Below are 72,089 nucleotides of genomic sequence, written 5' to 3'. Positions count from 1 at the left end.
CCTCAAATACTGGATTCTGGAGTATATAGGAATGCAATGAAAAAATAATTATTCACTTACAAAAGAAGTACAAATTAGTTACACCAATGGTTAATAAACAAAGTTACAAATCATGCATGGTTGCAAGGGGATACATCGGTGGGGGGTATTCGGTGGGGCGATGTCACAAGGACTCGGTAAGCTGCGAGCTTCACAGCTTACCATGTCAGTTAGAATCACCCCCCAAATGTGCTTTGCAAGTGAACCTAAATCACCCTCTAAGTCCTTTCCTGGTTCCAATGGGCCAGAATTGCTACAACCTCATGCTTTCTGTCTTCCAGACTGTGGGCGAGATTCTCTATCACAGAAATGCGGTAAAAACCCCGTTATCAGGGTTTTTACCGCATTTCTGTATTCTCTAACCCCCCTTCGCAGTGTCACCGCTGCGGAGGGAATCGCCAGCAAAAGCTGGCGGTTCCCTGCAGAAGCCTATGGGCTTCTTACCGCAGCGGTGTGCGAGGGATCCGTCACGGATTCCTCCCAGCATGCCCTGCGGCCGGCGCGTCAGTCTGCGCATGCGCAGACGGACTCCCGGGTCATAGACCCGGAAGTCCATCAACGGCGCCGCATCGCAAGGGACAGCTCTTATCCCTTGCGTTAATGACCGCATATTTTAGAGAATATGCGGTCATTAGAAATGCGATGCCAGGCGAAGAGGGCTGCGGATTTTAGAGAATCCCGCCCTGTGTATTTAAGATGCACCCAAAGCAATAACAAATCCCTGCTCACAATGCTTGTACTGATATATTCTCTATGTTACTCTCATGCTTCATTTAAAATATATGAAAATGATTGTAAACGTGTGCATAGCTGGAATACATTACGAAAATATTTACACCAACCTATATGAATGTCTGCTCTCTGTGGAGCGGGTGAGCACAGAGCTGGCACCCCTTCTACATACACTTAGAAAACTGAAAAATCCCACACAAATACAGCTATAACCTACTATATACAGTATCTTATTACAGCTGTTTACCTTATATCATTGCTTAGCAGAATTATATCTTTATTACAGTACTTAGCCCAGGGCAAAAAACCTGTGCAGTTGTTGAAATGTTTCTTGTCTGCTTAAAATCAGCCCCCTCAGGTGATACACGGTAAATGTATAAATTAAGATGTTCACTTGGTTGTAAAACAAAAAGATAAGAAAGCATACATCGGAGAAGTTGAGAAAATGACACAGTTAATTAAATAAAAAGTTCTCCATTTAGCACAGCAGGGATCCGCAGTGCTATTACCTGCATTTAATAATACAAATCTCACTACTTGTGTTGGCTTTTTAGGCCAGCCCATAAAATAATTCTGCTTAATGAGTCTCAATGTCTTTTAACCAGGGTTGCCTACCTGACCCTCTCCTTCAGGGAGAAATGCTCTGTTTCTGGACTTCCCTGGAAATGTATGATTGCCATCACCTGTGGGGAGCTAGGTAAAGGATAATAAAGATGTTTCACCACAAGTGATGGCAATCATACATTACCAGGGAAGCCCAGGAACAGATCATTTTCTCCCTGAAGGAGAGGGTAAGGTAGGCAACCCTGCTTTTAACCATTGTCCTGCATATGTATTTAGAGTGCAACACTGACACACACTCATCTGTTCTCTGCTTAAAGCTGGCCCTAGGCATAGGCAACCTATGCAATTGCCATGGGCATTTGGATTGCCTAAGGGTGCTCCACACCTAGCCTAAGGGCTGGCCGCCAGCTTGGTTTGGGGCACTTGCTGGCTACCGTGATGAGAGCAGCTCATTAAGCTGCCGGCAGCAGAAAAAAGCAGGAGGGGCAGAGGCGAGCTGAGCTGGTAGTCCGTCCCCTGGGCAGATGCGCATTAAGGAGGTGACCGCAGCACAGGAGTTACCTCCATACATGTAAACATGGACCACCTTTTTTTTCTTAATACTGCATGGATTCTTCTTGGCATTAACTCTATGAGATGTTGGTAGGCGGTCTGAGGAATTTGAGACCATATCCGATGAACTGCACTTTCCAATTCCTTAAGATTTGATGGTAGTGGATCCAGCTGCCTGATGGCCCATTCGATCTCATCCCACAGATTCTCAATTAGATTGAGATCTGGTGATTGTACAGGCCAAATAAGCAAGGTAAAGTCTCTGTCATGCTCTTCGAACAATCTGCAGACAATGCCAACTTTAGGAGAGGGAGCATTGTGCTGCTGGAAGTATCCTTCCCGGGCAGGGTACACCATTAACATAACAGGATGTACTTGATCTTTGATAACACTCAAATACCCTTGGCCATTCAGACGTTGTTCCACAGGAATCAAAGGACCCATACAATGCCAAGAAAACATCCCCCAAATAATGTTCCCTCTAATTTAACAAAGGCTGTGTGCGGCAAAAGATTTTGGCTGTGCAACTTTGGAAGGAAATTTACATTTTTGTGCGTCACTTATATATAACTGGAAAATGACGTTCTGCATTTGTGTTAACTTTACTTCAAAATGATATTAAACATTTAAACATTCAAAACACAGCACACACTGTAGTTAATGGGTGAAACACACATTAATTGAGTCCACAACTGCAAAAAGGGACCACTGCTGCTTTGTGCGCTCAGAGGGAACACTGCCCCCAAACCATAATATTGCATTCACGAGCTTGAAATGTAGTTGGGGTCCAGACTTTCGTGCTGTTTTCTCCATATTCACACCCTGCTATCTGCATGGTGTAATTGATAATGTGATTCATTGGACCACATGAACCTTTTCCAGTCATCTACTGTCCAATCCTTGTGCTCCTTTGTGAACTGGAGACGTCTACTCTTGTTCAATGTCACATGTCCCTGGTGCAGCTAATCTTTCTGTATTCTGAAGTAAAAGGTGTTTAGTGCAGTGCAGGGTACTGCATGTGTAGTGTAGTGCAGTGTGAATTATACCCCTTTCACACCAGCCTAATTTCCTGGGTTGGGCCCAAAATCCCAGGAAAATTTGCCAGGATTTCAACCCTGCTATGGACACGGTCCATGGTGTGGGTGGTCATGCTGGGGATCCACACAGACAGCGGGTGCAGAGGACAGGACAGGCAGCGGATGAAGATGACGCAGCTCTCCGGCACCCTCACTTCCGCCAGAGAGCTGTGTCATCTGCACCCACCGCCTGAGTGGATCACCGGCCTGCACCGAGGACCAGCATCCCTGGATGAGTACTGTTCACCGGCCTCCGCCACCATCCCACCTCCTGCCTCCTCCCTGTCTCCTTCCCACACCAGAAAATGCAGGGACCCACCAACCCACACCACCCACACGGGGCAACCATGCAACTGCAACTCCCTCACCCAATCAACCTCCCCCACCCATGGCACCCTCGCACCTGACCCTCACCCACCCACGCCAGTGGCACACCCACCACAACACCACACCCGCCACTATACCACCAACAGCACCCCCACATCCACCTGGGGAAACACCACACCCACCCCTCCCGCACCTGCAGTATTCCCCACCCCTCCTGCACAAACCATATTTCCCACAATAAAGGTGTTCACCCTCTGACGAAGTCTCTGAAGAAACGCGTTAGGGCGTGGCTTGTGACACCCGCGTCTCCCCTGGTCCCGGCGTCTCTCCACGCAGACATCTCCGGTGGTCTCTAGCATTCCTTCGGCGCAACCCAGCGTCCTTGGCAGCCTTGGTCCCGGATCACCTGACACTCACCGTGGAGCTGGTATTTATATCATTTCATGTGGTAACCAGTCCACAGCGTCTGTGTACTTGGTACGAGCAATTGCTTTTTATCATTGTTTGGAGAGTCATTGTCTGTCTCCTTAATAAACCTTGCTTATCTGCACCATGGAGCGCACCTTTCTCCTCTCTTTTTCATATATATATATATATATATATATATATATATATATATATATATATATATATATAGTTCAGGGGGGATAGCCGGCACTCCCAGGTAATAAACGAGTCAATCTGCGCGGTGCCTTCCTCGTGCAAGTAATATAATCAGAGTTATGTTGGCGGCACTCGCTTCAAGAAAATCACACTGACAACCAGATGTTCAGTGGTATATATACCACTGAACATCTGGTTGTCAGTGTGATTTTCTTGAAGCGAGTGCCGCCAACATAACTCTGATTATATATATATATATATATATATATATATATATATATATATATATATATATATATATATATATATATATATATATATATATATATATATATATATATACACACAGTACTATTTTTCTGGAAAAATAGGTGTAGGAACTCCAGGTCTAGGGGTGGATCAATTGAATAAAAAATAATATATATAATAAAGAGAGGGAGGGAGAGATAGATGTATATATTGTATTTAGAAACAAAGGCACTCACATGTGACTTTAAAATAATACTTATCTTATGGAAAGTACATTTTTAGTTCCTGATGATGTCATATTTAATTAGAGGTTCAGGAACTGAGTTCCTGCTGGTTCCTGCTGAAAAATATATATATATATATATATATAGAAAAAGAAAGAATAGAGGTGCGCTGGTGTAGGTTTCACCTTAATTTCAAACACAATGGTAGAATAAAAATAATTTATTTTATACAATAATATAAAAACAGTAGATTCTCACATAAATGTTCATATCAAATAGATACCACTTCTAACAAATATGCTTTCCTGATAGACCCTACGCGTTTCGTCCTGGAGGGACTTCTTCAGGGGTAACAGGGTCTCTAGAATGGTGAAACATTGCCGTTTAATAATACTGAAATGTAAATTACATTAAAAACAATATTTAAAAAAAACAACAATATTTTAAAACCGGAAATCTGTGCAGATGGACATATATTCAATGAGGAGGAAACCAAATGGTGGAAGATGAGGATGAGAGGGAAACAAATAGATTAAAAGAGAGGGTTCATCTAGGGGTAGGTAGAGATCTCTTCCCTTAATTTTATGGGTTTTTGGTATACATACCGATCTGAATTGTGTTCACTCTTAGTGAATTGTGTTCACTCTTGGTGGATGGATGGACCAATAGAAGTCCGCCCCTTTGAAGGGGTATTGGCTACCTGAATGTCTAAAATAATTAATTAATTAAGATTACTGTGAGAATACTTATAACATGTTTATTAGGGAATTAAATCTCCTATATTGACAAGGTATGTGAAGCAGTTAAACTGTGTACATACCCTCAGCTTGGGGAGGTGAGTAAAACGGGTCCGACTGATATCTTCAATAGATAGATATATGGAAGGACTTATGAGAGTCCACCCCTATTGGAGGGGTATTGGCGCTCTGAATATCTAAAATAGTTAATTTTTTGAGATTACTATGAGAATATTTATAACATGTTTTTAAGGAGTTAAGTCTCCTATACTGAATACATATATATGTAAAATGATTAGTCTGTGTACATACCCTCAGCTTGGGGGGGTGGCTAGAACGGGTCCGGCTGATATCCTCACCAGATATAAACTCTATAGTCCATACATAGTAACATAAATGTTATATTAAAGAGGTGTTTATGGATATGTATAATTATACCATATATACTAAACCATTGGTATAGCCTTATAGTGAATGTTAAATCTTGCAGTGGATTTTAAAGAGGTTAATACAGCATTATTGTTCCAAGGTCTAACCCAAATATATGGTAGCCAGCCTCACAGGGTTAGCAGCCAATCTAGGGATATTGTAGAGAGTTTCAACAAAACAGTACATGGTTCTAGTGCAAGGTGGTAACAATGTATAGTCCTAGTACAAGATGGGAATATGTGCATTACAACAGATGTGATATTGTGTATCCAATATGATACATAAAGACAGGTATTGAAACACAATATTCATTATACAGAGTGCATACCATACAATGCTAGATGGTGCACACATTGCCAAGAGCTCTAGCCTGGTGCACATTATTCCCAACAGCAGTATGGGGCAGGTGTGAGATATACTTTGCAGAGTGTAAGGTACAATAAGGTATACTTTGCAGGGACATTCTGCAGAGTATAGGGTACATTATACACAGTATGTGAAGTACAATAATGGATTAAAGTCAGTTGCATGGTGTGCAATATTCCATACAGCCCAAAATTCCAAACAGCCCAAAATAAATAAATAAATAAATTATATAGTATGCACTACCAAACTGCATCTTTTTCTATTTACATAATGGAGATGGTGCATATACTAAACATCTTAGAGATCTTGACATATATAAAACCAACAGAGTGCAACCAATTAATGGGGAATGTAACTTACCCGCAGATGGGTTAGGTGTGTCCAATCAGTCAGAATGCAAGTGTGTGTTTGCTGGACAGGAGGGGTTTTTATACCTCTCAGAGGTGTTACCTCATTTCCTGTGTGGAGTGCAAAAGGTGATTGGATAGTTGGAATTACCTAAGAAAAATCTTTTATGCTCGCTGTATAGCTGTCAGCTGTAGTTGTCACTAATCGTCCTGTGGAGTAGATTGGTGTCATGTTGTAGATGTCAGTTATCAGTGTTTCAGATTGGGAGATCTGAATTCCGGGTACATGCTGCGTTCCAATGGTATGCATTCCACCTTAGTTTCCGGCCGGGGACGCTGCAATATACGTTCCACCTGTTTCATGTCAGGAGCATGTTTCCTGAAGCGTTCTCATTGGTCAATCCCCTTGTATCTGACGGGTGGGAGTGCCCGATCGTGCTAAGCATTCCACTGATGTAAATGTGCATTCCTCCGTTGTACTGTTAATTAAACTTGGTTTAATGTCCATTATATCAATTCTAATGGGGCGATACCGAGTGTGTGGTGCTGCTATGTGTGTCTGTGATGTCTGCGTTTGGGTAAGTGAGTGTGTTAAATGTGTGTAGTAGAGTCTGATGTATTATATTAATAATAGGATGTACTCCTACAGTGATCTTCAGGGTGTGGAGGATATTTAAACTGTAATATCTTCCATCTATACGTGCCACTGTAAATGAATGGTTAGTGAGATCCTGTTAAATGTCCAGGTGGTGTGAAAAGATGTTAGTATGTGATACACAAATTTATAGGGACAGATAGTGTCCAGTGTTTATTTATATAGCTGGTATTCTGTTCTGCAATATGCCCTACCTTTTATTATGTGGGATCTGGTATAGGGTGACCTTCTATAAATGGGTGTCTGTGGGACAAATAGTGTCCGGTGATTGCTATATAGCTTACAATTTTTCGTTATAAGGAGTGACCTACTATTTAATATGTGTCTATAGGGGCAAATAGTGTCTGGTGATGGCTGGATGACTAGCTATTTAACGTTGTGTGCTGCCATTTATTGTACAGAATCTAATGGCATCTAGTGATGTTTATTTTACTATGGGGACAGTTATTGTCCAGTGTTACTTGTGCTGCTTATTTACTTACCACTATTATGTGGAATCAAGTGTGGAGTGACCTACTATTACTATGTGTGTGTGGGGACAAATCGTGTCCAGTGATTTCTATATATCTAACTAATTGACGTTGTGCGCTACCATTATTTTAAAGACTCGAATGGTATCCAGTGGTATCAAAATTGTATGACTATTGCTGTATGACTGCCTGACTGCTAAAACATTATGCCCAGTCAAATTATTATAAGAAATCTAATGGCATCCAATGATATCAATGTTGTTAAATAACAACCAGACTACTAAAACGTTGTGAACTGTATTGTAGTGTAGAATCTAATGGCGTCAGTCGGTGCGAAATCACTATTTACTATTCTGTATTGTGTCTTCACTCTATTCTGCATTGTGTATTCCCTCTATTTTGCGGAATCTTAATATGGAGTGACCTAAAATTCTGATGGGTCTATTGGGACAAATGGTGTCTGGTGATTTCTATATATCAAACCTTCTGAAAGCCATTCTGTACTGCCATTATTGTGCAGAATCTGATATGGAGTGAGCTTCATTAAGTCTGTGCGTTGCCTGGGGCATATTCGCTGTAGTGGATATAAATACTGAAAATGGTTAAGAAAAAGGTCTTTACACTCTTGGGAGAGGGTTCCATTTTGTAACGACCTTGTGTTATGCATATAGGGATTGTGGATTGAGTGATGGGTGCAAGTAAATGTGTCTATAACTGGATAGTGGGTGTGGGTGGCAGGATCGAAAGGTTCCTGTATCCAAAGATAGGATGTGTAATGAATATATATATAGTGTGGGTTGTCACCGGCACTCAGTCCCAGTTGCCCAGGTGCCTTCCAAGTAGTTCCAGGAATGGAGTTGGTAGATACAGAGTTGATTCGGCTGCACTGAAGGGACTTAGTAATATAATAATCAGGCGTAAAACACCATGAGTTATCAACATTATAACTCATTTACGCCTGATTATTATAATACTAAGTCCTTTATGTGCCGCCGCATCAACTCTGTATATATGCAGTATATATATACAGTATATATATATATATATATATATATATATATATATATATATATATATATATATATATACTGTTTAAGTGAACAGAAAAAAACACTGTTCTTCTTCCACTTTATGCAAGTGCTGTTGGAAAAACAAAAAAAAAGTTTTGTTCTTTTTGCTTATTCTTCACTAACATCAATATTTTTTTAAACACTTTGAAAATCTCATTCCTTCACATCATTACAAACTTGAAGATGGCATAAAGGATTCATCTCTATCTGACTCCAACAGGCATTTAGATCACAAGCTGGTTGTCATGCAGTTATAATGAACAGATACCGCTGAAGGAGCTTAGCATCACCACAGTTGAGTTTGCAGACTGGTGATAATGGTCTCTGGCATTCTATTTTATCTTACGTCGACAAGTTTTCTTTTAGAAGTGATTTGTTAAAATAATTAGTGCCAATTGTCTGCATCTAAAGACAATTTCAGCTAGCGGTGGCAGCCACATAGATAGGTATACAGCAAGAGAGTGACAAGTAAAATCAAACATACAAAACTAAATTTAAAGTCTGTGCCTGTAATAGTAAAAAGCCTTTGTGAATTCAATTTAAAATGAACATGTAAGTACTATGAATAATCAGGTAAGGTGAGAGATATCACAGAAACCAGACATGTGAAACCCTAAAGTTCTGTCTTCGTGGAGACAAATCCAGCACTAATTGAAGGACCCTTTAGATATGCACAATTACTGAAAATGGTATAACTTATATTAACTTACAGTATGTGTTGAGGCAATATAAGGAGGTAACAGCATTTTTAATTAGGTACTTATTTCCTAGCACGACGCCCATCGGCAGGGCAGCCGAGAGGAATGCCGGGCCCCGGTAATATTTTGGGGGAGTGACCTAAGTGTGGGAGGTGTGGCCACCTCCTGTGCTTAGGCCATGCCCCCAAAATGTTTTGAGGGGGTGAAAGAAAACTCTGAACTCAGCAGCAGCAGCACACACCTACAGCATGTGTTCTAACGCTGTCAGTGAGACGCACATGTTGAGCCTGCTGTCAGCACAGCACATGCTGTATGTGTGCTGCTGCTGATGCTGGGAGGGACGGAGGGGGAGTCGGACCAGGGCCTCTGCCGGGCCCCTCCAGCAAGCCAGGGCCCGGGCAACCAATGCGATGGACCCGATTTTACATAGGAACCAATGTTAAATGGCCCCCCATACCATTGTAAGCATTGTATGTAATGTTAAATTCCTATGTAAATTCGGGTCCATTGTATGCCATTATAATGGCATACAATGCAACCAATGCGATGGACCCGATTTTACATAGGAACCAATGTTAAATGGCCCCCATACCCAATTTTTGATTGTATACCCACCCTGATGGGTAATTTCTATGTCAAATGCCCCCCCCCCCCATTGTCGGTGTGGAGTTGATTTTATATAGTGTGGCTAGCCACCGAGCCCGAAGCTTGGTGAGCGTAGAGTGCCCCTGGTCCCCGGCGACGACCCCGGCATCTTCAGCTCCAGACGCGCTGCTCCCGGCTGGTACCCGCTCACGGACTGGAGAGACGCAGAGATTTTCATCTTCCGCGCCTCTCAGACTGATTCTATTGGCCGCCTAGCGCAATCGGGAGCCGACTTTCTCGGCTCCTGATTGGCCGCTAGGCGGCCAATAGAATCAGTCTGAGGAGAGGCGCGGAAGATGAAAATCTCTGCGTCTCTCCAGTCCATGAGCGGGCACCAGCCGGGAGCAGCGCGTCTGGAGCTGAAGATGCCGGGGTCGTCACCGGGGACCAGGTGAGTAGGATTTCCTTCCTCAGGTACCCCTTTGGATTACTACGGATCCTGGACCCCGGAATCTTCAGCCCAGGAGCCCCAGACCCAGGACCAAGGCCCCGGAACCGGACTCTTCAGCCCTGGAGCCAGGAGTCCGGACCCTGGATCCAGGGACCGACCCACGGGCTCAAGGTAGGTAAGTATCAGTATGTGTGGGCTGTGGATGTATTAAACGTTTATTTTTCTGGGTGTCAGTGTGTGTTTTATTTAACTATTTCTTGTACTGTGGAACTACAAGTGCCAGCGGGCCCTTTAATGCCAAGCATGCTGGGACTTGTGGTTCTCCAAGTCCTAGCATGCGGGGTAGGCTTGCTGGGACTCACAGTTCTACAGTATAAGACAATAGTTTTTATTATTTTTTTACACTTTTCATCAGCCCGATGCCCACCGCCCAGGGGCATCGGGGACAGCCCCGGACTTTCAGCATGGGCTGGTAAGTCCTGGAGGGGGGACCCCTTCTTTGGGGGGCCCCCACTTCCCCAGGACCCCTGCCCATGCTGACCAGCCAGGGGGTTAATGCTTTGGCCACGGGACCTTATATAATAAGTGTCCCCCGGCTGTGGCATTACCCTGCTGGCTGGTTGGGTCTGGTGCTGGTTCTTGAAATGCGGGGGACCCCTAGTCATTTTGTCCCCCGTATTTTGGGAACCAGCGCCGGACCTTGAGCCTGGTGCTGGTTTCGTTAAATCAAGGGGACCCCTATTTGTCGGGGACCATAATTTTATGTCACCAGCACCGGCTCAATGAGCCCGGGGCTGGTAATGCTCTGGCGGGGGACCCCGCGCATTTTTTTTTTTAAACTGTTTAACCCTTTTTTTCCACCAGAACCCTGCACAGATCTCAATGATCTGTGCAGGGTTCTGGCTAATTCGCCCATCAGAACCTGGTCTGGTTTTTGGGCAAATTTTAGACACATTTATACAAATCGCATACCATTAAAAATGCGATTTGTATACTTTTCAATGTGAAAACATCTGGATGTAATGTGCTGCGAGAATCAGCCATCACATTTCCAGAATGTCCAATTTGTTGGCCAAAATCGCACTTTTTTCACATTTTCGCAGCTCATTAAATATGCGAAAATGGAAAACACCGAGTTATTACCTGGTAATGGGTTTTCCTCTACTCCACCATGGCAGCCCTCACTCATGGGTTTCTCCCTTCTGGGTAGTGCATTTGGAAAGGAAAGAAAGACACCAGTCCCAGCCCCCATAAAAGGGCTCCTCCTCCTTCCTCCTGTGTCTTTAAATTCTCCAGCTAAAAAACATAACAGGTTAGTACACACCACATAAATCACAACTAGTGAGGGTCGGGAATATATGCTGCCATGGTGGAGTAGAGGAAAACCCATTACCAGGTAATAACTCGGTGTTTCCTCTACCTCCCCCATGGCAGCCCTCACTCATGGGTCATACCCAAGCAGTATGCCAAACAGGGGGGGTTAATACTCACGTAACTGAAACATGAGCCTACTTCGGCTATAATAATCAAATAATAATTTTTCTTCAACTTCTTCACAAGACTGCCGCGCTCAGGATTCTTCTCCCACACTTGGCATCTGCTGATGACATCACATCGACTCTGTAATGCCTTGTGAAGGTATGCACCGACGACCACCCTGCCGCTTTGCATAGTTCTAAAACTGAAGCGGATTCTTTCTCCGCCCAGGATGAGGCGACCGACCTTGTGGAGTGAGCTTTAAGTCCTTCAGGCGGTACCGCGCCTCTTATTTGATACGCCTTTAAGATGCACTCCCTGATCCATCTTGATAGCGTTTGCTTGGACGCCGCCTGACCTTTTCTGTGCCCTTCCATCAGTATAAACAGATTCCTTGCTTGTCGCACTTCTGCTGACCTCTGTTTGTACACTGTCAGGGCCCTGACAACGTCCAACATATGAAGACGCTCCTCCTTGCTGTTCGACGGGTTGGAACAAAAGGATGGGAGCACAATTTCCTGATTTACATGGAATTCTGATGCGACTTTCGGCACAAACTGTGGATTTGTTCTTAGGGTTACTTTATCTTCATAGAAATTCAGATAAGGTTCATCTATCCATAGTGCCTGCAACTCCGAGACCCTGCGGGCTGAAGTTATGGCCACCAGAAACAGTACTTTCCAAGATAGTAATTTGAGTGGTATTTCGTGTATTGGTTCAAAAGGGTCCTCCATGAGAACACCCAGTACCAGGTTTAAATCCCACGGTGGTAACGGATTTCTGACCCTTAGTTTCAGTCTTTTCACCGCTTGCATGAACCGGCGCACATCCCTGTTGTTTGCCACGTCCCAGTCTAGCATAGAGGCTAGTGCTGATATTTGCACCTTCAGGGTACTAGCTGAGAGGCCCATCTGTAGGCCTTTCTGTAGGAAGCTCAATATTGTCGCCACTAACTCTGGGTCTTTCTGCTCGCTTCTTGCCCAGTACATGTACCTTTTCCACATTCGATAGTATGTCTTCATTGTGGAACTTTTTCTGGCTTGAAGTAGCGTCCCGATAACTTCCCTGTCAAATCCTTTTGCCTCTAATGCCTTGGTCTCAGTAACCAGGCCGTCAGGTTCCAAGACGGGGGTTGCGCCCTCGTTACTTGTCCCTGTGACAGTAAGTCTGGAATTGCTGGCAATTTCCATGGGCTGTCTACTGCCAGTCTGCACACCGGGCCAGTAGGGAAGAATCGTTATGACTTGCACATTCTCCCTTTGAATTTTCTTTAGTAGTCTTGGGATTACCGGTATTGGAGGAAAGACATATGCCGTGTCCATGTCCCAGACTGCCGTCAGGGCGTCGATTTGAGCGGCTTGGGACTCCCGGAATCTTGAAAAGTAGACTGGCACTTTCCTGTTCACTTTTGTTGCCATCAAGTCTACCTGTGGCCTGCCCCACTTTCTCACTAAACTGTCGAAGATTGTGCTGTTGAGGGCCCACTCGCCTGGCAAGCATTTCTCTCTGCTCAGCCGGTCTGCTATCACGTTGTCCTTGCCTGCAAGAAATACTGCCGAGATGCCTACCACTCTGGTTTCTGCCCACTCGAGGATTTTGGAGAGCTGTTCTAATAGTGCCCTGCTTTTCGTGCCAACTTGATGATTTATATAGGACACCACCGCCTGATTGTCCGATCTTACAACCAGTTCTCTGTCCTGCGCTTGATCCTGAAAGTGAGCGCATGCCCGATACACCGCCTCCATTTCTCTCAGGTTGGAGTGGGATGCTTGCCATTCTCTCGACCAGTGGCCTTGAGCTATCTGTCCGGCACAGGTTGCCCCCCAGCCGTACTGGCTGGCGTCTGTCGTGATCACCACCTGCTCTCTGGTGACCAGGCTTCTTCCTTGTACTAGACGTTCCGTATCGGACCACCAATCCAAATCTTTCTTGGCGGCCTTTGACAGTGTTATCCGCTGGCTCAACTCCTTGCTGTCTTTGTCCCATTGTAACAGGAAGCACGCCTGTAGCTTTCGCATGTGAAACCGGGACCATGGTATTGTTTCTAGGGCTGCTGACATGAGCCCCAAGGTTTCCATGCAGTCCCGAGATGAGACCACTGTCCTCTTTCTCATCCATTCTACTTTTTTCAACAGCTTGTTTCTCCTGACTTCTGTCAGAGATACCTTCATGTCTCGAGTATTTAAGATTACTCCCAAATACTGAATTTTCTGAGTCGGGGCGAGATGACTTTTTTTCTCGTTTATGAGCCACCCATGGTATTTTAGGCAGTTCACCACTTCCGCCGTGTGCTGCATTAAAAGGTCCTCTGATTCTGCCACAATCAGGATGTCGTCCAGATAAGGGTACAACCTTATCCCCTTTCTTCTTAGCCACGCTATTATGACCACCAACACCTTGGTAAACGTTCTGGGTGACGTTGCCAGTCCGAAGGGAAGCGCATTGAACTGATAGGTGACCCCTTGTACCCTGAACCTCAGAAACTTCCGATGCCCTTCGAAGATCGGGACGTGAATATAGGCGTCTCTGAGGTCTATTGAGGACATGAAGTCGTTTTGACTGAGATCCAGCATAACTGATTTTATTGACTCCATCCTGAACGACTTTATTCTTATGAATTTGTTCAGTCTGCGTAAATCTAGAATTGTCCGAAATCCTCCTGTGGCCTTCCTCACCACAAAGAATCGGGAGAACCATCCCTGAAACTGTTGCGGTTTTGCCACTACGCTGACTACCTCTTGGTCCAGCATTTCCTTCAAGCTGGACAACAGCGCTCTCCTCTCTTCCAAATCCTCTGGAATGGGAGACTGAACCAGGAAGTCGCCTGGTTTCCTTAAAAAGTCTATCTTGTAGCCTGAGCGGACTACCTCTAGAACCCACTCGTCCGATGTGGATTCCTGCCAGGCGCTTTGGAACTTCAGCAACCTGGCTCCCACTTTTTGTGGGTTGGCGTCATTGGGGGTCTTTTTTAGAGGCAAACCTGCTCTCTTTGTTCCCTTGGCCTCGAAAATTGGCCCTGGAAACCCAAGATCCCCTTCTGTACGGCCTTCCTGGCCTATAAGCCCGTGACTCTCTGAACTCCTGCTGATATCTATTGAACCTCGGTGGCGGTGTCTTCTTAGCCGCCTTGTCTTGGGGTAACCATACTGATTTTCCCCCTGAAATTTTGGACACTAAATCATCTAATTGTTTTCCAAAAAGATAGTCCCCTTGAAAAGGCATTGATAATAATCTATTCTTAGACTGTACGTCCGCCGCCCAGGGCTTTAGCCAGAGGGCTCTTCTAGTGGCAGCCGCTGTAGCTCCGGCCCTTGCCGCCAGGCGCACAGAATCTAATGATGCTTCGCATAGGAATTCAACCGCAAGTTGTACATCCTGCACCATTCTAAGCAACTCAGATCTCTTGAGTCCATCCAGCATGTCACTTTCAAGTTGCTGGCACCATCCTCTCAGCACCCTGGATGTCACGGCCATAGCCGCTGCTGGCTTTAAAGCGGTGCCTGCCACCAACTGTTGTTTCCTAAGACCCAACTCGATCTTTCTTTCCATTGGGTCTTTGAAAATATTGGCCTCTTCAAGAGGCAATGTGGTTTTTCTGGACAGCCTCGCCACAGCTGCGTCCACCTTCGGTGGTACCTCCCAAGAAGCCACCTGCTGCTTATCAAATGGGTACATCTTGCTAACTCTGCTTGATGTCACCACCCGTCTATCAGGGTGTTTCCACTCCTCTGAAATCACTTCTTTCAGTGTGTTGGACAGGGGAAACACTTTCCCTTTGCGCTTTTTGTCCTTAAACAACATTTCCTGCAGACTGAGATCCTCTTGTGGATCATCAATATTTAATGATTTATATATCAAATTTAGCAGATTATCTATCATGTCGGGGTTAACCTCAGCCTCCATTTTATCCTGGCTAGGCCCCTCATCCCCTTGATCCAGATCAAACTCTGGTATAACTGCACTGGTAGATTGCCGGACTGAATCATCAGAGTCCTCACTAGCAATAACATGCTTTCTTTTGGATGATTTTTTCTCCACATCTGCTTTAGCCACAAACTTCTCAGCTAATGCAGCAGTTAACATCTCCACCAAGCCTGCCATTTGAGCTGGCTGCAGTTGTTGGGGGGCCTTACAACTGTCACACAGTATGCCGACATGCTTTTGAGGTAACCCCTTTTCACATGCTGCACATTTATCCAAATGTGGCTTTTTATGCTTAGATCTGCTCTCTTTATCCTTGCTGGTCTCTGACCTAAAAAAACAAAACATTTCACTAAATAAGCTAGCCAAACTAACTCTCACCAGGTGGACACATACAGCACTAATAGCTTACCCTGACTTCCTTATATTACGCTCTTCCTCCATGGCAGCAGCGCACAGTCACTGAAATAAACCCACTGACAATCTGACAGGAAAAACGCAGCAGTAAGCTTAAGCCATTAAAACACCTAACCGCTATATTGAGGAAAAACTGTGTAGCAGAGTGCGCCACCGGCGCCTTACCCGGTAGTTGTGAGACCTCAGATCCTGTGGCGATACCCGCGCTGACTCCCAGGGTCCCGCTGCAGGCGCCGGCTAATGTACGCTTACGCTCGCAGCGGAAATGCGTCACTCGCCGGCGCCGCGCCACGCTGCCACGCGCTGCCGCCGACGTCCGCCCGCTCTGTGCAACGCACGCGGGCCAGGCAGTGACGCGGCAACGATATCCCGCGCCGCCCCACGCGTCACTCCTGCGGACGCCACCGCCTGTAGCTGCCCCCGGGGGGGACCGCATGCGGCCACGAATTCTGTCTCCCAAACGGACATGGAGACCTAGTCATCTGCAGGGGGTAAGAACCGCCGCAGAGACCTCCAGGAAGCCTTTCTTAGGTAGCCAGTGTCCACCTCCTACACCTGCACTTACCCGGAAAGGAAAAAAAGACACAGGAGGAAGGAGGAGGAGCCCTTTTATGGGGGCTGGGACTGGTGTCTTTCTTTCCTTTCCAAATGCACTACCCAGAAGGGAGAAACCCATGAGTGAGGGCTGCCATGGGGGAGGTAGAGGAAAACATGCGATTTCGGCCGTTTTTGCGAAAAAAATCGTAAAAATAAATAAATCTCACTCCATAGAATGTCACCCTTGAGATGGATCTGTACCACTGCCCAGTGGTGGAACTTCCTAGTTGTGAGCCCAGGTACAAAAATCTAAATTGGGCCCCCTCTACTCTACCCCAACCCAAGTTCACAATATTCAACACAACAGTTTACAAACAGTAACTTCAGATGAATTTGGGTGTATGAATGAGTACACCATCGATAGAACTGTATATGGCCATGACATACAAAAAGCAGCGCTTTTGGAAGTGACTAATTTCATTGAAAAATGTTCACATGTATTTACTCATCACAATAAAAAAAAACATATAAACATATAAACCAGCTGGTCAATAGACTAATAAAACCTTTATGCCTGCATAAAACATTTCTCATATAAAAATTCTCTTATGATTTAGGGCTCTCTTGCTGCCAAAATAAATTTCTTAAAAAAGCTGTTTTTTGTATGTTAGCAGCTGCACATTGGACATGACTGTGACTATATTTATACCTCCCAACTGTTCCGCTGTCCTTCCCAAAGCCCATTGTAGGGAGATAACTGGGCCTGCCCAGCTGTTCGGCAAGTACTGGACACCCTCAAAATGACAAAAAATGTGGGGTGCTCCTTCAACCACCTCCTTCTGCAGCCCCACCTCTTTTTTGCTATGACCATGCCTCTGGTGAGGCAAGTCACACTTAAGGGACTTTGATAGTTGGGAGGTATTGTCTTATTCAAACTTAAGGGTGTGAATAAAAAGTCAGTGAAGTAGGTGCAGAAGATCAGGCAGGCCTGATGAGTTTTCTACAGTTCCTGAATGATAATGAGGAGTTGGGAAGCATGGTCATTCCCATCCAAAATAAACCATGCAAAATACAATGTGTGCCCCCATGAAGTGGCATCACACTCTGCAAAGTGTGGCTGCCCTGGGCATCCACAGGGACCATCAAGCAAGGTTGGGATCAAGGTAGGGAAATAAATGACCTCCTACAGGTAAGGTGTGTTAATCAAGACCCACAAGAGCAGCACCTCTGGTGAAAGCAAAGATACTGCAGCTTCATTCAAATATAGACCTAACAGGCCATCTAAAAGAAAAACAACTATCTACGTCTAATAGCCTGTCACCCTACTTCAAAGAGCAAAGTGGCTGTCAACCTACTTCAAAAGACAAAGGGGCAAATTTATTAACATTGTTTATCACAAGCTGATCACTGAGGAAAATAATAATAAAAATAAGTAGGGATGTGCACCGGCCACTTTTCGCGTTTTGGGTTTTGAGTTCTGATTACCTTCAGGTTTTGGGTTCTAATAGGTTTTGCCAAAACATCCCCTCAAGGTTTTGAGTTCTGATTTAAAAAAAAGAGCATAAAAACCGCTATAATCGCATCATTTGGGTTCTTTTTTTGGCTCCTACGCTATTATTATCATCAATATCATTCAGTTCCACTCATTTCCAGTCTATTCTGAACACCTCACACCTCACAATATTGTTTTTAGGCCAAAAGGTTGCACCAAGGTATCTGGATGACTATGATAAGCGACACAAGTGGGCAGCACAAACACTGGACTGATACAGCACACTTAGCATCACCCCTGGACTGATACAGCACACTAAGGATCACCCCTGGACTGATACGGAACACTTAGCATCACCCCTGAACTAATACAGCACACTTGGCAGCACCCCATGAATTATACGGCAGACTTGGCTCACCTCTGGAATTATACAGCACACAAATGCGGGCACCCTTGGACTTATACAGGACACATGGGGGCACCCATGGAATTACACAGCACACATGCAGGCACACCTGGACTGGTAGGACACACTTAGCATCATTCCTGGACTGATACAGCAGACTTAGCAGCACCCCATAAATTATACAGCACACTTGGCTCACCCCTGGACTGATACGGCACATTTAGCATCACCCTTGGACGGACTGATACGGCACACATGGCGGCAGGCATGGAATTATACGGCAGATATATTCCTACAGTAAAATTAAAAAAGTGTATTCTTTTAATAAGAAAAAAGAGCAGCACACCTGGAATTATACGGCAGACTTAACAACACCCCATGAATTATGCAGCACTCTTGACTCACCCCTGGACTACAGCGCATTTAACAGCCCTTGCAGTAAAAAAAAAAAAAAAAACACCTTATTTTTATTTTCATTAAAAAAAGGGCAGCTCCCCTGGTCTGATACGGGACACATGGGGCACCCCTGGAATTATATGGCACACATGCGGTCACCCCAGGACTGATACAGGACACATGGGGACACCCATGGAATTATATGGCACACATGCGGGCACCCCTGGACTGAAACGGGACACATGGGGGCACCCATAGAATTATACAGCACACATCGGGGCACCCATGGAATTATACAGCACACATGGGGGCACCCATGGAATTATATGGCACACATGTGGGCACCCCTGGACTGATACGGGACACATGCGGTCACCACCGGACTGATACGGGACACATGCGGTCACCCCCGGACTGATATGGGACACATGCGGGCATTCACCCCTGGACTGATACGGGACACATGTGGGCACCCCTAGACTGATATGGGAAACATGCAGGCACCCCTGGTCTAATATGGGACACATGGGGCACCCCTGGAATTATACGGCACACATGCGGGCACCCCTGGACTGATACGGGATGCATGGGGGCACCCATAGAATTATACGGCATGCATGGGGGCACCCATGGACTATACGGGACACATGCGGGCACCCCTGGACTGAAACGGGAGACTGGGCAGCACAGCTGGACTGATAGGGGACACTGGGCAGCCCTGCAGTAAAAATAAAAATCTTTTTTTTTCATAGAGCCCCTTGTAGTCCCATATAGCAGTCCCCCTAGTAGTGCCGCAGAATAGTACCCTTAGAGTTCCCCCTTAGTTTATTTCACAGTAGTTCTCCCTAGTAGTTGTTCCCTGGCTGCTCAGTAATTCCCCCTTAATAATTGGACCCTGGCCGCTCAGTATTTCTCCCTTTAGATTGTACCCCCTCCAGCAGCCCCCTTAGCATGTTTAGTTCCCCCTTTAATGTGTCACACACACCTTGCGGCCCCCAGGTGTGTCACCCCCCTCTGCAGACAGCACAGAGACATCCGTGCTGTCTGACATTCACTTGCCAAATGAAGATGGCACCAGAGCCGGGAACATAAATAGCCATCAAGTCTCGCGAGAAGCCGACACGGGATGATGACGTTTTGGCCTCGGAAAGATGGCGGGACCCGGCGAACCCCTCGGATCCGGCCTCGGATTAGATAAGTTCGTGGGGGGTTCGGATCTCTAGGATCCGAACCCCCTCATCTCTAAAAATAACTGTTATACTTACCTACACACAGGGACCAGTAATCAGTGGTCTGGTGAAGGCCGCCGGTCATCGTGTCCTCAGGCACTGCTCCATAAAGAATATCAATTCAATATCAATAGATAGTATTTAAGAAATACACAAAATTGATGTACAGTATATACATTGCCAGGCAACCACTTACAATACATGGTAGCATCCGTCATACTGGAGATGTTATGTCAGAGTAAGCAAAAGAGCTGTTTGTCTATTGCACAATCAGGAAATTGTTATTACACAACAATAGCAAAACATTTAGAAGAGCAACAAAAATCAATGGGTTTAGCCTATGCCAGAAGTGTGGTCATTACATATTTACTGCTGATTGAAACAAGACTCACATGTGGTCAGTCACATAATGTGTCAGATCCTTGGCAAGACTTAGGACCAGATGTACTAAGCTTGGAAAGTGATTAACTGGAGAGTGATAAAGCACCAGCCAATTAGCTTCTAACTGTCAGGTTACATGCTGAGTTTAAAAATGACAGTTAAGAGCTTATTAGTTAGTGGTTTATCTATTTGATCGCTTTTCAAGGCTTAGTACATCTTTGCCCTAAGCCACGCTGTCATGGCTAGCAATGTGGGCACTACGTTAGTACTTTTGTTGCACTGAAATTGGTATGAAGTAATAATGTGAGCGTGATCATAACAACATGGCTGAAAGCATTGCACTGTACTCAGTTTTTTGCACCCAGATTTGCATCTTAGGGCCTTATTTTGGTTTGTTTGCTCCCCCGTGCGTTCACACAGGGGAGCAATGTTTCCATTTCTGTGCATGTGCATACACTGGGTGCGAACGGGCACAGCAATCTGCAAGTTTGCCGTCCCCTTCACACCAACCAGTGTGTGGAGCGGCAGGTGGATGCACCCATGGAAACGCCCAGTGTTTCGTGGGTGTTCCCATGAAAATGTTGGGCGTTCCCATGGAAATTAGGCAGTAACACCGGATGTCAGCTGCCGCCCGGTGTTACTGCCTAATTTCCATGGGAACGCCCAACATTTTCATGGGAACACCCACGAAACACTGGGCGTTTCCATGGGTGCATCCACCTGCCGCTCCACACACTGGTTGGTGTGAAGGGGACGGCAAACTTGCAGATTGCTGTGCCCGTTCGCACCCAGTGTATGCACATGCACAGAAATGGAAACATTGCTCCCCTGTGTGAACGCACGGGGGAGCAAACAAACCAAAATAAGGCCCTAAGATGCAAATCTGGGTGCAAAAAACTGAGTACAGTGCAATGCTTTCAGCCATGTTGTTATGATCACGCTCACATTATTACTTCATACCAATTTCAGTGCAACAAATTGCAGGGAAAACGCAAAGCTAATTTTGCGTGCACCTTACAAATCATTTGATGGTTGGCGACTATCAAAAGATTTGGGCCCCGTTCTCAATGCTGCAAGTGGATGATTATGCAAAACATCCATTCCCAGCACTGTGGGGAACTCAGCGTGCGAGGGGGGGCGGCTGTGCGAGCGTTGGGTGGCATTGTGTATGGACCAGAATAAGGTCCTTAGTTGCACACACAGTGACATTACAGATTCCTGGAAATCACAGTAGGACTACTTTGCATTTGCCAGATTTAAAGCTATTCCCTTATGACTCTAAGCCTCTTTATTTGCCTCAGAGCCCTCTCATGCTGCTTTATATCTGACATAAATGTGGGTGAAAACCTGGGATCCAGTGACCATTAAGCAGTATGGTTCAAAATAAAGACAGAGACTGACTCATCGCACACAAAAACAAAGGTGTTAGATTTTAGGAGGGCTGATTTTGTAGAGATGGGAAACTCTGTAAGGGATTCTTTGGCAGAGTGGAAGAACTTGGAAGGAGTGCAGGATAAGTGGGAAAAATTAAAAAGTGCAATTCTAAAAGCAACAGAACTTTGTGTCAAAAGAGTTAGGAAAAACACAAGAAAAAGGAAGCCATTGTGGTTTGCAAAAGAAGTAGCAAGTATTGTGAAAGCAAAAAAGTTGTCCTTTAAGATATTTAAGCAGACGCAGAAGAATGAGGACAAAGAGGTGTATCTTGTTAGACAGAGGGAGGCTAAGAAGGTAATCAAATGTGCAAAAGCACAGGCTGAAGAGAAAATGGCCCAATCAGTGGGTAAAGGGGGGAAAACTTTTTTTAGGTATATAAGTGAAAGGAGAAAAACAAAAAGTGGAATAATAAGACTAAAGACAGAGAGTGGAAGTTTTCTTGAGGGGGACAATGTAATAGCAGATAATATTAATAATTATTTCTGCTCAGTATTCACTTCTGAAAGAGAGGGGAAGGGGCCACAATTAAGTTGCAAGTATAGTCAGAAAACTGAGGGAGAAACAAGTACATTTACAGAGGAGAAAGTCCTCACAGAACTCTCAAAACTGAAAGTGGATAAATCAATGGGGCCAGATGGGATACATCCAAGGATACTAAAAGAGCTCAAAGGGGAGCTGGTAAAACCAATAACAGAATTATTCAACCAGTCACTAGCTACTGGAGTAATCCCAGAGGACTGGAAAACAGCGAATGTAGTCCCACTGCACAAAAGTGGAAGCAAAGAAGAGGTAAGCAACTATCGACCAGTGAGCCTTACATCAGTAGTAGGGAAATTGATGGAAACACTCTTAAAAGAAAGAGTTGTAGAATATCTCAAAACCAGCAATTTACAGGATCCAAAACAGCATGGGTTTACTGGGGGAAGATCATGTCAAACAAATCTTATTGACTTTTTTGACTGGGTGACTAAAGTAATAGATCAAGGTGGGGCTGTAGATGTAGCTTATCTAGACTTTAGTAAGGCTTTTGACACTGTCCCACATCGCAGACTGTTAAATAAACTTGAAAGCTTGGGATTGGATTCTAAGATAGTTGAATGGATAAGAGCATGGTTGCAGGACAGAAAACAGAGAGTTGTAGTAAACGGAGTACAGTCAAAGGAGGGAAAGGTTACAAGTGGAGTACCCCAGGGATCTGTACTTGCACCAGTGCTTTTTAATATCTTTATTGGTGATATTGCAAATGGAATTGAGGGTAAAATGTGCCTTTTTGCAGATGACACAAAGGTATGCAACAGGGTAGACACACCAGGAGGGGTAAAACAAATGATTGATGATCTAGGTAGATTAGAGGAATGGTCAAGAGCATGGCAACTACAGTTTAATGCCAAAAAATGCAAAATCATGCACTTGGGTTGCAAAAATCCAAAGACTAAATATAGTATAAATGGCACTATAATGGAAACTACTGAGGAAGAGAGGGATCTAGGTGTCACTATTTCAGGGGACTTAAAGGCAGGTAGGCAATGTAACAAAGCAACGAAGAAGGCAAGTCAGATGCTTGGTTGCATAGGGAGAGGTATCAGCAGTAGAAAGAAAGAAGTAATAATGCCACTGTATAGGTCATTGGTACGACCTCATCTAGAGTATTGTGTTCAGTTCTGGAGGCCATATCTCCAGAAGGATATAAATACATTAGAGACTGTACAAAGAAGGGTAACTAAAATGGTGCATGGCCTACATCACAAAACGTACCAGGAAAGACTAAAAGATCTTAATATGTATACTTTAGAGCAGAGAAGGGAAAGGGGGGACATGATAGAAACTTTCAAATATATCAAGGGTTTTAACAAGGTACAGGTGGGAGACATTCTTCACAGGAAGAGGAGCAGCAGAACACGAGGACATGCACTGAAACTAGAGGGAGGAAGATTCAGGGGAAATTTGAGGAAGAATTACTTCACAGAAAGAGTAGTAGATAAGTGGAATAGCCTCCCATCAGAGGTGGTAGAGGCAAATACAGTAGTACAATTTAAACATGCTTGGGATAGGCATATTGATATCCTTACAAAAAAATAAGGATCAAATATGGTTTGAGGTAACATGTTTAAAAAAGGGGCAGACTAGATGGGCCAAGTGGTTCTTATCTGCCGTCAAATTCTATGTTTCTATGTTTCTATGTTTATACATCTGCCTCATGAACCTTTATACAGTATGTCTTATACAGCATGTCGGTATATACCAAGTGGGTCCAGAGCCCTTCATATCCTTTATATGCCGCAGAGTCAGTCCCTCATGTTCTCAATATATCGGTAAACTGCAGAACAGATCTCATAAATGCAAAAATTCTGCCCCATTGACAGACATTTTTGGGAAGCTACAGAGGCAGTGCCAGATTAAGGTCTAAATGGTCCTGGAGCTGAAAATGATCAAGGGCCTATTATGTGCAATAATACGGGTTGTGGCCAGCACCTAATAATGTGTGTGTGTGTGTGTGTGGGGGGGGGGGGGGGGGGACGTGACCAGTTTTCTGTTTGGGTGGTCTGCTCATGGGTGTGTCTCTATTTGTGTAAATACTTTCAACTAATTATATATTCCTGGAAAAGGCAGGGGGCTGTCATAGGAAAAATGCAGGGAGATATATTGGCAGGTGCCCTCAACATTTGCACCCGCAGGATGCCGATGTCCTAAGATACTTGCGGGGTGAGACAGCACTCCAGTCATAAACTTGGTAGACAACATTTCAGCACCTTTTATGTGGTCACCTACGTTTACCACACCATATACCCCTTATACAAATCATGCAACACAATAGTAACCCCCTTATACTGTACTTGCCTCTTACACATTATGCCACATGGAATAATCCAAAATTCACATCGACTGAGCCAAAATTCCCACTATGGAACACAAATTGAGTCAAAATTCACGCTATACCAAACAGATTGAGCAAAAATGCACAATATGCTTCATAAACAGGGGCCTTGCGCACCACAGGCGTGCATTAAAAATTTACACCATAATGCCCATTACATGTTAAGCCACACACCATAATGTCCATTACGTAATATGCCAAACACCATAATGCCTATTAAAAATGATGCTACATAAGTGCTGCTTACCTACATGCTCATTGCCAGGGGTTCCATGCTCGTTGCCATGTGGGATTACATGCTCATTGCCAAGGGGATTACATGCTCACTGTAACTGGGGGACAGCCACCGCCGGGCAGAAATGACAGCCATTGACAGCCGGGCAGAGAGCAGGGTGCTGCCCAGCTGTATTCAGAGCACTGCAGGTCCCGGCTATTTGAAATAATACCCCTTTCACACCAGAAAATGCAGGGACTTACCCAGGAATATGGTCCCAGGATCATGTAGGGACATTCCCAGAGAGAAAACCACCCCCCCCTTTAAACAACCAGCTATATCTTCAGGCAAAAAATAGACAGGTGACCAGCGCTGGGAGATAATTAGTATAAAACCTCCAATAGATTGAGACTTTCCTCAAATCTTCCAAATATGTTGGAGATCTCCTTGTGTGTGGGTGCCAGAGGGAAGTTAACTTACTTCAAAATTCTATTCTGGTATGCACATCAAGGTATCTATGGCATAAAGCTTCAGGGTATGACTGGATAGTGAACTTACTTTATAGTTCTGCCCCGTGTTCCTATAATGGTTTCTTTTATCCAATGCAACAGCAGACAAGTGATGAAACAGGAGGATTTATTCCAGGACAAAACAGTTCCAAATGGCAAAAAGGCAAAAAGGTATAACAATTAAAAGATGAAATGAGGAGGGATACAGAGGCAGCTGTGACGGCGGTGTCCGACTCACAATCCAAGCACTGCAGACGCTGTGTATCACAAAGGAGAGCAGGGTGTATCACATGGTCTTGCATTGACCAATCACAGACAACCTGTGCCCGGCATTACAGAGCGTATATCTGAGCTAATAATATATGACAATGCTCATATTAGCTCATATATTATTAGCTCAGATATACGCTCTGTAATGCCGGAATGAGTGCCAGGCCAAAACTGGTGCTACTTTTGGGGAAACTACAAGTTATTCACAATTGCAATGTAGACAAGGAGTATGGGACCACTTCAATTGCGGTACGCAGTAGTGGCAGCTATCCCGGATATGAGTTTACTAACTGTTCCTCCCAAAATCACTTGCCCATTGGAGTCCAATAGGCACAGGATCCATATAAAGAAGGACCAGTGGGGTGCTTTTCCCATATTATCCCCACCCATTCAAAGGGGAGATATACTAAGGCTTGCACCATTTATACACCAATCGAAGTATAATTACATGTGTATTATGTTTTATACATATTCTTTTTAATGTGATTCTTTTTAATGTTATTATTATTTTTTAATAAATTGTTTGAACAGATTGTGTTATCTCCTTCCTCAAAAGCACAGTTTAAAATTATTTTTCTTCTTGTTTTTACCCTAGGGGCTGACTACCCCTTAATCAAACTGCTGCTCGATTTGAATTAAGCCCTACGCTGTGCCTGGTAATTACCCTAGAGGTAATACACGCCTGTTTCTATTTTTTCTCTAAGAAGTATGGGAAACCAGGAAAGCAGACAGCGTTATGTCGACAAATGTGAAAGCACTGTATGGGCACTTGTAGCGCAATTGTGAACATGATGGTAAATCCTTGTGTTTACAGTTATACTGGCGGCTCTTTTAAAATGCTTTAAGAAATATTTTACATTTGTCGACATAACTTTGTCAGTGTCCCATTAGTAATCTTGTTGACTTTTAGTCAACAAGGTGACTGATTCCATTCTGGGTCAATACACCTCATACTAAATGATCTCTTTTAGGACAGAGATGTATACAGGTTTTGGAGTAATATTATATTCCTAATCTTGATTTTACCTATTTGTCTTTGTGTTAGGTCATAGATGTTTGCCCATACTTGGGATTGTCAGAGACCCAAACAAAGGTACGGAGTCTAATGTGCCAGTGGTATTAGCCAGGGACCTCCTGCCCTAAGATGTCAAACAGTGCAGTGCACATGTCCCTCAGGAGATTCCAGTGGTCCCATACTTGGAAAGTGGGGCCCGAGTAACCGTGAGCCCTGAATACCCTATAAATGGCTTGTGAGGGAGCATCCAATAAAATTTGACCTAACAACTGTCCTATGGACATTCTAGAGTAACATCTGTTTTGCATCATATTCCTCTTGACAGTCGACTGGAATAGCTGAAGGAAAATGTAAAAAACTGATTAAGACCCAATGGTTTCAGGAGAGAAATTTGATATCATGATTGTTCCAGAAGTTTCAGATAGTATTCCACTGGGTTAATCACATGAAGGATTTAGAAGAGCCTAATGTGCCTGGTCCCATACTTCATAATGGGTATGGGAAAAATTACAATACATTTATTAAAATGTACCCATTATAGTTTTTCCAATGTAGAATAAAATGTTTAATATGGTTTAATTCACACTTTTTCCAGGGGGATATAGATTATTGATATCCAATTCTCAGGAGTTAAACTCTCTATGCGTTTCAGCACCAACTTCATTAGGGGTTAACGTGTAAGGTAACATTGGTTAAAAACACTTGTGGTTGGTCACAGGGATACTTCCCTTGTGTCGCTCCAAGATGTAACAAACCAAAAAAACATCCATTTTGTATTTTGAGTGGTATGAAAAAATACAATTGGAGATTTCCTTCTTACGCAGGATACACAATTAATCATTTTAATCTATAGTGCTACCGGAACAGCAGCAAAAAAAAAAAAAAAAAAGATGGTTTCAGCTATTAAGAATATTTATATCTGTGTGAATTGTCCATACAGATAAAGATATTGGGTGACATTCTATGGGATGAGATTTGCGTTTTTTTGGCGTTAATTAGTAAACAAAATGGCGCTATCGCATTTTTCCGTCAAATCGCCTATTTAATAGGATGCGCTAAGGGACTGAAATCGCATATTATGTGCGTTAAGGCATGTGGACCAAAAGTGCGAGATTAATTCGCATTTATATCGCATCCAGATGTTTTCGTACAGAAAAGTATACAATTCGCTTATTTAATGCAATGCGTTTTCTCAAATCACACTTTTTAGGTGTCTAATAATCGCACTTATTTCAGACCAGGTTCTGTTTGGCGATTTGGCCCAGAACTCATTTTGGTCAAGTGCACACATGGTTAATTTCACCACAGGTGCCCTCATTTTCACTCACAAACACCCCATACATAAACCCCAACATCATTAAGGACACCTGTGAGGGTTTGAGACATGGAGATTTTGCAGAGTGGTTTGGAGTTGCTTATTTGTGATGTGGCCCATTTGGAGGAGCTGCGCAGGAGGGAGGAAGCTGCGCGCCAGATCCAGGTAGCCCTCCGACTACTGCGTACCCCACGTATGTATCGTGCTCGCCTGTACCTGGACTCCCTCTCGGATCAACAGGTTGTGGGGATGTTTAGGCTGAACCGCATTAACCTGTTGGACTTATATGAGCAGGTGAGAGATGATTTGGACCCTTTTGGGGGAGGCAACTATGCAGTGTCTGGCCTGCACAAATTAATGTGTGCCCTCTACTATTTGGCCACAGGCTCCACTCAGTCTGTGACCTCATGGGCCTTGGGGGTATCACAGGCCACTTTCTCTAAGCATTTTACTCAAGTGTTACTTGCTTTAAAGAAGTTGTGGCGCATATACATCAGATTCCCCAGTTCTGAGCTGAAGTGGCAGGACCACAAGTTGGCTTTCTATAGACTCTCAGCATTCCCTCACGTGCTGGGAGCTATAGACTGCACACACATTGGGATTAGGGCACCGCACGTGCGGGGCCACGTCTACGCCAATAGGCGTGGGCGGCACTCCCTGAACGTGCAGGTTGTATCCAATGCTCACTTGAAATCCTGAGTGTTGTCGCAGGCTTTCCTGGGAACTGCCATGATGCCTATATTCTGAGACACTCAGCCCTCTGGAACAGATTTACCGACCACCAAATGCCAGAGGGCTGGCTACTAGGTAAGTACCTTTTTCATATTACCCTGTCTGTCCTTATTTGTATCTGCTCTAATGTGTGTGTTTCCTGTTTCACAAGCATATTGCTCTTCTAACAGTGTGTCCTGTTTAAAAGAAACACATACCTTACCATATAAGGCAATCACTTCCTATCTGTGTTTTAGGTGACTCAGGATATGGTTGTGTTTCCTGGCTCATGACACCTTTGCGCTCCCCAGAGGGCCCTGCACTGCACCGGTATAATGAAGCCCACATTGCAACCCGCAATGTGGTGGAGCGCACATTTGGCGTTTTGAAGAGTTGATTCCGGTGTTTGGACAGGTCATTGGGTACACTGCTTTACCACCCCGCCAAAGTAGTGATGATCATCCAGGCTTGCTGCATGATGCACAACATAGCCCTGTCCCAACCTGCCTATGTGGAGGAGGAACATGCAGCAGTCGTGCAGGAAGCCCAACCTACCACACCTCGGGTAGTAAGGGGTACGCAGAGGGGGAATCTGGTGCGCACACACATCATCAGCCGTTACTTTTCTGGTAAGCACATGTGCCCTGCACTCCAAAATCTACCTGTGCTGTAAGTGTACTCATAAACAAATTATTGACCAATACCATCTGTTTCCACCCACATTTAGCCTAATACACAGAGCCCAACGGATGCAGCTGGTGGTGCTGACCTATCCCTTGCTGGTATCAAGCTTGTAAGTACATTTGATACATGTATGAATGAAGTTTGCAGTAAAACATGGCTGACTGGTGTTGTGGAACTACACGTGCCAGCATGCCCTGACAAACTATAACCATTACAGTCCAAACCATGAGTGTCAGAGCTTGCTGGAATACAGGGGCGGATCCAGGATAAAATGACAGGGGGGGCACCATGATAAAAGAGGGTTTAGGTGGGGGTGGGCCAGTGTTAGTGGTACCAGTGTACATGCTAAGAGAGCGGCAGAGAGAGGGTGGCAATGGGATTAAAAATAGGCCCTGGCATTTAAAGTGCACAGGCCCACCATGGCAACAAAAGTGAAGGATGCAGTTGTGCGCGCGCCGAAGGCGCACTCTGGAAAAGGGGGTGTGGCCACTCAACAGGGGGCATGTCCTTGAGTGTAGTGTACAACACCATATACAACTTCTACACATTATGCAACAAAATACTAGACCCCATTATACTTGCCCCTTACACATGATGCCAAATGGAATGAGCCAAAATTCAAACAATGCCACATGGATTGTGTCAAAATTTACATAATAACACACGGATTGAGCCAAAATTCACATAATGCCAAATGGATTGAGCCAAAATTCACATAATGCCAAATGGATTGAGCCAAAATTCACATAATGCCACATGGATTGTGTCAAAATTCACATAATGCCACACGGATTGAGCCAAATTCATAAGATGCCATATGGATTGAGCCAAAATTCACATAATGCCACATGGATTGAGCCAAAATTCACAAAATGCAACACGAATTGAGCCAAAATTCACATAATGCCACACGGATTGAGACAAAATTCACATAATGCCACATGGATTGAGCCAGAATTCACATAATGCCACACGGATTAAGACAAAATTCACAATCCGCTTCATAAACAGGGACATTGTCCACCAAAGGCGCGCATTAAACATTTACACCATAATGTCCATTGCACGTTAAGTTACACGGCATGATGTCCATTATGTATTATGCCAAACACCATAATGCCTATTAAAAATTATGCTACATACAGTAAGTGCTGCTTATCTACATGCTCATTGCCAAGGGTTCCGTGCTCATTGCCAGAGGTTCCATGCTCGTTGCCATGTGGGATTACATGCTCATTGCCAACGGGGAATACATGCTCGTGGTAAATGGGGGACAGCCGCCAGGCAGAAGTGATAGCCACTGACAGTGGCAGAGCCTGGCTGTATTCCGAGCACTGCAGGTCCCAGCTATTTGAAATAATACCCATTTCACACCAGAAAATGCGTTCCCAGCATAGTCCCTGCATTTTCTGGTGTGAGGGGGAGAGAAAACCACCCCTCCCCCCCTTTAACCAGTTATCTCATTTAACCGGCTATATCTTCGGAACTAACTGACCCATTTACATGAGACAAGTATCATATACAAGAATTTTTGAGTGGGCTTTGAATGATTTTGGTCCAGTGAAACTGGAATGTTTGGTTCCAGAGTAATCTGCCCTCAAAGAACATGAACAACCATGAAATTACATTTCAAAAATAAAAAAAAAATCGATTTACATGCTATATCTCTGGAACCGATTGACCGATATGGACCATCCTGGTATCATATTGAAGGCCCAGCGATTTGGAATTGAATGACTTCAACCACAAGCTCCTGTGATGCCAGGGGGGAACTGGCAGCCGTCGGAACCGGGTGGGGGTCGGAATTGATGGGTCCCATATTATCCTATGGGGAAAAAATGTTACAGCTTTGCCAGGCGATATCTCCGGTTCCCGGGGGGCTAGAGACATGGGGCTGGGCTCGTTGGAAAGCTCTGGTTCTCATCTACAAAATGAATGACAGGGGGGGCACGTGCCCAGGTGCCCCCCCTGAATCCGCCACTGCTGGAATATGTAGTTCCACAACCTTTCACGGGCCAGGAGTTACCCCACACTACTTTAGTGCAATCCCATAGTCATATACCATTACAATATGTTATAATTCACACAATAATTGGTTTAAAAGTAATACACAAACACAATGGTATGCGGTTAGACATTTTACTGCAGGCTACTTTGTCAGACGCAATCTGCATTTTTGCAGGTGAAACATAAAAACTGTGGGGGCATGTTACAAGATGTATTGGGTATTACAAAACTAACAAACATATGAGCTACCTTCTCCCAGGGTCAGGCAACCCTACACCACTTCTAGAACCTGCACCAAGCCCACCACGGGTCCTAATACTCCGACGGGGTGGGGAAGTGGGGGAGCCACTTATTGGGGTGCTGGATACACTGCTGAGGGTTGATGCTGCGCCACCTCCGACATTGGCTTCCAGCTGCTGTAGTTGGGCCTGCATACCTATTAAGGCATTGGTCTGCGCTGTGCAAGATTGGCTTAGTGCAGCTATACTTTGCGCAAGGCTGCCAATATGGCTATTCTGTTCCCTTACAGCAGAAGTTAAATCTGCAAAACGGGTGTCAATGTTGTTAGCAATGCGCACATGAGTGCCTACACCTACCCGTACACTACGTGCAATTTTGCGTATTTGAAGAAACGTGTCACGCATGTACCCCTGGATGTTACCTATTTGCAGGCTTTGGGAGGCCATGAATTCTATCTGTTTGTCCTTGAAATTGACCAAGGAGTTAGCTACTTGGGAAGCAGAAGCTGCTGTATGGGGTGTGTTTGTGGGTGGGGGTGGGTTGGGAGACACCCCACTTGGGGGAAGATCACTCTGTGATGAGGTCTGTATTTCTTCCTCTGCCGCAAAGGTCTCCACGGGTTCAAGAATGATGTCCATTTCGTCTAACACCATTATTGAAGAATCTGTTTGGTTTGTCCCTAGTTGTATAGTACCTGTGGATACAGATGAAGAGGTAAGTACTGATGCATATATAGGCCAGACTGTCGTCTATACTGTTTTTGAAAGGGCTTGAGATGCTGGACGCACATACCTAGGGGTGTTATGTACTTACACATGTACCCCGATACATCATGTAACATTGACATTAATAATAAGTCACATGCCTAGCTCAGATTACATTCATTTCCGTTGCAATGTAGCAGCAGGAGATGAATGTAGTGTGAGTTATTGTTGATGTGACATGGGTGTGTGTACTGTATGTGTAATGGCGTGTTTTTTGTTCATTTACCTGCTTCCACAGATTCTGCAGCAACGGGCCTTATTTTCTTTGATGCCGCAGCACTTCGGGATGGACAATCTGTGCAAGGAAAGATGGGCAGCCATTATGGACCTTACAATGGTTAAGCATTTTCATGAACCATGCATTCAAATGACAATAATGGACAATACTTCCTTTGGATAAGGACTACATTATTTATTCCCCCCATTTTTTTTTTTCACAATATTATTTAGTTAATTTATTATTAAATTAGTGGACACATGACAACTATTGGATAATCTGTGGTATGTAGTCATGGCAGGTAAACCACCAGTACACCTCTGTGTTTTTGGCCACATACATGTTAGGCTGCTAGAAAGAATGTTACAGTGTTGATCAATATGAGCAGTTGTGGAACTACAAGGCCCAGCATTATGAGCAATTTCAAAGTAGGAGCAGGCAATTTCTTGTGCATGACCTTGCTGGGCTATGTAGTTCCACAGCAGCACTTTACTTAGCATAACAATTCAAGTGAACATTACAGTTAGAAAACATTGGCATGTATGTTTAAGTTTGCATGTGGTCACACTTACCAGCTCTGGATGGCGTTTGCGGCCTATCGGTATCCACCACGTGCATGCCAGGCAGGACCTCAGGGGGTATGATGCGCTTTAACTTCATCTCATACGATCTGTAGCACACAGTGGTGGGGCTTCCTCCGCCAGTCTTGGTGGCCTCCTCCAACTCCATGGCCATTTTACTTTTCAACTGCCTTTTGATGTCGTTGAATCTCTTTTTTACATTGCGGACCAGGCGCTTGTGCTGACTGACAGCGTTCACCGCCTGGGTGATGTCCTTCCACATAGCCCTTTTGCGCTGTGCAGTGGTCTTGTGGTGAGATTTGCCAAGTAAACGGTCAAACACAGGCATGATAGCCCGGACAAGTGCAGCATTTTCCTCATAGGAGAATCTGACCTTTCAGCCACTTTTGGTGCGGCCAGCTTCCACCTCCTCCTCCTCATTTTCTACTCCAGCCATGTACCCCTCCTCCTCCATGCCAGTGTCTTCCTCCTCCTCACCTCCATCTTCCTCCACCTCTGACATGTGGCCCTCCTGCAGCTGTTGTGGGGTATGGTCAAGGTCTTGGCTATAGGATGGGGATGCCAGCGGATCCTCCACCTCCTCCTGCTGGGGCTGGACGCCCAGGGCCTGGTCTGGGGCTGGCCTTGCTGTGGCCATGCTGCCTGCCACACTGCTGGCTCTCCCACTTGGCTGGCTGCTGCCACTGCTCCCTCTGCCACTGCTCTCTCTGCCACTGCTTCCTCTGCCACTCCTCACTCTGCCACTGCTCCCTCTGCCACTCCTCACTCTGCCACCAACACCTCTTCCTCTACTCACACTGCCACTGCTCCTCTCCATGCTCCTTACTTCCTATCAAAGAGTGAAATGGCGCCAATGGCCCTTTATATAGGGGGTGTGATGCATAATGGAGGGGACAGAGGTGGGCCAATAGGTTGGGGGGTTCTTAGTCATGCGGAGACAGTTTTGTAAATCGCACTCCGGTTGGTCCAAAACTCGCACATGACCGGCGGAGGAATTCGCACTTTTTTGTTACTTAAAATCGCACCACTTCGCCGCAACTCACACCACTTCGCACTTTTCAGCCTCCAAAGCGCATCACATTAAATATGCGAATTATTACTAAAAAATGCAATTTTAAAAAGGGCGAATAGCTGCGATGTGGTGCGCTAAAATAACATGCGCATTTATCACATCCCATAGAATGTCACCCAAAGAGTTGGACATAATTGAAGAACACACCTTTATAGTGTAAAAGGGATCCAGAATGCTGTGTGTTCTCCAGCTATCTCCCTGATGGACACCAATAATTTAGTGGGGTCTAGCTCCTCATGCCTCCCTCAAAATAGAGAGTAGAAAAAAAACACCTGATCCCAAAGGTAGTCTCATTTAAAATCAACGGCCATCTATAAAAATGTATAAGTCAAACATTAATTGAATGAACCAGTTAACATTTTAGTAAGTGAAATTAAGGAGATCGGTAAAAATTGTTCACATCTGGATAAGAAGAATAATGGTAATTCAACACAGGTTGCCTTACAACTTCTAAATATTTATTTCAAATTATGCCAAGGTCATGTCTTAAAAGTGCTGGGGGATGATACAATGATGTTTTTGTGCAAGACCCGGCTTGAACCCCAGTCACAAATGTATAGAAAGTGACCCTATGATCTTAATTTACAGTAGGACACCCATTTTTCTTAGCAGCCTAGCTGAGGTCCATGAGGAAATCATTTTCATCAATGTTTTTGTCCATATTGATGTAATCATATGCCACTGGTGATGGATCCTCTTTTGATGCTGCCTTAGATCTTTTGATCTTCTTTGCGGGTGGTTCATCCACAGATTCTGGAATCTGTAGAAGTGACAAAACAAAAAAGCATTTTAGAAAGGCCCAGCAGCTTCAGAATGAGATCTTTTTCAATGACCTGGTGTCAGACAAGAAATCTAATATATATATATATATATATATTTATATATATATATATATAGCTTGATAACGGTTCTAATACACCGAAACGTTGCTTAAGACTTCAGTGTCTGCTTGAATTTCTTCACAAGTCCTATGAGTGCCGGTCCCTACTCCAAGTTCTATATATATATATATATATATATATATATATATATATATATATATATATATATATATATATATATAAAGAGAGAGAGAGAGAAAGAAAGTGTAGAGGTGCGCTGATGGCAGTTTCACCAAAACTGTATATATGCACACATATAAAGCAGTAAAAAGTTTTTATTTCATACAATAAAAAGTATATAAAATATGTATTTCATACAGATGTTCGCATCATAAATTTGATGTGAGATACCACTTCCGAGAGACCCTACGCGTTTCGTCCCATAGGGACTTCCTCAGGGGTAACAAGGTATCAAAACATGTATTCTATAACGAATGGTAGGAGTACCAGAGTTGGATCAAACACCCTAGAAACGGGTGTAGGCTGGCAGGATATCAAAAATTCAGGATGGATATATAAACTATCCAACTGATGTCTTCACCAGATTTAAATTCAAGGGGAGTACTGTGTATCTCATCAGTCAGAGAGCTTTATATATTTCTATATACCGGTATATAGAAATATATATAAAAAAATAGAAAAAGAGAATGCCCAGGGCAAATATCCTAATTAGTGATGTATCAAACCAAAGTCCAAAAAGTCCCCAGATGTGTGCCTGCTCCTCAAGATCCAACTACGGATCAAGGTAGTATGCTTGCAAAAAGAAGAAATGAGAAGTGCACAATGAGTAAATAAAGTATGACAATTTATTTAAAATAAATGAACACGTACATCAGGGTTAAAATTCAACAGCTTGCCAAGCCATATGTCAGCACTACTCAAGAGTGGTAGATGGAATCCAGACGCCGCTCACACAGCCGCGGTCAGGGAGTCTGTCACGCCGGCAGCCACTTTAGCCAAGGTACGCTAGAACATCAACGGGACCAAACCAGAGGACGTCACCACGTCGGATAGAGCTGGCCACGCCCAACGTGTTTCATCATCAAGTATGACTTCGTCAGGGGGTCTCCCTGACCGCGGTTGTGTGAGCGGCATCTGGATTCCAAATTCCACGCTTGAGTAGTGCTGACATATGGTTTGGCAAGCTGTTCAATATTAACCCTGATGTTCGTGTGCATTTATTTTAAGTAAATTGTCATACTTTTATATACTCATTTGTGCACTTCTCATTTCTTCTTTTTGCATATCTATCTATCTATCTACCTACATATATATATATATATATATATATATATATATATATATATATATATAGAGAGAGAGAGAGAGAGAGAGAGAGAGAGAGAGAGAGAGAGAGAGAGAGAGCCCAAACCCTGCACTCTCACCCTCATATGAGGTAACCACTGGGGTGCCGTATAATAGTGAAAGCAGATTAGTACACACAACACTATATAAATACAGACAAAGGGAATAACAGCACTCACCAGACTTATGAAGCAATGTCCAAATGTCCAGCTTTATTCAAGCGGTTAAATGATGTAAGTCTGTCGACGTTTTGGTCCCACAAAGAATATCCCCACTTCCCTCCTGAATGTGACCATACATGTTACAATTATTGTATACAATATTGTATACAATATCGCATCTCATCGCATCTGCGATGAGATCTAGTACAAAAAGTTTGTGCTGCACATACTTTTTGTACTAGATCTCAGCTCATCGCAAATCCGAGATGCGATAAGATGCGATATTGTATACAATAATTGTAACCTGTATGGGCACCTTTAGGTTTTTTTTTTTAAAGGTGATTTTTGTTGACACTGCTGCTTTGAAAAAGGTTTGCTGTGGGAACGAAATGTCGGCAGGCGTACATCATTTAACCTCTTGAAGAAAGCTGGACATTTGGACATTGTTTCATAAGCCTGTTGAGTGCTGTTTTCCCCTTAGGGGAATTTGTTTGTATATATATATATATATATATATATATATATATATATATACATATATATATATATATATATATATATATATATATGCAGAATGGGACGAATCCCAATAAGGGCACTCACCAGGGTTTCACGTATTTGACAGCTTCTTTATTGGTTATCCAACCAGGGTTACATATCTGTAGGTCTACGTTTCGGCCACTAGAGGGCCTTTCTCAAGACACTGCAACAATGACATCCACACAGCACAGAGGTCAGGATATCCTGACCTCTGTGCTGTGTGGATGTCATTGTTGCAGTGTCTTGAGAAAGGCCCTCTAGTGGCCGAAACGTAGACCTACAGATATGTAACCCTGGTTGGATAACCAATAAAGAAGCTGTCAAATACGTGAAACCCTGGTGAGTGCCCTTATTGGGATTCGTCCCATTCTGCATATTAGTGGGACACACTGTGTTACTATAAAGGAGCACCCCCTCATTCTATACAGTTGGCCGTGAGTGCATAATCTACAAGATTTATATATATATATATATATATATATATATATTTGGTACTCAATGGTCTTAAAGCAACTACAGTATTTTTAAGAAGATTGACAAAAAAAAGCATATTTTGGACACCAGTTGTGAATATAAGGCCCACGACTCTACACTCTCTCCAGAGCAAAAAGTGTGGATATGTTTGCTCCTCTAGACGAGATGTACAGTATATGTTTTCTAATACATTAGTAAAATGGAAATACAGTAGGTGAATAGGAGGTTTCCTTACATCATGGGGCATGCTCTTCTTCCCAGCACAAGTAACAGCAGAGCTCAGTCCTACTGCAATGGTGACTTCTGGATATTTGCGCTTTCTGGTGGCTTTCTGAGGTGCGCTTGTTGCCTTCACTTGTGCTTTTTCTGTAACCAAGAATACCGGTCAGTTCTCTAATGGTGTGTACACACTTGTACAATCTGCATGAGATCCAGATAAGATTTTGACTATATAGTCAAAATCTCATCTGGATCTCATGCAGATTGTATTGCTGTGTACACACTGATACAATCTGCATAAGATCCAGATAAGATTTTGACTATATAGTCAAAATTTTATCTGGATCTCATGCAGATTGTATGGGTTTTATCACAAGCGATCCAGATGCGTTCAAGATGCGCGCTCCCATATCTTAACCAGAAAGTCTTGGCTGCCCTGTCTATATAGTGCAGATCTGCACTATATAGTCTAAATTGAATGCAGATAGTGTAAATTGTATGCAGATAGTCTAAATTGTAATCGCATCTGGATCTTATGCAGATTGTACTAGTGTGTACACAGCATATGGGTTTTATCCCTTGCTATCCAGATGCAATCTTGATGTGCGCTCCCGTATCGCAGCCAGAAAGTCTTGGCTGCATAGACTATGTAGTGCAGATCTGCACTATATAGTCTAAATTGTATGCAGATAGTCTAAATTGTATATATTGTATGCATATAGTCTAAATTGTAAATCTCATCTGGATCTCATGCAGATTGTACAAGTGTGTACACAGCATATGAGTTTTATCCCAAGCGATTCAGATGCGTTTAAGATGCGCGCTCCCATATCTCAGCCAGAAAGTCTTGGCTGCCCTGTCTATATAGTGCAGATCTGCACTATATAGTCTAAATTGTATGCAGATAGTCTAAATTGTAATCTCATCTGGATCTCATGCAGATTGTACAAGTGTGCACACAGCATTACACAGAAAATAATCCCAGTACATCAGGCTTCTATAAAGTCAAAATTCCAAACTGAAAAAGAAACACTATTTTCTAGTTGGGTTTATGTCCACATCCAATATCTCTGTCTTTCCTGAGTACAAAAACTGAAATGATGCAAAGATCAGGTCACCTAGCTGGGTACTGGGTGATAAATGGCAGTGCCAATATTGCATGCAGGTGGGGCAGATGTGACATGCAGTAAAATAAAATAATTGGGTGGAATGGGTTCAAATTTAAATCTACTGCAGACTAAAATAAAGTTGTCTAACATTTGTGGGCTACATGCAAAAGCAGCCAATATTTAACCTGTACAGAAAAAAAATCTAACATACCCAAATCATTGCTCAGTGGCTTCACTCCGGCAGCAAAGGTAACTTCTGCTTGTGCACACATTCTGGCAATTTTGCAGGGGGGTGATCCCATTTCTTGCATTTGCGCTTTATCCCTCATGGTGGTGAGTTCTGAACATTTGCGCTTTCTGGTGGCTTTGTGGGCGCTTATTGCCTTCACTTGTTTGTTATCTGTAACCAAGAATACAGGTCAGTTCTCTTACACAGAAAATAAGCCCAGTACATCAAGCTTACTAAAAAGTCAATATTCCAAACTGAAAAATGAAGAAACACTATTTAATAGTTGGGTTTATGTCCGCATCCAATATCTCTGTCTTTCCTGAGTACAAAAACTGAAATGATGCAAAGATCGGGTCACCTAGCTGGGTACTGGGTGATAAATGGCAGTGGTATATCCATCCTATCAAACTGGGGGCCAGATGCACTAAGCTTCAAAAGTGATAAAATGGAGAGAGATAAAAAACCAACCAATCAGCTCCTGCCTGATATTTTTCAAACACAGTCTGTGACATGGCAGGTAGGAGCTGATTGGCTGGCTGTTTATCACTCTCCAATTTATCACTCTGAGGCTTAGTGCATCTGGCCCATGGGCATTTAGGGACAATATTGCATGCAGGTGGGGCAGATGTGACATGCAGAAAAATATATAATTGGGTGAAATGGGTTCAAATTAAAATCTACTATAAATTGCAGGCTAAAATAAAGCTGTCTAACATTTGTGGGCTACATGCAAAAGCAGCCAATATTTAACCTGCACAGAAAAAAATATAACATACCCAAATCATTGCTCAGTGGCTTCACTCCGGCAGCAATGGTAATTTCTGTTTGTGCACACTTTCTGGCAATTTGGCAGTGGGGTGATCCCATTTCTTGCACTTGCGCTTTATCCCTCGTGGTGGTGACTTCTAAATGTTTGCACTTTCTAGTGGCTTTGCGAGGTGCGCTTATTGCCTCCATTTGTGTGTTATCTGTAACCAAGAATACAGGTCAGTTCTCTTATACAGAAAATAAGCCCTACACATCGGGCTTCTATAAAGTCAAAATTCCAAACTGAAAAATGAAGTCCACATCCAATATCTCTCCCATTTGTATTATGTATATAAACATAATGATTTGCATATATCTACCCAGAATTCTTACTAAGTTACGCTAAATATGTGGTTTGGGGGAGGATGTTGGTGGTTATAACTAGCTCAAATACAAAAAGGTAAAACAGAGTCCCGGGCGCTTCTTTCGGTACTTGTGTACTAGCACGGCGCCCATTGTATGCCATTGCATACCCCTAATTAAGGTATGCGATGGGACCCGATTTTCAGGTCGTAAGACCCGCACTGTACAATTTTAATATCGTGTTGCATCGCATGCCATTACAATGGCATGCAATGCGATCAGACCCGATTTTTTGTACAGGCACCCTGATGGGTGATTGCTATGTTAAATGCACCCCCATTGTTAATGCCACGCCCAACTATCAATGCCAACCCGAAGCGAGCCCGCGAGGGGCGGCGGTACGCGTCCTCCGATCTTTTCATACCCCCACTATCCACGTCGACATGGAGTTGATTTCAGATAGTTGTGGAGTTGATTTCAGATAGTGTGGCGAGCGCAGCGAGCCACCGAGCCCAAAGAGTGGCGAGCGCAGCGTGCCCCGCGAAGGGACACGGAATACATGAGAAGTAATCCGCGTCCCCTCACCGGGCTCGCCACGCTTCGGGCTCGGTGACTCACCACACTATATAAAATCAACTCCACGCCGACGTGGATAGTGGGGGTATGAAAAGGTCGGAGGACGCGTACCGCCGTTGCTCGCCACGCTTCGGGTTGGCGTTTATAGTGGGGGTGGTGTTAACAATGGGGGTGCATTTAACATATTAATCACCCATCAGGGTGGCTGTACAATAAAAAATCCGATCGGATCGCATCGCATGCGATCGGGTCACATGCTATGCGATCTGATCGATACGATGGCATAAGATTAAAATCTTGGGCGCCGTGATAGGAAACAAGTACCCTTCTTTCTAATGTTATGCTGCCTTCCCCTGTCCAGTAAGGGCTATTCCTTTTTAGCCCCAGTGAAAGCAAAAGGAGTGTGGTTTTTTTTGGGGTAAGGGATATGGCGCTACATTAGAGTAATCATAGGTGATTCACGTAGAGCAACATCAACATAAGAAGCTAAGTACCTGAATAACCTATGATTAATCTCATGTAGCGCCATATTCCTTACCTAAAAGAATCACACTCAGTTTGTTATAACTACTGTAGACAGGAGAATGAAAACAATTAATTTTAGGTGTATAAAAAGGAAGCAAGAGTGTAAAAAGTGTATAAAAAGTATAATACATTCAGCACTTTTGTATAAAAGCAAGATAAAAGTAATAAATTCTCTGAAAAATATAACCCACCCAAATCTAAATCTATTTTCACGTTTATATCTCTCCACCTGCAGTGCAACACGATCACCAGACAATAACTACTAGGGGGCATATTGGGGTCCTCCAAATACTGTATGTAAGAGGAGTACCAAACACTGCAGATACTTATCTATGTCTGGTGCCAATCTATATCCATTGTGACATCTGTGAAAGGGACAGGATAGGGTGCTATCTGGGAGTGTTACAATTTCTGAGGTGTCTTTCGGCTGCACTAGGGAAGGGGTGGGGATATTTGTGATATTTTGGGGATTGCGGTAATGACTTGTTTGCTTTATGGAGGTTTTGGGGTCTGTGTCTCAGTGAGGGGAGGTGGGGTATTTTGTGAAATGTGGAGAATTGTTGTTTATCACAGCAGCTGAAAGATCTGGGGGGGCATTAGACTGGGCCACTATTAGTTCCCAATCCACCATCCACCAGCATACCCTGTAAATTATGTGGCTCGCTTAGCAGCTGTTGTCTTGTGTACACCAGACAATATCACCCATTACTATGTAAAAAATATAATTCCATAGATAGTGGAAGGGCACATTGTGCCCTCTCTCCTCCATACTGACCTGCACTCACATGGGGCCATTGCCTCCTTTCAATGTTGTGCCCCCGTATTATTTATTGTCTGGTGATCATGTTGCACAGCGGGATGCACTCACTTTCCCGGCAGTCGGATTCCCGGTGGTCAAAATCCCGACCGCCGAAATCCCGGCACTTTATCCCTCTGTGGGTGTCCACATTACAGCAGGTAGGGCAGATGTAATGTGAAGTGATATTTAGATTTGAGTGGATAATTTTTTTCTGTGCGATATAAATACTGGCTGCTTTTGCATGTAGCCCAAGCAGTCAATATTTCTCATTTTGTATGGCTATGTATCTGTAAGCAGTTGTAATTGCATTACATCTTATATTTCAATCAAAAACTTCTTTGTTACCTTGTTGCTGCTCTTTGTTATACGGAGTCTTGATCTCTTTGGCCTTTTCCCGACGTAATTCGTCCCAGGCCAGTACCTCTGCTATAAGTCTAGCAGCTCTCTCTGCAGGAAGAAAGGTGGCCATGAAATAGGCAATGCCTTTGTATTCAACTAATAATAGACAACTCTAAATATCTCATAGAACACCTGAAATTTGCCGTGTTACACAGAGAAGGAGCTTCCAGTAAGAAATAGTCTTTTACAGGCCAATTTACAAACAATATGTAGTCTCCCCCTCCCATAATGGTCCTTATGTAACCTAATTTCTATAATGTTCTATTTGTTCTGTCTACAAAATGGCTCTTATTCTGGTCGCTTCGCTCACCTGCGCTTTCGCACAGGAATACAGTTTTGCCAAGATGCATCTCCCAACTCAATCAGTCTGCGCACTTAAAATCTGTGTACTCGGTACACACAACACTCACCACTATCATCCATCTTTCTATCCCCTGCAGGGACTTTTCCAGGACTGGGCATATCTGTAGCTTCTGTTTTCTTTTCTCCATGTACTTTTGCCATGGGGGCCACAGAATGCTTGCTTGGAGCCTATGAAAGGGAGAGATAAAATGTGTAATATTGTGAGGACAGATGGGGTACAGATGATTTGAAGAGATCAGCCTCGGCAAGATCCCGGGATTTGGCTCCAAAATGTCTGGGATTTCAATCCCGGGATTGGAGTATCCAATCCCGGGATTAGACTGCACATGCGCAGTCTAATGCCAGCCAGAGTCTGAGCACTAGCTCAGACGCTGCCCGGCTGCTCCCGACCCAGCGTGCGGCCTGCGCAGCGTGATTAGGTCACAGGTCACGCTGCGCAGGCCATAGCACTGCACCACCAGCTCGGAACTCGCTCGCCACCGGGCCTCCCCCAGCCGCCTGCCTCTTCACCAATGCCGCCTGCTTCCCCTGCTCCCCAAAAGTAAGTGTGTGGCCACGGAACCTGCTCGCCCCCAGGCTACCCACAGCCGCACACGTCATACCCGCCGCCTGTCTCCGCACCGCTCCCACCTTCCCCTTCCCCAAAAGTCAGTCAGTGTGGGGCACAGGGGCAATTTTCTTGTAGGCATGTCAATCCCGGGAATCCCGGGATTGAGCATTTTTCATTTCCGATTCCCGGGATTGAAAAAATGCCCCGGGATTGGCATCCCTACTCAGACGTATGCTTACGTATAGTTGACAACTTCCTGGCTGCAGGCTGGCACTGCAGGAGCTGATGTGGGTGATGAGGCTTGAATTATGGCATGGCACATAAGCATGCTGGGAGCATGGCTACACAATTATAACATCATGGCCATGCCCCCTGTTATACAATACCAAGATTACCAAACATTTTACATCAGAGGTCATGGCTACAATGACACAATTCATCACATGATAGGCCCCAGAGCATGCCCACAAGTGGGCAACTAGCTGGAGGGCAACAGGCTGGGTACAGGAGACTGGCCCACTATTCTGGGTAGCCATGAGCACCACACGATTATCAGCCATACTAGGAGAGTAGGCAAGTATGTAGATAACAGAGATGACATAAGGTAACATAGTAGTCCTCCCCTAGGACTACCATACATCTGCACATATTTTGCAAATCAGAAAAAAAGTATGAAAAACACAGTCTGGCCTGTTAGAGGCATACAGACAGGGTAACTAAGGTAACACTTTGATGCCTGATTTAAGCTACCACTATAATATGACATCATTCACTGCAGTATTACTTTTAGTGGAGAGAGTCTGAATCAATATAATTATCCCATTCTTTTTAGCAGACTGTGAGAAATACTCATCAAACCTACGAGATACCAGTGTAGGGATAGAACCTTTCTTAAATGTGTCCTGTAAAAAGATCCCCCTGGAGAACACGGATCACTTTGTACAGAAGTGAGCACTTATTAGGGATGTTGAGATCATTCACATTAAGCGAAAGCACAGTTAAGGTCCATACACACTGGGTGACTTTGACCAATGTGTATGGACAGCGATGATGGGGAAAATGGCCGAGCTGAAAATCACTGTGTACACATTGAGCGATTTTCGCCCATCTAAGCAATGTTCCCAGGGGTAGATGACTTTCCATAGCAGGACACTATGGAAAGCCATCCACCCCATCACTCATCTGCGACGGGGTAGATGGCTTTCATACCAGACTCCACTATCTATGGAGTCTGGGTATGAAATACTTTTATAACAGCTTAAACTAGTTAAGCACATGTCATCTTAAGATGGCGGTTAAGCCACACTCCCGTTATTTTTCTTTTTTTCCTACTGAAACAATAAAATTCCTTCGACATTAGTGAACAAATAGCCCAAGACAGCACTTTTTACTTGAAATACAAAGTATCAGGATATATATTTTACACCTTATTGATTGACCTTGATCACTTACATTTCCCGCCTTGTGACGAAACGTGAAATCTCTCCAAAAGGAGGTTCCTTCCTCCCACAGGTCAGGAATGGTCTTATCTCCTATGGCTGCCTCACGTTTCCGGAAGGGACAGCTGGTGCCCTGTATGAAAGGAAACACTGACATTGTAGTACTTATTCATCTCTACTGAACTACACATAAACAGTTGGACAAATACATAATGGCCCTTATTCAAATCTGATCGCAGTACAAATTTGTTCTCAAAATGGGCAAAACCATGTGCACTGTCCACAGGTGGGGCAGATGCAACATGTGCAGAGAGAGTTATATTCCGGTGAGTAATTATGTTTCTGTGCAGAGTAAATACTGGCTGCATTATTTTTGCACTGCAATTTAGATTTAAATTTCAAAACACCCCACCCAAATCTAACTCTCTCTGCTCATGTTACATCTGCCCCACCTGCAGTGCACATGGTTATGCCCATTTTGAGAACAAATTTGTACTGTGATCAGATCTGAATAAGGGCCCATATTGGGATTTCTCAGAAAGAAAATGGCAGTGCAGAGTAAAATGGCAGGTACTGCCCCCGGTCATTTATTCCAACACCCCTGACACGCTCTATAGTACAATTTTATGTAGTTTCAATCATTTAAATAAATACATTCCGGTCATGTTACCAACTGGATGTTACCTTACTGCAGGTGTAATGAAAATAATAGTAACAATCATTTTCGTTGTCGGACATCTTTTTTGACGTCAACAAACGCAGATAAACTGCGTATCGGGATTACTCCCTACAGGAGAAAGAGGAAGGAAATGCCATTAATGAAGAATACTGTACTGTATCATGACAACACATTGAATATAATGACCTGCATTATAAATTGTCATATATGATCTGCTATGGACATATGAATCAGCTGTAACCCAAACCACCCAACTGTCCCCATTACAGCAGGACAGTCCCACTATTTGGAGACTGTCCTGCTGTCCCTCTCGTGGCCGGCAATGTCCCGTGGGCTGGGGGAAATTGGGAGGAGCCAAAGATCACCTCTGCTTTAGCATATCTTCAGTGCAGGGAGGGGGAGGGAGGGCAGAGAGGAGGTGCTGGCTGCTCAGCTGCTAGGGAAGCACTGGGCTCACCCCCAAAAATGGTGAAAAGGGTGGTCATACCGCGAGCCCACTCGTAGCCCTTTTCGTGCTGGCTGCACATGGGATAGAAATGTTGGGAGGTATGTTTAACCATGTTCTTTATATTATTGCTTTCATGCACATGTGACATTCAACCGTTAGGTGGTTCTGTAATGATGTAGTTACATTTAGTTACATGCTAAGGTGCAGGGACTCTGTTAGAAGGCAGGAACAGTGCTAATCACCATTTAATGGTATGGAGTGCTCTAATGTTGCATCGTGTACAGTATAACATGTATTTCAGAAGAACAGAGCCCCCAATCATCGCTGCTTCACACTATGGTGCCTTAGGCTGTATTGAGTCGCAATGTAATGTAATGAGGTACCAGAAAAGCCGTAGACTGTAATATAACTTTCTGTCCACTAGCTGCATTTCCTAAACTGCACCTCCCATGTGTGACATACAGCAGCCAATGAACTTTCTGTAGCAGCACCAGATGATTGGCTGATGAAACCAGTCATTTGGTACACTATAATACTGCGTGTGTGTCATGGATCCAGAGCTGCAATTGAGTGTGTAATAAAGGACTACGGGCATAATTCAGACCTGATCGCAAAGCAAATTTTTTCCTTAAATGGAAAAAAACATGCTGCACTGCAGGAGGGGCAGATGTCATATGTGCAGAGAATAATCATAAGAAATAAGAATATTTCTATATTAAGCTGCTATGTTATCTGTAATAATTCTAATTAACTGATGTAAAAAGCATACCTCCCACCTTTTCCTTGTGCTTCAGATACAGATGGGGCCGGGCTCTTCTTTGCTGGCGAATCACCGGCGGTGACCCGTTGGAAGCCGTCGGAAGGGGACGCGTGCGCATCTCGTGCGCGCACGTCCCCTTTCGCAAAAACAGATGGCGGGTGGCGGGGGATGGCGTCGCCATCGCCATCCCCTGCAAAGAGCCCGGATCCATCTGTACATAACTCTGTGTGACAAGCCCAAAATCAGGGTGTGTGTCCTCATGGTCAGGGGTGTGGCCAATTACAAGGCCACACCCCATTTTTGACACTGAGCTCTGTGAGCTGCTGGCATGCCCCCTGTCCCTCTCCCAGTGACTAGATGCTGTGCACAAGCAGAGCAGTGAGTGGCTGGGGGACTCCCAACTGCTCTCCCAACTGCCAGACTCTGCTGTCTGTGGGTAGGAAAGCTGGAAAGTCCCAAGAAAATGAAACTGACCTGCCACAATTGGGACAGCTGGGAGGTATAGTAAAGCTGCCAAGTAACTAGCAGAAATATGTGGGTTTGCTTTGTCATCAAATTAACTATGTATATTCCATATCTGAGTAAAATATGTTTGGACAAAATAAGCATGTGAGGAGACTGTTATAATTACCACTGAAATACCTGTAGGATCACTCAGGATCACCACACTGGGGGCTGAAAGAATCCGCATTATGTTGTCTAATTAGGCATCTGGTTTGAAACAATTTAAGCTGTGTACACACGGTGTGATTTGGTGGTGTACCATTTTAACTAGATCAGATTATTTTCCTATTACAATTTAAGCTCTAGTCCTTGTACCTTAATGAGATAATTAACTACAGTTACCTTTTCTCGTGGTAAACAGAGTAGATTTCCAAAAAAATAGCAGTCTAATCTCCCACAATTTTGTCTTGCATCTGCTATGCTGCAGTAAATCAGACAAAATGGAGACACCAACTAGTGGGCTGCATTGTGATGTCACCAACTCCCAACTGTCATTTTCAAACCCAGCCTGTATCATGGCAGTAAGAAGCTGATTGGCTTTTCCTGGAAGCAGGAATAAGCTGATTGGCTAATACTCTATCTCTCTCCTCTTTTAAAAGCTGTGTACACTAAAGCACAATATATGTAGAGAGAAACATGCATACAATACATAGTGCAGTACAGGTAATTAGCACATAATATCCACTACGTGATGAGGAGTATTTCCAGAAGATAGACCACTGCATTCTCCTTGTGGTATTCTCACTACCAAATTTGTTAATGAATAAAAGTTCATCAGAAATAGGACTCCTTATTTTCTTAGGAGTAATCAACCGGTCCCCAAACCCTCTTTTGGGGGAAATGTATCAAATCTTGGAGAGAGCTAAAGGATAAAGATCCAACCAATCAGTTCCTAACTTTCATTTATCAAACACGTCAGTAAAACGTGCAAAAATGTGGAGGCAACAGTGGGCCTTATAGGAACCTTCCTGTACAGCTTTTAACAGAACAGCCATGGCAGACATCAGTTTAGGATGTTATGGAAACTTACATACCTGATGCTGCTTTTAGATACTCTACATTATCAGTTTTATGTAGCAGTAGACATTGGTGTGATCACTGCCGATGGATACGGTTACCTGTCAATGGTTACCTATCAATGGTCCTCCATTTTATTTGACTGTCTGGCCTGCGGACCAATCAGAACCTCAAGGTGAGGCTTCATGGGTATTAGGGGTGGAGCTATGCTCAGTGTTCTGGAAAATATATAAAAAAAAACTATTAGGTTATACTGTGCCATCAATGGGGGGAAACCACCTGGTTCTATACCTATAGATGGCAAAACTATTCTATATTATGAATCAATAACCATACCTAGTTTTAGGATGCATCAAACATTGAAAATTAATTTATGTTTTTCCAATATCTTTCACATGTTCATTATGGGCAATAATATAACACTCTACACCAGGAGCATGGGTCATAGGGTCGACTATAAGAAGGTTGACAGTCATCAGGTTGACCACTATTGGTCAACACATTAAAAAGGTTGACTTGGTTTAGGTTGATGGGGTTAAAAGTTTGACACAAGAAATAGGTCGACATGAGTTTTTCACATTTATTGTTGTCTATGTGGACATACGTCGACATGGACACCATATACTGTAAGTGTACCTCGTCCCCTTGCATGGCTCGCTTACCATGCTTCTGGCACACTATTATATTCTCCCTTTATGTCCACTTGGATAGTAAAGTATAAAAATAACCTGTTTTGGAAACATCATATATGGATGGTACCAAGCCGCCTCTACCATTAGGCACTGGCCTAGGGCACTGGGATCTGGAAATAGAAACGGTTGTAGAGTTTTTATTTCTATTATCAAGTAACCCTAACAAACGGCAACTTCACCCAATACATGTATAGTTTTTTTGATTATTAAATGTAATATATTAGATAATTTCACCAAATACGCCTCATACAGTAGGATACTACAGTAAACAACTTGGGAACCCATGAATCCAAAGAATATACAAAGCTCACATTCAATTTTCTGAGGAATGTAATGGTTCTTGTCTCTGTGCTTATTCCCTATGCAAGGGGTTCCCAGTCTTTTTCAAATCACAGCACCCTAGAGTATAAATATATATAAATATATATCAAATTAAGTAGATTGTGTTTATATGTGCTTCTTAGATTCAGTTATGTGTTAAAGGGCAGGGTTTGCGTCTGTTTGTACACATATTTTATGATTGGCAGCACTGATTTTGTTCATAAAAAATTGATTTTAATGGACACCAAGCCGTGTCACCTCTGCAAGTGTCCGGAGGCACCCCAGGGAGCCATGGCCCACAGTTTGGGAACCACTGACCTATGCCATACCCAACAGGAGTCACGTTCTGTGTGACATATGGTGGCATACAAGTAGAAGCAATCATATTTAGGCAAAAAATGGGCTATTATCGTGATTTTATCCCAATGATCATTATCGAGCAAGCCAATTTTTTTTGTCTGAAAAACACGTTATCGTGGCTCTGGGGGGGGGGTCGGCTTTTCTTGGATTGTGCTTTGAATCCCTCGAGCACCCGAAGCATAATTCCCTACAAGTGCCAGTTATTGGTTCTGATCAAAACCTCCAGCAAACCTATTAGTAGCAGTAAATTGCCCCTGCTAGTACGCCACTAGACATAAACCCAGCGGTATATTACGTTACCCTGCTTTGTGAAACTCATGTCGACCTTTTCCATTTCAACCTATTTCTTTTGTTGACCTTTCAACCCTGTCATCCTATTGTATGTTGACCTTTTCTGGGTGTCGTCCCATGGCCTGTGGACCAAAAGTGTTCTACCTATTGACTATCGATCTTTTCATGTACCGGCATCGCACAGGACTCTTGCCGCCTGGACACCAGGTGGTGCCTGCTGTATGGACAATATTACAGCACAGTAACAAGGATACCGTCTATTTCATGCTCTCCTCACCCCGAAGCCGCTAAATCTACATTATTGCAGCTGACAAAACTTCACAGCTGTCCCGGCTGAATTATATACGGGGTAAGCTCCAACAATCTTGTTACATCGCTCAAGTGGAGCCATTGGAAGTGAGAGACTTACTGTACCTTATATGCTAAAAAAGCCGTGTTTGAAGTACCAGCCTTCACTGTATTTTTGCATACATGCTAATTGGCTCAATTACTTCTCTCCGGCTTACTAGCACTAAATATAACAACTAAGACTTTCCTATTGCTTTGCTGACACCTGTTTGTGATTGCATATTACCCGTGGAAACCACTCTATAATATCTATTCGCTAATTAAGTGAATTTATTCAAACTGATTCTACCAACTAAATCTTGTGGATACTAATCCTACTGGGAAATGTAATTGTTTCTTGGAGACCAAGACATATACAGATATATATGTATTTTCCATTAATATCTATGGTATATATTTTGGTACTTGTATACTATCACGACTCCTACGATGGGCATCGTACAGTGAAAAATCGCATCGCATGCGATCTGATGCGATGCGATTCCATTTTTCTAAAAAATCATGGACGTGTTAAAATCATGTCAAATGCACCCCAAATGTCATTTTTCACACTGTACTACCCCCACTATCAACGCCAACCCGAAGCGTGGCGAGCGCAGCGAGCCAGCGAGGGGCGGCGGTACGCGTCCTACGACCTTTTCATACCCCCACTATCCACGTCGGCGTGGAGTTGAGAATAGAAAGTGTGGCGAACGCAGCGAGCTACCAAGCCCGAAGCGTGGCGAGCGCAGCGAGCCCCGCGAGGGGACGCGGATACCTGTGAAGCCCGCGAGGGGACACGGATACCTGTGAAGGTATCCGCGTCCCCTCGCCACGCTTCGGGCTTGCCACACATTCTATTCTCAACTTCACGCCGACGTGGATAGTGGGGGTATGAAAAGGTCGTAGGACGCGTACCGCCGCCCCTCGCGGGCTCGCAGCGCTCGCCACACTTCGGGTTGGCGTTGATAGTGGGGGTGGTACATTGTGAAAAATGACATTTGGGGTGCATTTCACATGTTTACTACTCATTTAAAGGCATTTGCATGCATTTGTGAACAAAAACCCAGTAAAATCGCATCGCATGCCATTACATATGGCATGCGATGGGAGCCGTGATAGTATACAAGTACCTATATTTTTTCTTAGAAAGGGTTACAAGACTTTCAGTCTTGTTTTATGTATGTCTATTTTTAACTTGTTGATATGTAAAGACTTGATTTTTAAACAAATGTGTCCAGTGTCATTGTGATCAAGCAACTATTACTCAATAGTAACTCCCACCTAGCAGCGCATAGTGTTATCTATGTTTTTGTGTTTTTCACTAAATATAGTGTAGAGGAAATAGAGAAGAATAGAATAGGAGAGATCGGCGGAAGGAAACATGAAAGGAAAAAAGTGAAGGGAGAGGTAGAGAGGGAAAAGATTGAGAAAAAGAAAGGGAGGGAGGGGGAGGGGGAAGGAAGGTGGAGTCCCACCCGGCTGGCCCCAGCCAATTTAGCAGAGCATCAGATAGGAGATTAGCCAGTCAGAGTCCTTATTATTATTGGAGTGACTGGTCCAGGATTCCCAAATCTTGGTAAATTTTTTGGAAGAGCCGCTCAAGATGCTGGTGATGTACTCCATCGAATGGATGTGCCAGATCTTAGCAATAATTTCGGCCAATGATGGGATTGTTGAGGACTTTCAGTGCCTCGCTATACAGGTTCTGGCCGCTAATACCATGTGATTAAACAATTTTCTTTGGGCCCGAGTTGCATCTGGAATATCCATAGAAAGGAGAAAAAGGCCAGCCTTGAAGGGAATGTTCATAGATAAGATAGAATTAGCTAGAACTGGCAGCTCTTGCCATAGAGGAGCCAGAACCGGGCACTCCCACCAGATATGTAGAAAAGTGCCATTCGAGTCTCTACACCTCCAGCATAAGGGGGGAATCTCTGAGTTCACTTTGTTAAGCCTAGTTGGCACATAGTACCATCTGTAGAGTAATTTATAAGCATTCTCCTTCAGCCTTACACAAATCGAGCTGGAGGCGTCTCTGGAGTAAATGTCGGACCACTCCCCATCCTCCAGCGTCTCCCCCAGGTCAGATTCCCATGCGAAAGAAACCCTGGTATTAGAAATTTGGGGAAATAGAGAGAAATAGAGAGAGGTATAAGGTGAATGGTTCTTATCTGACATCAAATTCTATGTTAATATGTATCACCTGGGTATTTCCTAATCAATCCCTTCATTAAAGCTTTATTTTTGGTATTAGAATACCTCTCTTTCCCCCTTTTGGTGGGAGATTACATCAATATATGATTTAGTACAGAAATACAATGCATTCAAAACAAATACACAGTACAGACTTTATCCCAGGGGATGCAGTCACTAGGTCACCAAGCATTAGGCTGACAGCATTAGGCTGATCACTGAAAGTCGGCCTGTATAAAGGTCTACATGACTGAAGGTTGACATGGGTTTGGTCAACAGGTCATTAGGTTGACGCAAACATTAGGTCGACATGGGGAAGGTCGACATGGGGGTTTTCACTATTTTTTTATCCGACGTGACGACAGGCGGTATTTCATGCCCTACCATCCACTAGGGCGTGGTGGGAGAATAAAATAGTATGCCGAGCAAAGCGAACAGGTCAAAACCGCCCATACCGCCCCACACTGCCCGCATTCCGCTCACTAGCATTGTGAAGGGATGTGTACTCTTACTCCCTCCTTCTCTACTCTTCTGGCTAGACCAGGTGCAATCCTTTACTGTTATGGTCAAAGCTTGCAGCACAATGGAAACATATAGTAAGTCATAATACAGCTGGCTGCAGGCCCCTTCATAGTGGTGGGATCCAATTCAATGCACATACTGTATTTTACATTTATCTGGCTTTCTAAACTCGTATTACTGTATAACAATTAGAACAGAACAAATAGGCAGTTATTAAATACAAACAGAGAAGAACTACATAGTTTGATTGATTTAGAAAGCACTATTCCATTAGAACTCCCACAAATAAAACATTTATAATGTAGAACAAAAGCAAACAAGAAATAAGAGATGTGAGAGGCCATTAACTACATGCCTGATGGCCCCAGGTGCCATTGATCTTTTTTTTTGATAATCACACTTTCAACGGTGAATAAAATTGATAACATAAATGAATCTCTGGGCTCTCACGAATCCTAAACTGCCAAGAATCAATACTGCCAGGAGCTAGAAAAGAGCAACTTAATAGTAAGTACAAGTCTAGCTACTAATGCCAAGGCTCTTTGTCAGATCACTTTGGTTAAAAAATAGCTAATATTGAACTGCATAAGCCACGTTCTAATGTCAGCAATTATATGAAGCAATTGGTTCTATCACACCATGTGCTAATGTGCTAGATACAACCCACCTACCCAATAATAAAGTACAGTAATTAGGATTATTGGACATGTTTTTTAATGTGGTTGGAAATTGAGTGAACATGACTTCCACTGGGTTTGTGTTTGCAGTCATTTTTTGACCATACTACAAGACGATTGCAGTACCTGATGAGATCTGGCAGCACTAAACAAACAACAACAAATTAAGTTTCTTTGGGGCATAAATCAGACACAGCCAGCCAATCAGCTCCTACCTGCCATGTCACAGACTGTGTTTGAAAAATGTCAGACAGGATCTGATTGGCTGGCTGTTTATCACTCTCCATTTTATCACTTTTGAAGCTTAGCCTCCATCCTGCTTCAGTGAAATGCACTAGAATTTACTTCTAATTTGTATTGTTATAAGGTTGTCAATGACTTCTGTGTTCTCTTTCAAACCTTTCCCCATTTAGTATACCACATTAGAACTAAGTTGAATTCTTCTCACATATCAGCCTTCAAAATTGTGCTCCTTTTCAGGACCATTCACTGTTAATGCACAACCACAAAGTAAGTTTCAGAAAAGCCATGCCACCAGAAAATCGGTCCAGACTGCGTCACAGCTCTACAGCTGCAAGAAGCAAAAGAGTGGCAAGACGGGGGAAGACTTAAGAGGAAGTACAATCAAGCTTGGTTGCTCAACAAGAGACAAGCAGCCACTCGAGAGAAGCTCTCAGCGCAAGGCTAGCATACCAATCTGCTAATACTACTAGAAATGTCAGCATCAAAGGCCATGGAGTCCCCAGCTGCAAGACAAACTTGTCAGAAATCATGGATGCACCAACTGCCACATTAAGGGCCATGGAGTACCCAGCTGCAAGACAAACCCACCAATGCTGTACAGACTGCAGCATCAAAAACCACGATGTCTCCAGCAGCAACACAAATTTGACAATCTGCTAATGGTACAAGAACTGAAATTCTCAGACTAAAACCATAGCAAGACTTTAAACATGCTCCATTTCACTATAATGTAAATATCCAGAATGAGATGCAACCTAAGGTAAATATTGGGAACATGTCCAATACATCAGGCTGAGGAGAACCTGACATGTGTTGCTATGGTGGGAAGATGAAACTGACCATTCTTGGACCCTCAAGGCCAACTCTTTAATCCGGGCACACACAAATACACCAAAATAAATTAATATAAACTCTAACAGTATATAAAAGCATGCAACAAATATATATATATATATATATATATATATATATATATATATATATGTAGTCGGAGGTCCGGCACTCCTCACTTGCCCCTGCTCCACTCTGTACCTTGACCTGGGTGCCCGCTGTATGCTGGCTGTACCAGCGCTTGTTAGATAGCGTGTAGAAAGAAGCGTCACTCCAGGTACTTGTTCCAAAAATAATTTACTGTAGGTCAACAGTGTTTCGGGCCGGAGCCCGTCTTCAGGACATAAGACGAAGACGGGCTCCGGCCCGAAACACTGTTGACCTACAGTAAATTATTTTTGGAACAAGTACCTGGAGTGACGCTTCTTTCTACACGCTATATATATATATATATATATATATATATATATATATATATACTGTATATATAAAATAAGAAAGTTATTTTCCCGTTTCAGACAATGCCCAATGGGTGTTTCATGAACAAGGGGGAAATGTTTAATATTGCCATTATCCTGGAATATACAGTAGTTTGTGTCATATTGTATAACATGTATAATTGTATCGTTGATAGGGGTTACTCCCTTTACATCCAAAAATCTAAAAGGTTGGAAGATCAAAATAGCTTATAATATATTCAATACAATATCTTGTGTTATGTCTGTGTGATTTGCTACAAATGTGGGATTAGGTATTTGTGCAACTTGAGCCAGTTAGGTGCTTGTTAAATCTTCTCCAATGCTAACACCAAGGTTTTTATCAAGCTGCAGAATGACACCGTATTTTGTACAGACAGGAAAATGAGCAAATACCCTTGTTAAAAATAAATCCCTTATCCCAATGTGTTCAGTTCCGATACTAGTGTGTTTTTACTGCACATCAGTGGATTATGTTAGAACTGTGCCAGAGATGATAAATCAGTGCATTCTGGCAATAAGCTGTGCTGTTTATTTTAAAGAACACTCATCTGAATTAATTTGAGTATTCATCACTTCAATTGAAAATCTGGATCTGGGAAAACAAAATTGGCCTATTACTTTGCGTTATAAGTGAGGCAAAGCAAAATAGATGTGTTTAATTTATTACTTAGGCAATTAAATTGAAGTGACAAGCAATTTAATGTAAAATAAATTTTGCTTAAGAGAATGATGCTGAGAAGATATAACAAGGGAAATAGAAGAAGATGGGTAGACGTGAAACCAATCTGAGCTAGTCCCAGTGTAGCATGAAGTTAAACAAACAAGACACCATGTTCTATGGGGAGCGTCCATTTTAATTTGTGAGGCATGCGATGAGACATAAATCAGTTTCATGCACTTCCTTATCGAGGCATTGTAGCGTAGCCAGGGCTGGGGAGAACTATAAGACTATGACAATGTCAGCAACACCTGAAGAGGTAATGATTGCAATTTTCACGAAGATAATGAAAATGGAAATAGGTACAATAAAGTGTCTGCTTCAGCAAAATAAATATTACCGTAATTACATAGTGTGTCCTCTAAGCACTAATAACTTATGGGAGACATAAACAGAGAGCAGCTGGCGGAGTGAGAACATTGCTTCACGAACAGGAGCCGTTTACTCGTTCTTTTATGATGTCCTGATTATCTGAGAAAATATTTATTGTCTGTGGAAGTTAAAAGGGAATTCTGAGACAGGTTTATCATTCCTATGAATAACAATATGAACATAAAAAAAAATCACACAAATGACAGATTGTCTAAGAAATTAAATGTACATTTCTGAGGCAAAATAGGTCTTTCAGAAGAAATGGTCTTATTGGTTACATAGAGTCATTATTAAGTGCACAATCTTCCTGCAAATACATAATTAGAGATTTGTGTAGCTGCTCTGGTGCCTGCAGGAACAACCAATATGATTGCCTTGCTGCCTTATACATTTTGCCAGATGCCTACAAGATGGTAGCTGCATAGTAGCTGGCAAAGTGAGAACGTGGCTCCACGAACAAGGAGGTTAGTGCAAAAAACTCACTCTAAACCGCAGTAGGCTTTATTGAAGATAACATAATACAGATGATCGAAGATAAATATCAATCAATATTATAGATATCAGTCTCTCCTGAGCTAAGTACTCTACAGCCATACAGCAGGGTGACACTACAATAACACTGCGGTAGGCTTTTGCACACACATACCTTTTTATAGAGGCAAGTAAACATCATACACCTGTTGATGTTACACAGTTTGGCCTTTAAATATGGTGAATAATACTTACTAAGACATGTTATTGAGGTTATTTAGTCATGTGCTGATGAGTCATGCACAAAACGATGGTAACCTTAAAGCTAACATGTACGAGAAAAAGTCATCATCACCAACTGGAAACCTGCTACTGTCTTGTTAAGGAGTAAAAGGAGTAAAAAGGAACATAGATAAGTAGTGCAAGATGGAATTGCCTTTGGGCTCTCCCACATCCCTTTATGTTGGGTATTAAAAAAAGTATGCACGGTTTAACTAACAAACACTTTAGCAAAAGATACTGCCACTTATGTGGCTAAAGCGCTTAAACAAAAACAAACGACCAATAGGCTTAAGTCAGATAAGCTAACAGTGCTGATCTCTACAGTGGCAAGATGTCATTGTCATCCTCATCCTTACCCTCATCAGTGTTTACATTATCTTCAAACAATATTAATTCATCTATCACTGTACTTGATGTAATTGTTGGATAAGGTCTTTCTCACAGAATTTGGAGTTCATTTTGAGGAACATCTTTTCCACATTTTGAGAAAGTAACCTTCAACGCTGATTGCTGCTAAGGTTCCAAGAGCTGCTGAAAACCGTTTCTGAGTACACAATGGAGGGTGGACAGCTTAAGCAATGCAAATCGAATTTGTATAAGGGCCTCCGAATTGCCTTTTTTTCTTCAAGTAGTCAAATGTGTATTTGTATGGTAGCATTAAAATAATGCTCTGCCAATCTTTGAAAGTTGACCATATCTGAGTTATTACAGTACAGATGTCACCGATTTTGTACAATTCTTGTAGACTTGACCTCTACATCACCACTGGGTTACTGGGAAAGCTCAGTGTTCTCCTGGCAGCAGTGTTGCCAAAGAAACTGAAAGCGTGGATGTAATTGTGTCATGTATCAAATGTGCTGACAACTTGCTCACCTGAAGCAGCATTTAAGATCTAGGTCAATTGGAAAAAAAGACACAATAAGTGAATAAAGGACTTGATCGACAAGTTCAAGATACTATTTGTCTTGTTCATTTTCTTGAGCTGTTTTTCAAAAAGTACAGATGGTGTAATGGCAGCAAGGACAGTGTAATGGTTAACATTAGTGCCTCACAGCACTGAGGTCATGGGTTCGATTCCCACCATGGTCCTAACTGTGCAGAGTTTGTATATTCTCCCTGTACATGCATGGGTTTCTTTCGAGTACTCCTGCAACAATCCAAAAATATACTGGTAGGCTAATTGTCTTCCAACTAATTAACCTTAGATTGTCTCTGTGTGCATGTACATGTGGTAGGGAATGATATGGAGGCATATAAATTATGGAATTTCACCTCTTTCTTCAGTTGGTGGCAGGGTAAATTGAAATGTTCTTACAGCCAATGCAATATTCCATGCAGAATTTTTATCAGGCCATAGACAGGATCTCCTGCATACCCCTGTCACTTCTTAAAACACTCTGTACCACCAAGTTGATTGTGTGAACAAAACACAGGATACATTGGAAATCCCATCACAATCCTGCCTAAATCCTGTGTATTCCATCCTGCTGCAGCTAGACTGCAGTCATGTTTTCTGAGAGACTGTGCATTGCTAATAATTAACACCTAGCGGTGTGAGACATTCTGCTGCCATTAACTCTTCAGTTACCTGCTAGGTGGAATCATGCAATTTTCCTATTTCACACTGATTGCTCCTTTCTGAATCTATTCCAGTTCTTGCAGTTTCCTTTTACCATACCCTCCAATCAATGTAACCCAAGCAATTTATGTTTCTAGCTCAGACTTGCAGTCAATGGCTTGTGCATTGTCACTTATCAGCTCTGATGCTGTTTGAGTTTGCTTCCAAACAACTTCCAGGTCTCCAGAACCTTCCAACCTGCAAGTCTTACCTGTTCCTGCTTCCATCTTACAGTCTGCTGTATTACTCCAGCGTCTCCTGTCCAGTCCTCTGGTATCTCTCTGGTTCAAGCCACCCATACTCCACTACCTGCTTCATCCCACATTCTGCTGTATTGCTCCAGTGTCTCCGGTCCAGTCCACTGGTAACTCTCCGGTTCAAGCCACCCATACTCCTCTACCTGCTTCATCTCACAGTCTACTGTATTCTCCAAGTCCGATTCAAGTACTGTATATTCTCCAAGTCCGGTTCCAGTATATTCTCCTAGTCGGTCTCCAGTGTTGTTCTTCAAGTCCGTCTTGTGCATTGTTCTCCAAGTCAATCTTCAGTGTCGTTCTCCAATTCCGGTCCAGAATCCTGGTCAAGTCTTCAGCTCCAGTCTTCTTTAATGTATTCCCTTTGCCTTAGGTATAACTCTGACCTTAAGTGTATACCCCTTCTCAAGTATTCCCCTGTACTGTCATTTACCACTGTGTGAATAAACTTCCTTCATTGTACCCATTTGCTTCTGTGAACTATTTCCATTGGTATTCAGTTAGCCACCTAGGTCATGCCTGGGTCCAACAATCCCTAGTCGTGACATCCCACAGCTGTAATGCCCTTCCAAAGTTTGTGGTGTTATCAGAAAATCCTGGGAAGATTCCAAGCAGACCAAGCCATTTTAATATTACATGACTTTTTCTAATTGTTTGTTAGCGGAATGCCCTAGTGAAGCCATTGATACAGAGATATGGCATTGTCTGTTAGATTCTGTTGCTGTTCCTCCTGCTGAAGGCAATTCACCCACCCTGTGGACTGCCACGGTCATGTAATCTTTAGCTTACCCAGTTCTGCTTGCCCACATACCCGTAGATAAGTGGACAGTTAGTACAATGTGTTGTGTAGGCCAATAATTCATTTTTATTTAATTTCTTGGAATTGCTTTATGAGTAAAATAGAAAGGAAATGGTATTTGGTAGCGGAGACACAGCACTTCCATTGACTGTCTAACCATCATGGCGTCAGTGATCTGCTGTGCTACTTGGTGACAGTTGCAGGAATTACTTTAAAAAAGCATTTACCAATGTCAACATTATAACTCTTGCCATTCTGGTGTCAGCATTGTTTCTGTGAACCTAATGAGTACAATTAGATAAGCTAAATGAGACATTAAATGCAATTTCTGCAGCTTTGTCAGTATTTACTAAATATTGGACACATTTTTTTAACGTGTGGTTTTGCTTTTGATTCTTTGTTCTAAATGACTTCCATCTGTTTGCATGCAAATACCCTTTAAATAAACATTTTAACAATTCTACAGATGAAAATAGACAGATTTTTGATGGTTTTTAATTGAAACGGTAATAAGTCCAGAGCAAATTTCCTTCATTTGTTGGTAAATTGTTTCCTTCTCCGCAGATATTTTCATTAGTAAAGTCTTTGAAAAGTTAGTGTCTAAGGCAAACATGCAATTGGATAGCTTCATAAAAAAACAATGTTTGCACTGAAAGAGTCTAAAGAATTTTAAGTAATTCTATTGATATGTTGATGGGATTATGTGGATAAATCTATCCATCTCAAGTCAGTTTTCAGTGGCTGCCTAATCACCCGCAGGAGATTCCCTAAGCTGGTAGCAGAGGAACCAGTGAATTCATACACTTTCATTTTGTTCAATTAATTCAGATAATCATTCAGCAGAGAACATTTTATGATGGATGATTAAATTATAGAAAATTCATATATGCAATTAAATAAGATTTTCTTACACTTTTTTTTAGCCAAAACCAACATCATTAACAAAAGTGTGATCCTTGACAAATCTCTGATGCTTAGTGCATATTGCATAATAAAGGATATAAAAAGGCACCCGGAATTCAGTCTAAAAGTGAACAGGTCAAGAAGGAAAGGATATTTGGCAAATTAATAACCATGTTGTGTTTTCAAATAATTTTTGAATGGAAGCTTGAGTGGTTTAATCTAGACTTTGAATGAATATACCCCATTTAGCAAAAAAAACAAAACAGATAACCCTGTATCAATTAAGGCAGCTTGGCATTCGAAAAATAATATGTTGAGAAGTGCCCTCTTCAATTCAGTCAACGAAGGGTATGTCCTGACTACCCAGTGTGCTAGAATAAGCTAATTAGCCAAGACAAGTACTAACGTAAGTAATGGTATATTATGACGCTTATTAGGTCTTAGTTCCCAATTGTTAAAATTAAGGAATAAGCAAGGCATAGGATAATTGGAGGGAGAATAATGTGTTAAAAAAACCAAGCAGTTTTTGTCAAAATACTTTAATCCGCCCACTTTAATCCGCCCACAATCCCAGAAGTTATGGTTATGGTTATGGAAGTTATGCACCTCGTATTTTGCACAGGTCACCTGGGACAACATGACACATAAGCTCTATTCAAAAATTTTAAGTGGGTTTCCTAAAGCTATGAGGGGAAGTGTTGGAACAGCTCTCCTTTTAAGCTCCAATCATTTACGTAAACTGTCTTTTGGCAAGGCTACCAGCTGTTGATATAAATTTGGGATTCTATATCCTAGCACATTATGTGCCGACAATAATGTGAGGATTGGGTCAGGGGTGACTGAAATGTCAAAAGGGCTTGGTTGGAATTGGGCGTAGAGCCTCACTTGAAGGTACATGAAAAATGGGGATTTATGTAAGAAAGGCATGATCATGCCACCCAGATCAAATAGCCTTATGTTACGTATCCTTAATGGCTTTCATCTTCCATTCCAAGTATGTGGCAGTATCTAATCCCTTGGCATTCTATTTTTTAAAGCACAATACCTGCCACTGCAGCACCCTCTTCCCCTGATCGCCTGTATGTGAAATGATGACTGATCACCAGGGAGGGACTCATAGGCAGTTCCAAAATAATAGATATCCGGCCTTAGAAGATTACATTCTGCACATTTTGCTCATTTTGGCTTCCGAAAGCACCAAGAAGATCTGAGTCAGTTTGGGTGTGTTTGGCTTCCATAGAAACAGGATCACTCATCTCTACAGATTGCCCATGCGTCTACCTATATAATCCTTATTTCCCCTCATTGCCACAGTGGCTATCCAGTCCCTGCGTTGACAATTTCTAGATCGACAGTCACTAGGTTGACCGCTATTTGTTGACAGTGACTTGGTTGACAAAAATGGTCAACAGACCCAAGGTCGACATTGACAGAAGGTCCAAACAAGCTTTAAATCAACAGTGTCAACTCACGGTTTTTAGTGTCTATGTCAAAATATGTCGACATGGACATCATATAAGTGTACTGCGTCCCTTCGCATGGCTTACTATGCTTCGGGCACGGTTCCTCGCTGCACTTGGCACACGATTATGTTCTCCCTATATGCCCACATGCATATTTATATATGAACCAAGTCGGTCTACACGAAAAAGTGAAAAACTTGTGCAGACTGACTTGGTTCATACATAAGTATGCATGTGGGCATATAGGGAGAACATAATGGTGTGCCAAGTGCAGCGAGGAACCGTGCCTGAAGCATAGAAAGCCATGCAAAGGGACGCAGTACACTTATATGATGTCCATGTCGACATAATTTGACATAGACACTAAAAACCGTGAGATGACACTGTTGATTTAAAGCATGTTTGGACCTTCTGTCAATGTTGACCTTGGGTCTGTTGACCACTCCCTGGCGTCGACCTAGTCACTGTTGACCATTAGTGGTCTACTTAGTTACTGCAGAACTAGACATTGTAGATCCTGTATACCACAGGTTCTTAAACTCGGTCCTCAGGACCCCACATGGTGCATGTTTTGCAGGTTTCCTCACAGAATCGCAAGTGAAGTAATTAGCTCCACCTGTGGCTCTTTTAAAAGGTGTCAGTGAGTAATGAGTACACCTGTGCATCTCTCGGTGACCTGGAAAATGTGATTTGTGTGGGGTCCTGAGGACCGAGTTTGAGAACCACTGCTCTATACCATATCCCAACTAGTGCTCCAAAGCAAAATTAAACATTTACTGCAAAGATGGACAATCTTACCTCCTACCCTGCTGTATTGAAAGAAGATGCTAAATAACCCTAATGTTGGATAGTAGGGCTTAGGGCGCAGCATTAGCATTACCAGGGACATGCGTTGAGTTAAATGGCTCAAGAGTCCCTGGCAAGTACCAGAGCCAGATATGCACACAATTTATGAGCCATGGGGTACATGCTGGCATTATACACATGTGCAGCAGTATACACTGCTGGAGATTCGCTGAGTTTTGATAAGAGATGTGAAGAAAAGGTAGCCAGGTGAGGCACTGCCTCACCTGCCATAGAATTTTTACTCCAGAGTTTGACTATAAAAATAATTATAATAATAAAAATAAGTTGTAAATATATTCTTTGTATTTGTGACATACTTTATATATTCAAAATGCCGGCATATACGCTAATATGACAGGAAAGGCTTTGCTTCACCCCACTGCACACCACTAAGCATTACCTTTAAAAGAATAGAAGTTTTCTGCATCAAATGCAAATAGACCATTCCACTAATGAAGCCATTTAGATGGGGAGTTTAGCATACTCCTCCATGTATTCATACTGCAGTCATGACTAGTACAAATGCATGAGTGCTGCTCTCTATCTTGGGTGCAATTGTCAGGATCTGTGTATATTTTGTATGTGTGTATAATGGGAGTGATTCTAGTTTGATCGATCACCGGTGTATTCAATATGGGGACCAATGTTTTGCCTCTGCGCATGCGTATATTAGCAGGGCTGCTGTGCGGATACCGTTGGTGACTTGCACAGTCACTGAGGCGTCCCCACATGGGAGGGGGGGTGGGGTGGAGGCAGGCAGTGGGCATTTCCTGGGCATTTCCACAAAAATTATGCATGCGGACAACAGAGTTAGATGGCTCGCTAATCAGCTTAGCGAGTCCACCAGAATCAGGCCCTATGTCGAATCACCACAAAATAAACACATTTCTGTATATGTTCCAACATTATATGTAAAATGATACTAGCTTTTTATGTTTAATAAAAGAAAGACCAATGCTGTAACCTCGCTCTGCAGTCCTTTGTATACAGTGCAGTATTACAGATCATTCATACCAGCTGCCAACTGCTCCCGCTGATAGCTCCAACACAGCTATTAATTACATAAACAAGGTGGTTTTGTTCTAAATGAAATGAATGAAGTTGGGCATGATGCCACCTCCTGCAAGAGCTGCAGCACTGGTCAGCGGAGCCAATTCTCACTTGTATCGTCAGGGAATTCCACTGACATAAAATTCAACTCCCATGTCTGGTACCTCTACGATAAGGAGTTAGGGGTATAAAATTGCCATTCCTCCAAATGAAATAAGCGGGTTTCCTATAGTTCTTCTAAATATTTTGTGAAACCTCAAAGTTTATGAAATGAAACCCATTATAATATATATAATATTCATGAGCAATTATAGCTAAACAAATTCTCAACAATAGAAACACATCTTCAAAATACACTTATAGTTGGGACAATCGATGCTGGCCTGTCAGATCAATATTTTTTTTTTATGGGCATTAGTATTATTATCACTAAGACAAGAAATGTTTAGCATTCTCGATTTTTCAGTATTTTGGAATATTTGCATGGCAAATAAAGATATTGGGGATGTCCAATCACAGAATGCATTTGGGGGAAATTTACTAAGAGCTGGAAATACAGCCGATGCTAGGTACGATTGCATATGACCGGCATCAGCCCATATTTTTCAGGAAAATGCAATTTGTAAATAGTGCAGATTTCCCCGACGGCATAGGTGGCCTTGTTTTTACCTTATCGTATTGGTATTTGACGCCCGCATATATGGCCGCTACATTCAAATACAAATCAGCAGCCTGCACGGATCAGTCAGATCCGTGCAGGCTGCAGTGTGTAAAAAAAAAAAAGAATAATTAAATAAATATTTAAAAACTTTGTGTGGTTCCCCACCATTGCCAAAACCAGCCCCATGCTCAAAGAGCTGGTCCTGGTTTTAAAAATTCATGGAACAAACGATGTAGGGGTTCCCTTGAATTTTTAAAACTAGTACGAGGCTCAAGGGCTGGTCCTGCTTCCCAAAATACGGTGGACAAAATAAATAGGGGTCCCCTGTATTTTGAGACCCAGCACCAAGACCAAGCAGTAAGCAGGGTAATGGCACAGCCGAGGGAAACTTATCATAAAAGGTCCCGTGACCAAAGCATTAAACCTGCAGGACCTGCAATAACGGGATCCCCCCCTCAAGAATTTACCCTGCCTCCGCTAAAGTTTGGGGCTGTCCTCGGTGCACCAGGGTGGTGGGCTGATTCTAGTGTAAAACATAGAATATGTTCTGCTGTGGAACAATTACTCCCAGCAAGCCTCCCCCACATACTCCGACTTGGAGAACCACAAGTCTCAGCATGCAGGGCATTAATGGGCACGCAGGGACTCTTAAGGCCCCCATACATTATGCGATTTGGGCACGATTTTGCCCGATTCGGATGAATCGGGCCATGAAATCGTCCCAAATCGCATATGGAGACATCCCCTCCGACCCGATGCGCGGCCCTGTCAGAGTCAGGAGGTCGGACTGGCTGCACATAAGATATGTGCTGCCCAGAGCCATGCTCCTCCGCAATGGGGGACCTACCAGAGCCGGGCGGAGGGATCAGGCGCAGGGAGCCGGGCAGAGGAGGAAGCCGCTGCCAACATCAGGGGGGGGGGGGGGGGGCGCAGAGTACTAGGGACCCGGCCAGGAGAAGACGCTGTGGCAAGAGCAGCAGAGCACTTCCAAAAAAGAAATAGCCCATACAAATGCATAGGAAGCCATTGATTGGCTGTGAGAGGTCTCTCAGCCAATCGCTCATTGGCTTCCTATGCGTTTGTATGGGCTTTTTCATTTTTCGAAGTGCTCTGCTGCTCTCGCCAATCGCGCTGCAGCGTCTTCTCCTGCCCAGCTCCCTGGTACTCTGAGCCGCCCCCCTGCTCCCTGCTCAGCGGCTTCTTGCCCGGTTCCCTCCCCCGCCCGCTCTGGTCGCGGGCATATACCCGCTGCTGTCCCCTGCTCCCATTGTCCCTGCAGCTCCGATTTATCACATGCAAAACTTGGCACATGAAGTGCCATCACATGTGATCCCTCCCAGGGAGCTGCTGGGACAATCGGGTCCGACTTGTCCTTATGACAAGGGTTCATAGTTCCACAGCAGAACCAAAAGCCCAATTAAAACACATGAAAACGTAAACTTTATTACATCCGAAGCCCACACATTCTATACTTACCTACCTTGACACAAAGGATCGGTCTACTTGTCGAGTATAATATCCATATGGTTACCTGTGGAAGGAGATTGTAGTTACGAACTCCACTGGGTTGGATCGGTCCTCTTCATTCCAAGTCTGACAAGTACAAAAACAAAACGCTGACCCGAGCCATCGGACTTAGAGAAGCGTCGAATGTAATATTTACATTCTCCGATCCTCCCCCGAAATGTGTGATTGGCCGCTTAGTGGGCAATTGCGACCTGAGTTTGAACAGAGGCCAATTGCGCATTTCTGTATTTTGGGAACCGGGACCAGCCCTTGAGTCTGTTGCTGGTTTTAAAGATTCAAGTAACCCCTATATCATTTGTTCCATGAACCAGGATCAGGCTGGTAATTGCTGGGCGGGGAGTCTGCACTTCAGCTTTCATCAGCCTTTTTAAATTATTTATTTTCTATTTATACACAATGAGGCTTCAGGCAAATACACCTGGAAAATGAGTAATATTTTCCAGGTTTATTTTCCGGTCGTATAATACATATGAGGGCAGGTTAAAGTTAAGCCAGGGGGGTCTATGTTTAGGCACTAGTGGGAGGATTAGGCTGCGGTTAGGGGTAGGGTTAGGCTGCATGGAGCAGGAGGGTTGGGCACTTAGAAGGGGGGGGGGGGTAATGTTAGGATGCAAGAGGGAGGCTTAGGTGTAGTCTGCAGTGTAGGAGGGTTACGCACTACCAGAGAGGGTTAGGCTGCGGGTTGGGGGGTTAGGGTTAAGCTGTAGTAAGGGAGGGTTATGGTTGGTGGGCAGGGGGAAGGTAAGTTTACTTACTGGACAACTGTTAAGATTCCATCTAGCGTTATGCTGGCATCAGTATTCTTACTGCCATCATCCCCATCAACAACCTTCAACAAGAATAAAACTTTCCTGCATATAGATGGACCAAAGAGGATCAATCTACACAGGATAAGGTGCATTTTTTTTTCTTCCAGGTGCCCTACAGATTGCTTTTAGAGAAGAGGACCCGGGGATGTAGGAAAGTATGTGTGAGTGTGTCAGCATATGTGTAAGTGTGCATGAGCATGTAATAAATCTATACGGTCACTTTGGGCCTTATTCTAGTTCACTCTTTCTGACAAAATCCTTCTTAGATGGACAAAACCATCTGCACTCCAGGAGGGCAGATGTAAAATGTGCAGAGAGAATTAGATTTGGGTGAGTTTTTTGTTTCTGTGCAGGGTAGATACTGGCTTCATTATTTTTACACTGCGATATAGATCTTACTTTGAAGTAAAACCCACCCAAATCTAATTATCTCTGCACAAGTTACATCTGCCCCACCTGCAGTGCACAAGGTTTTGTCTATCTAAGAAGGATTTTGTCAGAAAGAGTGAACTAGAATAAGGCCCTACTGTATGTGTGTATTGTCATTATTTTATACTGTATTTGTTTTACAGTACCATCACGCCCTTTATTGCCCCCCATGTTGGTACTTGTGGTTCTGGTACCAGCAAGGGAGGAATGCTTATTGTGAGCTCTAGTTCCTCAAGTAAAACATAATGTTAAATCTTACTTTTACAATGCTACAATGCTACGGACTCACACCAGTTTGACAGGGGTGCTGGACATAGCACCGGGCATCAGACCTAGCACTTGGGGTCTATGGAAGGGGGAACCCTTTATTTAGGGGTTCCCACTCCCCCAAGGACCCTGGCCAGCGCTGACTAGTGGGAATGGGGGTTAATGCTATGGCCACAGGGACTGGTTTAAACCTGTCCCCGGCAGTCCATGAGCCTTATATGCTTCTTTAAATACAGGGGGACATCAAGGTCGGGGGACCCTGTACTGTTTTTTTTTTTTTATTAACCTTACTTTTACACAAAGAAGCACTGCATGGATCTGACTGATCTGTGCCTGCTTCATGTTTGGAACCAAATACGAATAAGCTCACTATTAGAAAATAGTAATCCTATAAACATGGCAGAGTGCAAACTACCGGAATTTAAAAGGAAAAACAGACCATTGTACGTTCGGAAACAACAGTGCTGCAACTCAGCTGATACTGCGGAGCCCTGTAAGTTTACCTACTAGACCCTGTGTAAGGATATATAAAGTGTGAAATAAATGTATGTTACACTATGTGATATTATTTATTATATTTTCATGAACATTCAAGAATCCATAACCATCTATATCACATTGTGGAATAAATATTCCGTTATTTGACAAATTAGCAATTTATTTATTAATCGCATATGGGCAATTTTTATGAGTTACTTATTTCTATGAAGGCAGTGCCTAAGCAGGGCACATCATATACCAAATGAAAGGACCATATATGTGCATAACGTGTTGTTTGTATTAAAAACAGTACCTTAGTCTATTTCCCCACATAATCACCACCCTCATTTTGTTGTCATGTCGTTATATGTCAAAATTATATAAACTGTCTCTTGACTAAGTATTATTGTGCATGACTTATTTAGCCACAGTAACATCACAAGTCTGAGTAACACGACTTAAAGATCATGCTGATTAGACTGCAGGTGCATGTTGTTTACTTATATAATTGTTATGCCTGTGCATAAGCCTATCACTGTGTTATTGGAGCATCACAATGTTGGACAGCTGTAACCTGTGCTCAATAATGCTCTTCACTTCACAGGGCAGTAATCAATGTGATTATTCTCCATGCATGGCGAGTGGTTTTTTTTCGCTCGACATGCACTCGCCGTGTTTTTGCGGAGATTCTCCATGTTTGGAGATTCTCCGTCACGGCACTTTATACACTATTCAATGTGCCACCCCTCGCAGCGAGTATCAGCCAATCCGCCGTATGAGGTGACGCCGCAGGGAGCCCGAGGACAGTGGCAGGCGGGGAGATGGAAGTCTCCCTGCCTGCCCCAGAACATATGTGGGGGGGAGGTGGGCACAGGCTGCCCCCCCCGGGAGAGCCAACAGGGGACCGGTTATTCACTGCACCCGATCGTGCATATGTAATGATCGGGTGCAGTGAATATATGAATATCTAATGAGCGGCTCGGCTCTCGGCCCCCTGCTGGCTGCTCTGTGTAAAAAAAATATATATATATTTTTAAATTAAATATATACTCATGTGCTATAAGCACATGAATAAAAATAGCATGCCCTTTCACAGATTGAAATTCCTGATTTTTTTACACCAAAATTAAAACAAAAAACCTTTTATTGTAAAAGTTCATATTCCACTTCCCCATGAAAAGATGGAGAATTGCTACACGGAGAGACACGGCGAAAATCACTTAGAAAGACGGCGAGAAGTGCACGTTGAATAGGGTCAAAACTATATACGGTACTGTTAAGGAATTTAAGCGAAAGTGACGGAATCTATCTGCACACCAAATTATAGTATAAAGCTCATCTGTTAACATTGATGCTGAGTAAGCGGACAGTGTTCCTATAAAGTGAAATATGATACATGAAAGTATAAAACAAGTACACAGTGTAATAATGCTAAACAATTACATTTTTCAAAGATAAAAAATATAATTGTAATAGATGTATAAGAAATGCGTACAAGACATAACACATATTAAAGGTTTATCTGAAATAATGCTACTGGATTCTCAGTTTCGAGACACAGATAGAACTACTTAGTATTCAGAATGAAAGTGCCCCTAGTACAAAGTGTAGAATATATTTAAATAATCAAACGATACCGTATAGTCAACTAAACATTAGGTATTGGGTTAAAGGTTGATATGTTTTAAAATAAGCCATTACTGCTACATGTAGAAGGTTATTCATTATAATAGAACTGGAATTGGATTCTAGTGCAATATGCAGTCTACAGCTGGAACATGCAGAGTACTAGATTAAACAGCGGTGCCACCTGGTGACAGAATTAGAAAATACATTACCAAAGAATGCATAGAGGCATATTCCTTATTCATAACCATACAAGTAAGGTATTCCTGCAGTGTGTACAGTTTATATAGTCACATTAGAATTCAAGGCAAATCTAGGCAACCATTTTCCATGATATATGCCACAAAAATAAATGATGCTCTGTCTCTACGTGTCTATTTGTCTTCTATATCTCTTCTAAAGCATGACATTTAGTAGGATTATGCTGGTATTATTTAGTATTTGGTTGTTTTGATAAAACAATCTTTATATTATGGAAATATTATTATGGAAATATAAATTTCATGAATCAAGTGAAGCTGACAAGAGATAAATTTAGCAACAATCACTAAATACAATAAACAACACTATACATTTTAGAATATTTTAAAATACTGGTGAATATTAAAAGAAGATAAAGCAATAGGAAAACTGATCCATTCCAACCCTATAACTATATTTAAAAGGGTCCAGATCACCACGATTTTATATTGATTTATGTATTTATTTACCTTTTATTTGTATCATACCAATATATAAAACAGCCCATTATAGAGAAAGTACAGTGTTGTTCCATCAGACGTGACAGGCCCACAACTGTAGAATGGTCCTCTTACAAAAATTGGTGAATTGAGCGGAGTCCCTGAAGGTGCCAACTAGTAAATATGTTATCGGGGTTCCCTCCCTGAAAGCCAATATTATGGATCAACAGTAGAAACATAGATACAGTAGTTGGGAGGTGAAGGCGTTTTCGAGTGGACCACCAAGCTAAGTAGGGGGAATAAATTAATGGATTATTCTTCAAGTGTGCTGGAAAAGAAGAAACTGGAGTATGTATTAATGCATCTATAGTGGTGTCTTGGAGAAAGGATTGATCAAAGGATCTGTAAGTATAATTACCTACACCCCCCACCTAGTCCAGAGCATATCGCAAATTTGATGCCAAGGCATAGTCTTGTATGCACGGCAAATTAATGCCACCAAATAGTGGTGGCTGTTGTAATTTCAGCTGAGATATCCTAGGATGCTTGCCAACCCATATAAATTTGACAAGTGCCCCCCTAGTAATACTCGAGATATAATTTTTGGTCAAAAGAAATGGAAGCATCTGGACTGGGTAAAGGAGTCGCGGAAAGGAGACCATCTTAAATAGGTGACATTGGCCAATATAAGAGAGTGGTAGATGTTTCCATATATCAAAGTCGGCAATCGTTTAAGAGATAAATGTGAGAAGTTTACTGAATATAAATCAGCGACATCTCTAGGGAATCGGAGACGGAGACTCCATTAAAACTGGGATGCGAGTGCGACTCTCGCGCGTTCCAGTCTTCGCGGCAGCGCAGTGCATCCCTGCCAATCTCCGCTTCAGGGAGATGGGCAGGGTTGGGGGGTAAGGGCAGCGAGGGGGATCGGCGGCGGCTGCAGGGGAGGCGGCGGGGACCCGGGGGAAGCTCCATTGCCACAGGGCACACAAGCGTCTTGTGCGTGCGCGCCCCCTGGCGTGAGCTGCCGTCTGGCAGGGGCTGGCAATAATTTTGCCAGCCCCTGCCAGGATGACAGGAGCTCCATCTGTATATATATATATATATATATATATATGTATATATACATGAGCGGATGGCGCTACATCGGTCCGCTATCACTACGCACCAAAAAAGCTGATCAGCCGGTGGCCCGGCATATTCTAGAAGTGGGCCATAAGCTTAGTGATATTAAATTGATCCTTCTTGAGCATGTCCCCCCTCTGTGCAGAGGAGGTGACAGGGACAGCCTACTATTGAAAATTAAAACCAGATGGATTTACCGGCTCAATTTGGTCAAACCAAATGGCCTTAATGAGCGTCTAAATTGGAGTGTATTATATTGATTTATGTCCATGTTATGCAGTATATCTGCATTTGCAACCATATTTCTGTGTTCTATATTGTGTTTCAATATAGAACATATGCAGTC

The 72,089-nt window shown here is 43.1% G+C and overlaps 1 protein-coding gene across 2 annotated transcripts; it reads right to left on the bottom strand.

Moving 5' to 3' along the window:
• Nucleotides 1-34,783: 34,783 nt before the first annotated feature.
• On the bottom strand, nucleotides 34,784-48,096 carry LOC146026472 (uncharacterized). Of its 2 annotated transcripts, none has more exons than XM_083157182.1 (9): nucleotides 47,750-48,096; nucleotides 45,701-45,803; nucleotides 45,030-45,149; nucleotides 43,075-43,195; nucleotides 42,611-42,712; nucleotides 40,032-40,223; nucleotides 39,238-39,426; nucleotides 37,934-38,064; nucleotides 34,784-35,097 (listed from the first exon to the last, which is right to left on the bottom strand). In XM_083157182.1, exons 2-9 carry the CDS (start codon nucleotides 45,752-45,754, stop codon nucleotides 34,951-34,953), a joined length of 1,056 nt encoding a protein of 351 aa, XP_083013308.1. In that variant the 5' UTR covers nucleotides 45,755-45,803; nucleotides 47,750-48,096; the 3' UTR covers nucleotides 34,784-34,950. The 2 variants fall into 2 exon arrangements, with proteins under 2 accessions (XP_083013308.1, XP_083013300.1); XM_083157174.1 differs by lacking the exon at nucleotides 47,750-48,096 and adding an exon at nucleotides 46,913-47,580.
• Nucleotides 48,097-72,089: the final 23,993 nt, after the last annotated feature.

The sequence above is a fragment of the Crinia signifera genome, chromosome 1, assembly GCF_055691185.1.
Source record: "Crinia signifera chromosome 1, ASM5569118v1, whole genome shotgun sequence".
NCBI lineage: Eukaryota > Metazoa > Chordata > Amphibia > Anura > Myobatrachidae > Crinia > Crinia signifera.
Note: the sequence above shows the minus strand (reverse complement) of the source record. Positions and strands in the feature narration are given on the sequence as shown.

Excerpts from the sequence above, each read along its gene's own strand:
- LOC146026472 (XM_083157182.1), bottom strand. The coding sequence starts at position 45,754 with ATGTCCGACAACGAAAATGATTGTTACTATTATTTTCATTACACCTGC. Across the intron at positions 45,150-45,700 it reads TTCATTACACCTGCAGTAAG|GGCACCAGCTGTCCCTTCCG; the intron begins GTAACATCCAGT and ends CCTTTCATACAG. Across the intron at positions 43,196-45,029 it reads TTCGTCACAAGGCGGGAAAT|GCTCCAAGCAAGCATTCTGT; the intron begins GTAAGTGATCAA and ends TCCCTTTCATAG.